Here is a 67485-nt window from a genome sequence, read left to right on the forward strand (position 1 = left end):
TTATTTCTGGCTATTTGCACAAGTACAGCAACAAAGCTGATGTCTAAAGTAATACTGTATTGTTGTTGGATGTAACTACATACTTTTGTTGCTTTGTGAAAAGGGTCTTTAAATAATTAAACTACCTCAAAGGAGAAGGTTTAAATGTAATTATTCTTTATAAGTCACAAAATGATTGCAACATTTAGCATCAAAGATAAAAGCTAGAACAAATTGTGATTTTCAGTAATTATTCACCTCTTTTGGCCCTTTTCAAGCATGGAAAAATCTGATAATTAAGCCCAGTGGTGGCTTTCCTTTGTGGTTTTGGAGAAATGTTTATTTAGAGCTTTATTACATATTTTTTATGCTATCTTTATATGCAAAAAATAAACTATGCATTAAGTATGACTTTAATTCCAGAAATTAGCAGCAGCTAAAAACATCCCTCTCCCTGTGAAGGTTAATAATTGTTTGCACTAAGAAGTGCAAGCCTTCTATAACATTTCACTGGGTTTATGGTTATAGAGAGAGATGGTTAGAAATGATTAAAAATGGAAATTACTTTTAACATTTCTGTTGCCCTCTAAATTTTTCAAAATGATGATTTTAGCATGCACAAAAAAACGCATTTGAGCACAAAAGGTGAAGGTTATCCAAAGTCCTGGTTCTGTTTAATTGTCTTCTGTTCAGCTTATTCAACAGCTTTTTTTCACAGGGTTTAAGTCTGTGGACTGTGATGGCATTAAAAGATGACTGAAATAAAATTTTTGGACAAAGTAACTAAGTAGGGAATACTCTTTGGAGGTTTGTGGGTGGATTTTGTAAAAGATGTTTTAATTTAACCTCAAGAAGGACTGTTAAATCATCTGTCCTCCTCTTGTGGCTCCGAAGAAGGCTGCGGCCTGCCCCGATACTCTGGTGTTCTCTGCCCGGCCCTTTGCTGTGCACTCCTGCTACTCCTGTCTGAGCTCCAGAGCCCCTCCCGAACTTATGCCAGATGCCTGGGTGATACATCTCCAAAGTGGGATAACAGTTTCTGTTCCATATCAGGTGGAAGTGCCACAGGAATTGACAGTGATTCAGCCATAGCCCCTGGACTCCCTGAACTGGGAGCCTCTCTAGAGGATTTGGTAGAGGGTGTTGTTCAACCTAGTGGACAGTAGGATTCAGCCTCAGTACCAAACTCCATACTCCAGGCAGCTATTGATTGTTAAAGAGACATTTCATTTTTTTTTAACTGAAAAAAGGAAAGTATGAAAAAAAATTATTCACTAACATTTGTGTAAAAGGAAGGTCAGGACTACCAATAATAGTAATATTGATAATTTAGGGAAAACAAAGAAAACAAAATAGGTTTTTCCCTTACTTAAATAATTTTGCTAAATTAATGATTAGATTTTTCCAAAGTGTTAACAAATTTTTTATTTTTTGTATACAGGCCTTTACAGAAATGACTAATAAATGTTATAACAACTGAATCCTCATTTCTAAGATAATAGTTTTCATTAAAACTGAACATGAGTTCATAATATTTGCCTTATAAACAGGGTTAGATGGAAGAAAATAAAAACAACTGTCTTTATATCACAGCTCAGTGGAACACTAAAACCCACAGCAGAATGACGGCGATTAGAATAGTTCTAACTTAGTCTACACACAAACTGAGCTTTTAATCACTTTAAAAGAAGACTAATGTAATTTGAAAATAATTAGCAAGTTGCTACGTAACTAAAAAGAGAATCTACATCACACGCTTTTATTTTGAGCATACTGGCTCCACCTTCCACGGCTATAAATACAGTATTTGACGAATCCAACTTGTGCGATCTTAAATGACTCAGTTTGCACTCATCAGTGGGCTGTTGGAGAGCTGCCAGTAGTATAAATGGTTGTTGCCTCTCTCCACCCCCACATTGCTGGGGATGCCCTCATGTCCACAGAGAGCTAACTGACAGCACAGTCTGCATACCTTTCCTTTTGCGTCACTCTGGCATTACTTTCACTGGCACACATCAAAAAAGGAAATATTTCCGCTGGTCTGCAATCCATAAGTGAGTTATATGGATATGATTAGTTTTCAGTGATGTCTGCGTTGCAGAGTACCCTAATGACAGTATCTTGCAAAAGAATTTAAACACTTTCATTCATCCTTCAAATGTTTAGGTGTATGGTCTCAAATATCCATGCCTTCTAATAGTATTATAGTAGAGCAACATATATATAGTATCACATTGTTCTGAAGTGCAGGGGAGATTATGTTATACGCATTTTACAACAAGCTACCACATTGAAGAAAGAAAATATTGGAAGGAAACCTTTAAAATACAGAATTCCTGCTCATACTCGACTGCTGGTATTAACAGCTCTTCAGCTCCTTTCTTTTTTTTTCTTAACTTTGCTAATTTGTCATGACTAGTTTATGTAAAATTTGTATTTTACTTCCGTTTAATGCCGTTCTTATCCCGCTGTTGTAACAATGGAATTACCCCACTGTGAAACAAATAGTCTTTTTCTGAAAACATCCAACAGAAGGTTACTTTACACTTAGATTTAGAGACTTAGACTAACGATGTTGTCATTTTGTATGCTCTGAGTGTATACAAAATGAAAATCGTTCCATACAGCTTACAACAGTTTAATGGTATTGCAGGTGGAGTAAGATAAACATTACCATTTATAAAGTGTAGCAGTGATCAGAAAAATGTAGGAGAAAAAGAAACCAGTTGAAAATAATGGTGCAAAGGGACATTAATATGAAAACCTTCAGTGCAGCGCAAAAATAAATATGGTGCAAAATGCAGTAGAAGACACCAAGACAATTACGTTACAATCAGCCAAAGCAACACCTCTATGGGCTGACCTCGTCACATTCCTGACCTAAATCCAATTACATTTTTTTTTAGCAAAATTTTAAAATTGTTGTGCACAGAGTCTCTTCATTCAGTCTGAAAGGACTTTATGTATTTTGCGAAAAAGAAAATAAGTCAATTTTCTATGTGAGCTTTTCCTGTGGAAATCTCAATCAGACTTGAGATATATTTATGTATCACAATGGCGGTACTTATCTAGGGAGTGGCAGCCCAGTGGTTAGGGCATTGCTCTTGGATTTCAGAGGTACTGAGATCAAGCCCCTCTCCCATGGACTGCCACTCTGGCTCCCTGAGCAAGACCCTTAACCCCACACTGCTCCTCAGGCACCACACAATGGCAGCCCACTGCTCCCCAAGGGAATGGAGAGTTAAATGAGAGTTAATTTTGTTGCTTTGTACTTGTGACAGTGTAATGACAAAGTTGAATTCTAAATTCCTCAAATTTAGGACATCACAGCTCAAGTTCCATCTACTTATATGGATATCTTTACGTAGGTCTATAACACGTTACATTTAATTTTAGAATTTTCTTCCATTAACAGGACAACTGTTAAAACACTCAGGAGATTTGTTCATGCTTGCAAGACACAAAACTCTGAATTCTTCCAAGCTTTAGTTGTTCTACATTTATTTTCTACAGCAGGACCTTTTAAAATTGAAAACTATCTTTGGTGCATATTTTACCATAGATGATATAATATTGTAAGTCATTTGTGCCCAAGCCAGATAGGTGCCATCTTTAACATAACATTATTCACACTGACAAAACAGAAAAAAAAACAAGCAGATTCTTTTGCAATTGGTGGATGAAGAGGGTGCAATGAAGGTCATTGGGATAACTTATTCTTCTCTACAGTCGGTTTATTGCTTACTCACATATTACAGTCTAATCCCTTTCATATCCTCTATTCACAATATGAATTACTACCTTCTTGCAAACAGTATAGAGTATCCATTTGCAAAATTAACAGCTACATATATTCATTCATCCCTACTTCCATCAGATTTGCTAAAAAAAACTGAAATTTAGTAAGACAAATGAAGGCTGTTATGGTGATTTTATGTTTTTATTTTGCATCATGTTTTTGCTTTTGTTTTGTGGCTTAATGTGCAATATGTGTATTTGATGTTTACTTATTGTATTTCATGTAGTCATGTAGTCCAACAAGAATTTCCCAAATAAAGTACATCCATCCTTTTATATGCTTTTTTTTTTTTTTTTTTTTTTTTTTTTTTAGGAAATGTTAAAAGCATAAATTGTTAAGACCTTCAGATGGTATTGTGTCTATGTCCCAATTCCCATTTTGTTAAATGTTTGCTTAATTTATGAGCTTGAAAAATCTCTATAAATGACTCCAAATAAATCTAAATGTTCATGCTATGACAGATCTAGGGCAGCAGTCTTTGCAGTTGCTCACCTTTTTTTGTTACTTATTTAATACAAGATGTTGTTTTTGGGGGGAGGGGTTCCCGAGTGCAAATTGCACGTTAGCTACTATTTACTCATTAGATGTGTGATCATTGGCCTGAGGAAGGTGAGAAATGTAGGAGCTATATGGTCATGGATGAAGATCAATTGTGAGCTTCACAACGAAATAAAGTTTAGACTGATGGAAGTCTGGACTGATTCAGTTAACAATTAGTTTTTAGCAGGTTCTATGCTTATTAAAAAGGATGTTGTCCTTAGGAACCATAATCATATTAACCGTGTGACCAGTAATGTGATTTTGACCAGGAAGAACCCAATTTTAGTAAACTACAAATGGAACAACACAGAGGAGAGTGAACACTTCATATCAACCTACGCATTAATTTGAGAAGCAATCTCCCTCACCTTTGCAGCTGTAGCACTGTTCTCTCTTTTAAACACTTTCTACAATTTGTTTTTCATTCCTGCATTAAAATCTCTAGTTCCAGCAGTGGGAAATAGCCACTTCCTGTTACCTGTTGTCATGGTAACTCATCGAAAATTGGGGGCTCCACTGACAATGATTTATTATACTTGTTACGCACATTTTCAAATCTGGGTGGACCTACTCAGAGTTGATTAAACTAACTCACAGCAGCCTTTGTTGAACCGACAACTCAGAGTTTCCAACCATAGGCTAGATCAATTCAGAGTTGAGGATTTGAGTCTGACTCTGTTAAACAGACCCCAGATGCATACAGTATTATTGCAGTTGCATTGCTTGGGGGCTAGGTGTCGCTGCAGCCCAATGAGAGTTTACTAGTAACATCTGAAGAGCTCACTGGCTGGAATGTTTTTAGGGGTTATGCTTGCAGGAGGTTCCAGAAGTTAAAAAACGTTACTTTGATGATTATAATAGAACTTTATTGATCTCACATCTCACATTGTAGAAATTTACCTCTGCATTTAAACCGTACCCTTGGGGAGCAGTGGGCTGCCATTGTGGGGCACCCGGGGAGCAGTGTGGGGTTAAGGGTATTGCTGGAACAATATGATCTCTCATCATGTGATTCTACACCAAATAAAGTGAAAAAACTAAAAAATAAAAATAAAAAATGAAAGTATGAGCTTAAAGTACGAGAATGAGCAGAAGAGTGCTGCAGCCTCTTTAATGTTTAATAACAAAATAAAAAGCTACCTCTTTAATTTTTTTTTTATTTTGTTAAGGGGTTTTGTTTTGGGAGGGGAGGATGTAAATGTTTAACTGTTTTGATCGTTTTCTTGTAGGTTTAACTTTTGTGCCACACATTAGTCAACCATGTTGTTTTTAAAGTGCTATATAAATCATTAAATAAATAAATAAATAAATAAATAAATAAATAAATAAATAAATAAATAAATAAATAAATAAATACAGTGTTCTAATGCTAAGGTATTTTAAGGTCTGGCAGGTTCAGTTTAGAAACATCCTCAGTGTGATCCTTTTCTGTTCTTGAGACCAAGCTATTCTGTCACATCTCGGTTCCTAAAAAATGAACAGGACTTTTGCCATTGTTATGGTTGTAACAGTGGCAGTATTGGCAATATACAAACAGTGGAGAAAATGAGGCCACAAGCAGCGATGACATCAGTCCAACATTCCAGTTACAAGTTCTGAGTATGAAATGCACCATTAGACCCCAAGACGGAGCTGCGACCTAAACATTTAGACTTAGATGTAGACAGATTTGTCATGTTGTTTACACAAGTGTAAAACGTTTGGAACAGCTCTCTGGACAATTTCATCTTTTTTAAAAGTGCAGCATTGAAAAATAGTACCGGTAAAACAAATAAAAATATTTAAAAACAGTAATATAAACTATGCACTATGACTGTTTTGGGCCAGATGTTGCAGAGATAAACAAGTTTACAGGAAAATTACAACATTTGCACAGTAACACAAAAATCACAATCACTTTAATCATTCCTTGCTGGAAATTCTTTTCTTACAGTGCAAAGATTTACAGAAGAGGGGAAAATAAGATTGTTAATACAAATAAGATATAAGTATAAATTAAGGTAAGGATCAGAATAAAATAAGATAAATACAATCAACATTATTTACAATACTACTCAGTACCAAATTACAACTATTGCACATGGCCATGTTATTTCACATAGTGAAGTAATGAAATAAATAGATAGTAATTAAATTAAATGACTGTCAGAGAGATGAGTTGAACAGTTTAATGGCCACAGGCAGGAATGACTTCCTGTGGTGCAGCATGATGAAATGATCTCTGACTTAAGGTGCTTCTGTGGGTGATCAGCTCATCATGAAGATCATTAAGGTCCAATTTCTACAGTTTATCTGCACAAACAAAGTGATTTGCAGGTTTACCTGTGCAAGGACTGGGTCATCCAGGTTACAACGACCCAAATGACCAACATTTATTAAGCCTGTTTTGGGATTTGGGGTTTAGCTACTCTTTAACCTTTATTTATAATGGAATTAATATTATAACATGCTTTATGGCCAAAATACAATATGATACCCTCAGATTCAAAGAGTACATTTGAAGAAATTTAAAGTTTCAAAATTAATCTTACATAAATACCAAGCATCCTATATGTAACCAGTATCAAGGTGTAGATTAAAGTGCAACATCACTAATAGGAATTACACGTAAGAGCGAAAATAAATTGGATAAACTTCGGAAGAGACCTGGAGTAATATCACATTTTTGTGCAGGATAACTCTTTTTTTGTGCTTAAGTTGAATGACTGCGCACAAAAAGTCCCCCCCACACATTGCCATGCACACTTGTATAACCTTTTAGATAACAGCCGGTCGCTCTGAGCCGTTATGAACCAACCCAGGCCACTGCTCCATTCATCGGCGTCTCCGTCCTGGTGATTTGCTCTCACTCATCACGCTGCCGGTAGCCGTGGGTTTCCATGTGAAAAGTCCGTCACTGCCTTATATAAAACAACTGACAGCCGAGCGGACCAATCACGGTAAAGAGCGGCATTCACATCGCCCGCCTCAAATAACTTTCCGTGCGCTGATTGGTTAGAATCACGCGGAAACGAAGACTGGCTTCCGTCTTAACCAATGAGAGCAGAGCAGTGGGAGGCTCGAGTAAAATGCGCTTGTAATGAGGTCACTGCTTGCGTTTGAAGATCCAGGGCAGTGCGTGGACACCGGAGCCGGGGAGAGAATTTACTGAAACAGCGCAGAGGGAGCGGAAGGACCCGGTTCATCAGGAAAGGTAGCTGTATGAGCAAGGATTTGTTTTATGAAGCAGCATCACCGGGAGGGAAAAAAGCATAGAAGCCTTCAGCGAGGTTGGTAAAGCTTAACTTCTGTCTTTAAGATGTGACGACTTGGGTATTTAAATATAAAGGTCACACCTCTGATAACTGGACGTCTGCCCTATTGCCTGCTGGGGATCCCTGATGGAGTAACCGCTTTACCTGACGAGGGATGAAACACAGCAGCTGACGGAGACTTTAAGGAATTTTGATATAAGCTGCGTAAAAAAAAAGCGTCCAGAAAGAAAGTTGAAGCAGTAAGACTGGCGCAGAGTGGCCGAAGCGGTGAGTCTACTCTGCAGCTCTGCAGATACAGTAGATAGGTGAACTCTGTGGTGTCAGTGTCACATGAAAACGCCGGTACAGACCCTTATGTAAAGTGTTATGCTGAAGCTGCACATGGCACAAGTTCACATGCCGCACTGATTAGGGAATATACGGTAAAGGGAGCAGGATTCACTTTGATTATTTAAGAAGTGATGATGACAGCTAGAACTTTAAGAAATGTCAGGGGCAATGGAGGGATGGTGGAGCACTTCTAACTATTCTATATATACAAAGTTTTAATACTTACTTTATTTTCTTCTTAAGCTAAATTTATGGTTATGCCATTAGCTTTGTTTCTGGCTGTGGTTGTTTGTTGATTTTTCCCCATGACTGATATATCACTCATGGGGGAAAACGTATATTAGACCATTGTATTTGTCCAATATTTCCTATTCATGTTTATCAGTAACAAATATATAAAAAAAAACAAAACAAGAATTGATTATAACAGTTAGATAGACAGCTTATATTAAGACATTCTCTATTCTTTCATGATAATGACTAAATTAAATTAAATACTTACATCAATATCTATGGCATTGGGCTTCCAAAAGCAGAGCTGGTTGGCATTGCATATTTTATTTCCTGTCTGTTTTAATCACATGATCCACAATGGAGTTAGTACTCGGTCTCATAACCATTTTATTTGATAATAGAGGTGGTCTAATACTTTATTTTCTGTTTATGTGCATTTCCCTGGCACAACTTGCCATGTTGAACTATAGTAATTAGATTTAGGCATTTGAAACTTGGCATTGTCTGTTCTGTATGGAGTTTGCATGTTTTCTCAGGTAGCTCCAACTTCCTCTCACAATTCAAAAACCTGCCAATTTGCTTATTTGGCCTAAATCAACCTATAGGTTTTCTTTTCCATGATTTGCCCTATGATGGAGTAGTAACCCCTCATCTTACTCATTAGTGCTTGGATGTAGGAACCATACTACTTATAAGGTGCAAGGTTTCATTTTTTATCCTCAAACCTTTTCATCCTTTTATCAGATCAACTGATCAAATCTGTAACCGTTCTCTTTTTACTTTGTACTACAGATCTCTTCAGTCAGACACTTTTAGATGAAAGGTAGTGAACTTTTAAAGCTTGATAACAGTACTTCACCTCATATCAGATAAAATGCAGTAGAAAGCTTTGCACGACATTGCACTCTTCAGGTCGAGGGGGGGCAGCCTGCTGTTATCTATATACCCGAAGCAGTGAAAGGCAAACATATATGCCAAAAGCCTCCCTTTTCTGCCCATGTTGTCCTCAGTTGTAGCAAAATAATAGTTTTCAAATTAGAGCTGCTGGTTTAAAGGTTTTCTAATAAACAGAAGAAAAGTTGAAGAGAAAGTTAAGCTTCCCGTTAAGGGTAAAAAAAGATAGTTTCCTATATGTATTCATTCACTTTAATACTTCTGTATAAAATCTAGTTGCTCTCAGAAGTTGGGACATGTTAATATTTGTAAAATGACAAATATAAAATTTTACTTTGCCCGTGGAACTCAGATTGGGGTTGAGCATGTTCATCTGGCAAGGCAGGAGAATAATGAGGCCAACTTCAGTTTGTCTTCAGAAAAAAGGTGGGAGGAGAAATGGTTGACGCAAGTGTAGGCTGGCAAGGGGTTTGTTATGTAGATCTGTTTATCATAAGCTTGAAATCAGCGGAAGGGTTGCCATCTCTACAGATCACCAGAAATACACACACAGCCTCAGGAAAAAGAGGACTAGAAGAGAAAAGATTATTAAATGAGCATATTTATGTTCTTAAAGCTAAACTTAGGACTTCCTCTCAAAAAGAAAAAGATTGTTATCTCAAGTAGACTGGCGACAAAGAGCTAGTTCAACAGTTTAAGAAGGCAAAGAAGTTCCTCCTGACCTTTGGCACCGATTGAAATAAACTTTTGAGTTCAAGAACCAAGAGATCAAACTGAACTGATATTTATATTGGCAGTCACTATGCAAGCTGCATATTGCAACAGAAAGCAGGTGAAGTTAGATACAGGACAGTGCAGCAAAAGTAGGATTCTTTTAACGGTGTTAAGAATGTCAAATAAGTTGTGAAATTTTCTTCAATTACAAAAAAACAATATGTCTAAGATAGTGGCACAAAAATAAATTCTATTTCCAGTCTTCATGCCATGTGTCTGAAATCATTGATTTATCGTAAATTAGATTTTTTTTTTATTCAAAAGCATTCACTTTACAGGGAGCAGTATATTTATTTATCTTAATCAAGGAATGAACTCTTTTATTAAATTTTAATTGGCTGCTGAGAGTTATAGATTTTGCAGAACAGACATTTTCAGAATGTTAGTTGGAAATTGAAACGAAACACAGCTCAAACCTTTATTATGTGGATTTTATTCTCTAGTCATCAATGTTCAAGCCTCTAGGACATCATTTTTTTTGGTTAAACTTATAAAGAACATGATCAATTTAAATAAAAAGGGGGCTGAACAGTGTGTCACCTTTTCTGATCTTAATGAAAAACAGGACAATTTTGATTTCCTTCTTTGATTGTTGTTTTCTCTGATTTGTTGTCTTTGAGCAAAGCTTATATTACTGATATTTTAAATGATTTATCATTAGATTTTAAACTAGTCAGACAAATGTGCACATTAACAAGACTTTAATAGCATCAAACTGACCACAACATGTAATATATTCTAAATGTGTTATGTTTCTCATCTTGTGGCACATTAACCTTACCTTAATGTCGGATGTGCGTCACAGTTTTATAGAGCGACAGCCAGATGCTGTGCCCTTTGACCAGAGAACTGCCGTTTAACTAAGTCTTCCCATGTGCTGATTACATTATGAGGAAGAGTGTCATGACAGTGCAGAAATAGAAAAACGTGAAAAGAAGGGTTATAGAAAGCAAGGTCCATTATGATTGGTTTTTAAATCAATCAGTGGTTTTCCCACAGGAACAAAGAGAAGAAGCGTAATATTTTTACTTTGCTTCTCTTTCTGCTGCTGTTCAGCTGAAGTTAACTGATTTATTGGGAGAGCAAAATTTCCATTTGTTAAATCTGCTCTTGTGAGCAGGTGCATTGGACACTTATAGCCTCCTTAAAACTATAGTTGAGAATTATTTCTTATGATAAATAACCTGTAGGTATGTTCTTGGCTAATTATTTTATTGTACTGTACCATAAGGCATACCCAGTGGTTTGTCCAGATACATTTTAGAAAAGAAAAAAAACAACTGTAAAAGCTTAAACATATTGCTGCTGTGTCCTTTTGTTCATTCACTGGATTTGGACTGATGCTAAGCTAATATATTAAGAATATCCCTCAATGGATACTAGTGCAATCTGTAGGACTTCGTACTCTGACAGAGTGTCGGATTGCTCTTTCATCTTTGGACCAGACTTGCTGTTGCATTTGTTGCCTCATTTGCACTTTGTGGAAAAGGAGGAAAAGGCATATGAAAAGTGCTATAGGAAGTTTAGAGCAGAATGTTCCCTACATGTGGAACAATCTGTTAGTTTTATTGTGTCTAGGAGGGATTGTACCCAGTAATAGTGTTTTATGGAAATCATTTTTATCACCCTAACCACATAAGTGTTGCATTCCTGATTTCTTTTTCTTCTCTTTTTAATTGTTGTTCCTATTACAAATACTTTAATGTCATAAAAGTTGGCAATTACAAAGCTGTCAATTTTTTGACTGCTTTGAATTAGGATTGACCTAAAAAAAAAACAGGAACTGCTGATCTTGACCTCTTGGAAAGCTTTCAAAAAGCTTTGCTCCTAGGATTGAAATCAACACAATTAGGGAAGGCTGAAAACATTTCCATGGTGCTTTCTATTGCTTTGTCTCTACATGCCTGTTCTTGTGTTAGCCACAGACGTCATAGATTTGTTTTCTTTTCTATTCTCTACTCTTGAGCACTTTTGATACTCATAGATCAGGTGCTGCTTCTTTACCTTTCACCTTGTGCCTGCTGTCTGTGCTTCAGTCTTGACAGGCTCCATCCTGACAGACATTGGTGAACTCTTTACTTAAGTTGAGCGTAGGCATGGATATTGCACTATGTGAGACTCATCACCTCTGATCGATCATTTACCAACTGGCCGTAAATTGACCCATTTCACTTGACAGCTCAGTCGCAGGACATGAGCCAACTATGCAGCAGGTCAGCGATAAGCAGCATGTCTCACACTGTGCACAGTCCTCTAATTAGACCTACATAAGGGTTAATTATCCACACCTATACTTTGCTACTGACATTTATTTCACCTGAGCATTTAGTAGTATAGGTACTGTGTAGATTATTGTGGGTTATTTGCTAAATTTAAAATAAATGAAAATAATCATTACAGTTTTCTGAAATTCTATCATACTGTGCTCAGAATTGGGAAAAGTTATACACTGACATTTCTTATGTTTAAGATTATCTGAGCCCTGCTTTAATTTTTATTTTGATGATTATATATTATTTGAAGTTTGAAACTAGCGTGCCCATGTCCAGTTACTGAAAACTATCCAGTTACTGAAAGCACATCTTTCATACAACACCTGTCTCACAAACCATTGATTATGCTTTGGTACAAGTGAAATATAATGACTGTTTAAAACTCTTTCTTACTTTTTTTTGGACTTTTACATCCAATAAGAAGGCTCTTTACTCTTCCTTAGTCTGTTATTGAAAGACTTGGAAAAACATAGAGTATGGTTTCTAGATCCACTCTATAGATTTTCTGTTGACAAAATGTTTTCTGGTAATATTTCTGTCGTTATGCTGCAGTTGTTTTTAATCCAAACACATCAACGTAATATTCCATTATATGCATAAATGGGCATGCGTCATTCTCGATTGCTTGACAACACCTGTTCTGTTCTGACACCCTGCTCTGCAGCTTTTCATGTCAAACTGAGGCGGGAATACACTGGTGGTCAAAAGGAGGTACCTCCTCCTTATTAGGCGTTGCATATCTATACATGATCAAAATGATCTGATCTTTGGCAGGTTTTAAAATTATTTAGTACAAGCCTCAGGTGTACAGAAACAAAGGCAAGATTCCACGCTTTCATTAATGTTGCACAGTGTTACCTTGGACTGAATTTATTGTGATGTTAATTCATTAGATTTAACATTTTTGTTTGTTATATATTTTTACTAAAGAATGATCAAATTCAAATTATGTGAAAATGAAGGACTTTTCCTTGCCAAGGGGCACCAAAGATGTTCCACCTGGTTATAGCTTTCCATTGAGACAACGTATTAACACATCTTGCTGATAATTAGAACATATTAAAAAACAGTTGCAGTCTGACCTCATCTTAGTTTAATGAATGCTTAAAGTGTTTAACCTGTCATAGACTGAGCAGATGCATTTTATTATGACCTGGTAACTAATGGCAAGGAGTTAAAAAGAAGACCTACATTCTCATTGCCATGATTGTCCACAAGATTGTTGCTTGGCAATACGATGGCAACCAGATCAATCTCATCAGCTGTTATTTGTCTCTAAGAAAGAATCCATTTTAAGAGATGAAGGGTTGAGATAGAAAAGACCTGCTTTTCTTAAGGGGGTAAACTGTCGTAACCAGAGGCTTTCAGAGAACAACAGAGAGGCACCCACCAGGATTTCCAGGGATCCAGGCTGAAACCAGGCAGTGTCTCTAAGCGTGCCACCAAACATACTTCTTTATGGTTTTAACTTTGCAAGCTTTTTTCTTTGTGCATGTTTAATCACATATTTATCTAGTTTCTGTTGTTTGTCAGAATGGAGAGTAAGCATTGCCTGTTTGTCAGAATTGAGATGACATTAAAAATTTAGATTTTTCTTTGCTGGATGTTGAGTCATGTTTTCTAAATATCCATTTGTGGTCTGTCTCCTCAGATCAGTTCATTATCACTCGACTGGCATTCTGTTGACAATGGGATGATTGGTTTCTACCTTACCTGAAACAACACCAAGAAACGCCTCATCCTGATGTCAGACGATTCAGACACCAAGCCCTATCACCTGCCTGTTCCGGCGGACCGTGATGGAACCTCTGGGTGCAGAGACTCAGCTTCGAGTAGTTCCATCTCAAGTGGAGCCTCTGGGTGCAGTCCCATGGCACAGATGCACTGGGTGGGGAGCTATGGCCAGGGTGGACCTGACATTGGCCTGCCCTCCGAGGGCAGTGACAGCAGCGGTCAGGACCCTGCCCTCCCACCGCGCAATGTACGCAAGACCTCGCGTTCTCGGCTGTCTCCTGAGGAGGATGTGGAAATGAAGAGCAGTGGGTCGAGTGGCAGCGGGACCGAATCGCATGGCAATGAGAGCCATGGAAACGAGAGTCATGGGAATGAAAGCAATGGTCATGAGTCAACAGGCAGCTCCAATGGCCACAGCAAAGACTCAGCATTGCTTGGGTCTTCAGAAAGCAATAAAAGGTGAGAGATTATATGATTTTTGATATGTCAAAGTCAAATAAAACAAAAACATTTTTGAAGGGGTACTTGTGATACTCCTGTGCAGGAATCCCCTGTATGGTTGATTCACTCACTACCCTCTATCAAACTCCATAATGTTTCAATATTTTTAATTGTTATTGGATTTGTTTTTTGATTTTTCAATATAAATTCAAATAAGGGCTGAAACAATTAATGGGATTAGTCACGATTAATCTATTATTGAAATTATGGTCAACCAATCGATTTATCATTAACTGGAGTTTAGACTGTAAAATATGCTTTAGGTGATGATAAACCAACGCTTGAGCAGTAACTATACCAAAATTGTAAAAAAAATATATATATATAAATATTTTGCATTTAAGATTTTTATAAAAAAGCATTTTTTCTGTCAATATGCTTGAACCAGAACTCCTCAATTGGAAATGCTTTAGTTTCGGCTGATTTAAGTTCATAAAAATTCTTCTTTAAGGAGCCTTTTGCTATCCGATTATTACTCGATTAATCAAAAAAATAATCGCCAGATTAATCGATTTACAAAATAATTGTTAGTTGCAGCCCTAATTCAAATGTTGCTTTGTCGTCACAGTTTATAGTAATAACATCTTGTAATAACATCTTTACAGTAATAACACAACCACAGTTAGATGAGGTGATCCTTTTTTTTAAGCTGTTCTGCTAAGAAATTCGTTTTCTGTTGTCACTTGATGCTTTAGGACTTCATTATAATTGTAATGAATTATTTACTGACCTATAGATTTATGCTTATGCTTATGTAAACAAACAGCATGAGGCCTTTTGGAACAGCTGTCACAGCAGGGCCATTTGCAGGTTGCGACTCTGTAACTTATGACTACTAGTTTACTAGCAATAGGCTGAAATGAACTGATTGTTAACCATTTAAATGGCTAACTTAGCCGTTAAAACGTTAGAGGTTAGAGCACATTACTACATACGTTTTTCTGCTACTGTGTCTCCATGCCACCAAGCCCATTTTTTATGTTCATTCTAAATGATAAAAATTGTGAAATTAAATTCTTTCCCTGGTCAAAAAATAGCCAGATAACATGTTTTTATCAGTTTTTTTCCACTAATCATGAAAAATACACTTTGAATTTCAGTTTGATCTCACAGCTCCTTAGGAGAAAGTTTTATGGCAACCACATTACAACAAGAATGTATTTACATTATGATTCATTTCCTCTTTCAATTATACCGTCTAGTAGTCTTGCAGCAGCTGGAAGAAATCAACAATTTCCATTCCTTATTAATGGCAAAAAGATCTAATGCAATCACTACTTGTTATTCAGCACAATTAGACAAAACTCTTCTCAGTCAAATTTTAAACTCATCATCCTGTTTAAAGTAATTTTGCAGCAGGGCCCGAACATTTGAATTTATTATTTAGCAAACACAAAAGCATTTTTACAAGCAGCACAGTAGAGTCCTTATTGCTGCCATAAAGTTTCATGCAGAATTCAGTTTACTAGTTTACCCACTCGGTCATTCACCTCTTCATGTATGCTGATCAGTGATTGCGATTTATCTGCCAAAAGCAGCACATGTTTTCAAATGAGACTTTAGTCAGTAGATCAACAAAAAAAGTAAAAATAGTATTGGAACAGCAAAGAAGTGTTTTTTTATTTCATAGAGTTGGCTAATAAATTGTCCTTTATTGCCACATGAATTAAATAATCAACTAATTAACTGTACTTATATACATTTTCATGGAGGGGGTTATGCAAAATTATGCTCTCTTGCATTTGTCGTCATGATTACCCTTGGCATTTAAACGCAGATGGCATGAAAATGAGAAATTCTATCCTTTTAATGGGTCATACTGAATAGATCTATGAATGCTGAATGCATTTTCCGGAACTGACTGATGTCAGAAGGAGAGTGAGTCAAAGCTTTAGTGATGCCCAGCAAGCTGTTGACCTAATAAATTAGTAGCAATGTTTTTATAATTTTTTCCCCCCTCACTATCAACCACCATTATATAAAGACAAGATTTTTAACTGATGCTTCATAAACAACTGTTTCATTATACTTACACTTCTCAAAGTAAAGATATTCATGCGTTGCTATGGAAGTGTCATGTTGTGATAACAAATTACTTTTCCCAAAGTTATTTTGGTAAAAGGAAAATGTAATTAGGGAAAACTTTTTACTGATTGGAAACAGACTGCTCACAAAAACGGTTCAGAATATAATACTGTCATCTGATGGCAATTTACAGGTACAATTAAAATCAACTCCTAACGTTTTATATTTAATCTAATTTTGTATCTAAAACTTTGGTGGGCAAATGATTACTTCTTTCTATCTAAGGAGACCCAGCGGGGACAGCTTCTCTACTGCAGACTAGCATCAACATCTATTATTTCTGATTATCTGTGTGCAGTATTTTTTTAATCTTTAAATTAGTTATTTACACTTTTTTATATATATAAATATCAAATCTTTTAATAAAAGTCATGTAGAGCCTTTCAGTTTAAGGGTTTTTTGGAGATGTCAAACTTTCATCTGGGAGATTAGAGTTGGGTTCAATAAAAAAGTTTTAAAAACTCAAGAAGTTGTGCCTTGACGTCATCATATCCAGAATTAGCCTCAGACTCTCAGTTTGGCCAGGAGACGTCCAGAAAAGAGAGGCAAATGAATGAGTACATCACCCGGTAGGAAAAGCAAATTGATGTCATCTTGAAGGCTGGGAACTGGCTTCTCTTCAATGCCAGATTGCCTGTGTCATGGTCTCCGACTTCTTGTTGCCATGACAATGCACTGTTTGTGTCTGTTTATCCCTGGGTGGAGCGATCCAGAGTCGAAAGCTCTGACGTCTTTAGTCTCACTTTAGGCCCTGCCTTATTCTGTCCTGCCCTTGCTCCGTTTGATCAGAGCTTTTTGTTTAACCCACTCCTTTTTTCCTCAATGGTCTGGATCCCTCCTGGCATTTAACTCCCTGTCTGTAAGCAGAGTGACGTATTTTAAACCCAAATATCACCTTCTGGATTTTGTTGGAAAATGTCACCTCTGCTTGCCAATTCTTACTCAGCTCAGTTCAGTTTCTAAGTTTCAGTTCTCTGTGTAGGAGGTAAACTTCTGAATATTCAATATTTGATCTCTTATTTTCCTACTCTAGATCACTGTGTAGGATTATACCAATAAAAAAAAACAAAAAAAACACACAAACCAGTCACTCAGTGACACTAGATTTATTTAATCTAATATTTTAGAAAAGGCAAGTAAACATCTTTTCTTTACTTAATCAAATAATGTATGTTCTTAATATTTCTAAACATTGGAACACCTTATCACTCCCCTGGCTAAAGGAACTTCAGCGAGACACTTCTTGTAACCCTCTACCAGTCTCTGACATCGATCTAGGGAAAGGTTGCTCCAACTCATTCTACAGGGTCAAGATCTGAATTTGGAGAAGACCCAGGACTGTTCCTTTGCTAGTTCTTTGTGGTGCTGAATGTATATCTATTATGTTGTAGAGCAGTCCCCTCACACACCCTGCTCTGGAGCAACAAGCATTAACAGTAACATTTTAGTCTCAGAAACCGTATTGACCTTGTGCTTATCTTGAGTTTGAGTTAATCAACAATAACTTAGTTGGCACCCTGGTATCCATGTCCTGCATGTTTTAGCTGCACCCATTCATATGTATGACATCTTTATTCATTTTGTTAAACTATTTCCTTTATTTTAACCTTTTATATATTTATCATAATGATAATCAACATATTTTGTTTATTTACTACTATTAGTATCCAAGTCAGTCATGGGATTCTCACACGTGCTTATACCGAAGTCCAAACTTCTCCCTGGCAACATTTATTTGTAAACTTGCGTGCAAGCAGTGAGCTTTTCTGCAGTTCATTCAGAGCTCCCTGATGAGTCATGTTTTTTATGACATTTTTAATTTCCCGTAAGTGAAAGTCTAAGTGAATCTAGAAATACATCACTAGCATAAAAGCTGCTTAAAATGTGTCACTAAGACAACACCTCTCTGCAACAGACCCTCTGGGTTTACAGAATTTAGGAGGTAATAATATCCTACAATACCATCAGAGCAGTTTGTTCAGGTGTATTGGTTCAACCGAAGGCTCTGATAGTTTTAGTTTTTGGACATAACCGCTGTGATTTTAATAGAAAATTAAAATGTTTCTAATTTCATCTGAATTACTTATTGATGTGTTTTCAATTCATAGTCATTACATATAATGAATAAACCCCTGGAAGCTAAATGGAGTCCATTGCCATTTGTATTTTATTTATTTCATTTTCTGTTCCATTTATTCTCCTTTAACATGGAGGATGCACCAACCTGTCAGAGGAAGGTTTTTAATTAAACAAGGCAAGCTTGCTATGACCTTGGTTTTGTGTTTCTGCTCCCAAAGGACACCTGAAATGTATCTTGTATTACCTTTTTGAGCACCCTCTTTACATAACTCTCCACTGACCTACAGATTCCCTACTACAGTTCCAATTAGCTTACAGGACACTTAGACATATTTAGACTGTCTTGTCTAAACCCAGCTGTTGCATTGTACAGGATTGAAGGCTATTTTGATTCAATTAGATCCCTCTTTGGGCTCACAGTGGCTATTTGTGAGTATGTTGCATATTCTTAGCAGGTAAGCCTGTTATTTATAGTAGCTCAGTTTGAGATGAGTCAGATTCTCAGACGGCTGCTAATAGTGCTGATCTGTAGGCTAATACTTTGTGTACATGATAAGAAGACTTAACAGACAACGGGACCTTCTGTGTACTACAGGCTTAAATTAAACCAGGACTCACCTGTGCCTGGAGTAAAGATGGGTCCTATTTTCAACCAGCTAAGGTTGTTATATTTAGTACACCGAGTTGTAGTAGGGTGTTGATGTTAGTTATAAGCTTCTGGGTTAACACCTTAGGTTGGATGCACACTCTACAGCTTTTAGAGAAATTAATTTAACAAAGATTCTTTCACAACCTCCTGTAGATGGATATTTAGTTTTTCAGAACCTTTAAGCAGAGCTCCAACTTTCCCAACTGGTTGATCAGCTGAGTGTGGCCCTGAATTGATGTCTTAGAGCTGCTTGTTTTTAAAGTTCTGTTATTATCTGAGGGTTTTTAGAGCGAGGAAGGTCATGGTTTGTTTGGTACAGAGTTGGTGTTCTAGTTGACTGCAAACTAATTCTGTTTTAACCTTTTTTCTTCCTTTAAAAACAGCTAAAAGTGTTAAAATTTGGTGACACTTGTCCTATTTTACAGAAGGAAACTTGAGCACCTCAGATGTGTCTAGGGAATGTGATAAGTTTGTACTTCTCTAGAGAAAGATGTGAAAATAAATTTTCTGCCAATCAATTTTGTTGAAACTGAAGTCTTTTCTTACTTAGCCTAATATCAAATATTCCTTTTCTCCTCACAGTTCGAACTCCCACAGCCCATCTCCTCCAAGCAGCTCCAACGCCTACAGTCTGCTTAGCTCGGAGCAGGACAACCCTTCAACCAGCGGCTGCAGGTTAGCCTAATCACCACTGTTGTCTGGATCAGGATCTTTTATTTAGTCTGTTCATAAAAGACGCTTTTCATCAGTGCTTTGAGTGACTCTTGGTTGTTTATCTGTCCGTCTTGCAGTAGTCAGGAATCTGCAAAGGCTAAGAAGCAGAAGGAGGTCATTAAAACTCTTAAGGAGCTGAAGCTTCATGTACCAGCTGACAAGCAGCACAACTGCAAATCCACCACACTGAGTGCCCTGAAGTATGCCTTGCGCTGTGTAAAGCAAGTGGAAGGTAGGTCACTTACATAAAAAAATAGCCCTTCTGTTTTGGTGATTGTTAATTATTTTTTATGAGTATTTCACTTTACATTTATGAGTAAACACAGAAACACAGCTATGATTTATCCAACAAGTCAGTCTTTCTTCAGTGCACCACAGAGAAAGGGTAAAGCTATAATTTGGAGCAGCGTTTGCACGTAGTCATGGAGGTAATGGCCTGTAAACGTTTGCAGAGGTAAATGGGTGGGTTGGTGCTCAGTAGAACAATTCTTCAGTTATTCAGTCTGAACAGTTTCATTATTAAAAAATGTCTTTGGCATCAGTGTTGTGGGCGTCTTGGAATGCCTTCCTTACTGTGTTGTGTGTTGACCAAATTTGGACAAAACCCATCTTATTTCAGCGAATGAGGAGTACTACCAGCTGATGATGATCAATGACAATCATCCCTCTGGCCTGGACGTCTCTTCTTACACCATAGAGGAGATAGACAGCATAACTTCAGAGTACACCCTTAAAAACAATGTAAGACAAAGTCCTTTTTTTGCTTTCCTGAGCTTAACCTGTGCAGGTCACTGATTTTAAATGTTTTTTTTGGCAACAGGACATTTTCGCAGTGGCAGTGTCCCTGGGCACAGGAAAGGTTATCTATATATCTGACCAGGCTGCCTCCATCCTTAACTGCAAAAGAGATGTGTTCAAGGACTCTAAGTTTGTGGAGTTCCTGATGCCACAGGATGTCAGTGTGTTTTACAGCTTCACCACCCCTTACCGCCTGCCCTCCTGGAGCATGTGCACCGGAGCAGGTACCAAAAGCCACACCTCTCTCTCCAGAGTAGTGCTTCATTTAAGGGCCATTTTTAATCTAAAGATTGATTTTGTTGTCATTTGAGAAACACTTTAAAATAATTTCTTTTAAAATATAATTTAAAGATCTAATTTAAGTGTATAATGTTGGCTTGCCTTATATTGCAGATTTCCATCACTCATATATAAAACCAAAGCCAACTGTAGATGTATTTATATGGTGCCTTTGAAACCTTTTACATTTTTACATTAAGACTTACCTAAATTTTATTATTGATTTGGACAAACACAAGAGAAAAGGTAAATGAAAAATGGGTTTTAAAGTTAAACCTGCAGCTGTTAGTAAGTTGCATTTCATCATAAATGTGCAATTTTGTGTTGTTTGTGACTGCCATTCCCTTGGCATGGGTGGTGGTTAACTTGGGGAAAATAAGTCTCATCTGTAACTTTCTTGTCCCACCTGAGCTGTCGACTTTTGCAGCTCCTCCCTAGTGGATGCTTAAGATGACAGTTATATAACCCAATGCGGATTTAGTCTTCTGCAAAACATTATCTCTGACCTTTCTGAGGCTTGTGTTGGTCTTTTTTTAAGGCACAGAACAGGTGGGCTGTGTTTACTTGTTAGATCCCCTTCGATGAGAATTGTTTGTGCAAAACATTATTTAGGGGTAAAGTCTTGAGATTTGTATTTGTGAAACATTTTTAAAACTTTATTTTTTCCCTTTCAACTCACAATTATGCACCACTCTGTTGGTCAATCACAAAACATCACAAAAAACACATTAAAGCTTATGATAGTAATCTGACAATGTATGGAAAAGGAACATTTTGAAAGTTGCTAATGCTTTTGCAAGGCCATATAAAATAGGTTATAATTACCCTTTTATTTTAGCTTAGAACAGCAAATGGTTTCTATTCATAGTGAATAATTAGAGTGAAAACTGGAGGTTGTAGTGCGTAATATAAAAGTAAATATGATTGTTACTTTCTGAAGTTGTATGATTAGGTGATTATGTTGAAGAAATTAATTATTTATTTGACCCTCTTACATATATTACATATTTAGCGTGTGTAGGGCCGGGTTTCTGAATGATGCTCTTTGATGCATTTATCCAAACCTGATGCAGCTGCGTTTGCCTGCATCCTGGCCTGTTTGGGATCCTTTTGAATTTACAGGTGTGTTTTTCCTCTTTCAGATCCATCTCCTTCTGACTGTATGCAGGAGAAGTCCTTTTTCTGTCGTATCAGGTTGGTTTAGCGTCAGTCCTTGCACATGTCATCCCATCTGCTGCTCTTACCTGCCGGTTGTTTATATTCAAGCTTTTCATTTCAGTGTAGATGTTTCTTAATTGCTCTGTGATGTCACATGCGTAAATGCCATAATGAGATGCTACTCCCAGGTTGACCTAATACTTTTATGCAGAAACACACAGAAATCAAAAGCACCATTTGTATTTATTAAGGTGATTGGATTTTTTCCTTACATTTATGAGCTGATATGAAAATGAATATTTTAAGTTATTTTAAATTCCAACAATTCCAAAACATACAAATTTAGGTTTGCTTCATTTTATATTGACCTAATTAGAAGGGAAAATAGGTGATGAATACTGCCCCCATGTGTTCGTTTTTAAAACTAAAAGTAGATAGTTTTAATACATAGCTGAATCAGACATGTTGATTTTTCCCCCCTTTCAATAATTAATTGCCAACTGATTGTTTTTTGATCAATTCTCAGTGGCGGTAAGGAGTTTGAGGGTGAGCTGCGGTACTATCCTTTCCGCATGACCCCTTATCTGATGAAGGTGCAGGACAGGTCTCATGATGAGGACCAGTTCTGCTGCCTCCTGCTGGCTGAGAGGGTTCACTCTGGATATGAAGGTAAAACAAAACACCTCTGGGATTAAAACTTTTTTATAATCATAAAAAAAAATGAGTGATTTTAATTATGTTTCTAAATTCTTCTCAGCTCCCAGAATTCCACCGGATAAGCAAATCTTCACCACCACACACACCCCTAACTGTGTTTTTCAGGATGTAGATGAGAGGTAAGCCTTCATTGTTTTTCTTTTTAAGCTTAAAGGTCCTTGCAGACGTATTCCCACTGTTTTAAACAATTTTGCATTTTCACCACCAAAAACAAATTTTTGTTCTTGGGAATTTATTGTAAAAGACCAGCACAAAGTAGACAAAGCAACTTCATTTATGATGTACCTAAAAGCAGCTAGAACTGAAAAAACTGTCAATACATCTGACATCCTATACTGAGTTAATCACCAAAGCAGACGAGGCTATTGAGAGGAGATTTAAGATTGGCTAAAGAAGCTGTTGGGGCTGTAACAAAAAATCCCCTTTCCTTCTTGAATACAGAGTGTCATTGTAATTGAAAGGAATTACACCTTTAATTACACCAGTCTAAAACAAGATTAAACTCTCATCTTTACTATTTCATTGTAGCTCTGTTTGTGTTGAAGTCTTTTACAGCCTTNACTAGTCAAGAGGCTGACCGGATTAAAAAGCACCGACTTTGAATGTATTCAATTCCATTAATTAAAGATGTAATTGCAATTTAAAATGGAGGGATCTCTCTTTAAATCAAAATATTTTTTAAACACGTTTGGTAACTACATTTAGAAATTGAAAAGCATGTATTGTACATAGCTGTTACACACAGAATAATGTGTTTTAAGAGCTTATTTCCGAAAAACCTAATTTACAGTTATTAGAAAATAAGATTATGGGTATTGATGATAAAATATGTATATTATATATCAAAATTCACAGAAAAAAAAAGCTTGATTCTATTCCTGTGTCTTTCAGTTACTGAAAAAAATACCCTTTTTAATGAGGTTTATTTGAAAAGGTTAACTTAATTAGGTTAAGTAGTGAAGTCACCGAAGGCAAAAAAAAACCCTTCAGCTTTGACAAATCATAAATTGCACTTTTTAAATCTGAACACCAAGACAACAAGCTGGGATTTCTTTTTATCCCTCACTGCCCCCAGTTGGGCTTCGACCTTACACTGGGAAACACTGATGTATTCTTGCTGTGCAACCATTGAGCTGCAGGGAGCAAATTGAGTCCTTCAAGTAGTTGACTTCAGGATAAGAGTGTGAACCTGTTTTGTTACTTGGCTGCTAAATGTGCAAAAAAATGGATCTGAAGCACAAAGCACAATGTTCCAACAGTAAAAGCAGAAAAACTCAGCTGTTCTTCCTTTAAAAACAGCTAAAAGTGTGAAAATCTGGTGACACTTGTCCTATTTTACTGAAGGAAACTTGAGCACCTTAGATGTGTCTAGGGAATGTGATAAGTTTGTACTTCTCTAGAGAAAGATGTGAAAATCATTTTTCTGCCAATCAATTTTATTGAAACTGAAGTCTTTTCTTACTTAGCCTAATATCAAATATTCCTTTTCTCCTCACAGTTCGAACTCCCACAGCCCATCTCCTCCAAGCAGCTCCAACGCCTACAGTCTGCTTAGCTCGGAGCAGGACAACCCTTCAACCAGCGGCTGCAGGTTAGCCTAATCACCACTGTTGTCTGGATCAGGATCTTTTATTTAGTCTGTTCATAAAAGACGCTTTTCATCAGTGCTTTGAGTGACTCTTGGTTGTTTATCTGTCCGTCTTGCAGTAGTCAGGAATCTGCAAAGGCTAAGAAGCAGAAGGAGGTCATTAAAACTCTTAAGGAGCTGAAGCTTCATGTACCAGCTGACAAGCAGCACAACTGCAAATCCACCACACTGAGTGCCCTGAAGTATGCCTTGCGCTGTGTAAAGCAAGTGGAAGGTAGGTCACTTACATAAAAAAATAGCCCTTCTGTTTTGGTGATTGTTAATTATTTTTTATGAGTATTTCACTTTACATTTATGAGTAAACACAGAAACACAGCTATGATTTATCCAACAAGTCAGTCTTTCTTCAGTGCACCACAGAGAAAGGGTAAAGTTATAATTTGGAGCAGCGTTTGCACATAGTCATGGAGGTAATGGCCTGTAAATGTTTGCAGAGGTAAATGGGTGGGTTGGTGCTCAGTAGAACAATTCTTCAATTATTCAGTCTGAACAGTTTCATTATTAAAAAATGTCTTTGGCATCAGTGTTGTGGGCGTCTTGGAATGCCTTCCTTACTGTTTTGTGTGTTGACCAAATTTGGACAAAACCCATCTTATTTCAGCGAATGAGGAGTACTACCAGCTGATGATGATCAATGACAATCATCCCTCTGGCCTGGACGTCTCTTCTTACACCATAGAGGAGATAGACAGCATAACTTCAGAGTACACCCTTAAAAACAATGTAAGACAAAGTCCTTTTTTTGCTTTCTTGAGCTTAACCTGTGCAGGTCACTGATTTTAAATGTTTTTTTTGGCAACAGGACATTTTCGCAGTGGCAGTGTCCCTGGGCACAGGAAAGGTTATCTATATATCTGACCAGGCTGCCTCCATCCTTAACTGCAAAAGAGATGTGTTCAAGGACTCTAAGTTTGTGGAGTTCCTGATGCCACAGGATGTCAGTGTGTTTTACAGCTTCACCACCCCTTACCGCCTGCCCTCCTGGAGCATGTGCACCGGAGCAGGTACCAAAAGCCACACCTCTCTCTCCAGAGTAGTGCTTCATTTAAGGGCCATTTTTAATCTAAAGATTGATTTTGTTGTCATTTGAGAAACACTTTAAAATAATTTCTTTTAAAATATAATTTAAAGATCTAATTTAAGTGTATAATGTTGGCTTGCCTTATATTGCAGATTTCCATCACTCATATATAAAACCAAAGCCAACTGTAGATGTATTTATATGGTGCCTTTGAAACCTTTTACATTTTTACATTAAGACTTACCTAAATTTTATTATTGATTTGGACAAACACAAGAGAAAAGGTAAATGAAAAATGGGTTTTAAAGTTAAACCTGCAGCTGTTAGTAAGTTGCATTTCATCATAAATGTGCAATTTTGTGTTGTTTGTGACTGCCATTCCCTTGGCATGGGTGGTGGTTAACTTGGGGAAAATAAGTCTCATCTGTAACTTTCTTGTCCCACCTGAGCTGTCGACTTTTGCAGCTCCTCCCTAGTGGATGCTTAAGATGACAGTTATATAACCCAATGCGGATTTAGTCTTCTGCAAAACATTATCTCTGACCTTTCTGAGGCTTGTGTTGGTCTTTTTTTAAGGCACAGAACAGGTGGGCTGTGTTTACTTGTTAGATCCCCTTCGATGAGAATTGTTTGTGCAAAACATTATTTAGGGGTAAAGTCTTGAGATTTGTATTTGTGAAACATTTTTAAAACTTTATTTTTTCCCTTTCAACTCACAATTATGCACCACTCTGTTGGTCAATCACAAAACATCACAAAAAACACATTAAAGCTTATGATAGTAATCTGACAATGTATGGAAAAGGAACATTTTGAAAGTTGCTAATGCTTTTGCAAGGCCATATAAAATAGGTTATAATTACCCTTTTATTTTAGCTTAGAACAGCAAATGGTTTCTATTCATAGTGAATAATTAGAGTGAAAACTGGAGGTTGTAGTGCGTAATATAAAAGTAAATATGATTGTTACTTTCTGAAGTTGTATGATTAGGTGATTATGTTGAAGAAATTAATTATTTATTTGACCCTCTTACATATATTACATATTTAGCGTGTGTAGGGCCGGGTTTCTGAATGATGCTCTTTGATGCATTTATCCAAACCTGATGCAGCTGCGTTTGCCTGCATCCTGGCCTGTTTGGGATCCTTTTGAATTTACAGGTGTGTTTTTCCTCTTTCAGATCCATCTCCTTCTGACTGTATGCAGGAGAAGTCCTTTTTCTGTCGTATCAGGTTGGTTTAGCGTCAGTCCTTGCACATGTCATCCCATCTGCTGCTCTTACCTGCCGGTTGTTTATATTCAAGCTTTTCATTTCAGTGTAGATGTTTCTTAATTGCTCTGTGATGTCACATGCGTAAATGCCATAATGAGATGCTACTCCCAGGTTGACCTAATACTTTTATGCAGAAACACACAGAAATCAAAAGCACCATTTGTATTTATTAAGGTGATTGGATTTTTCCTTCAATTTTTATGAGCTGATATGAAAATGAATATTTTAAGTTATTTTAAATTCCAACAATTTCAAAACTAACAAATTTAAGTTTGCTTCATTTTATATTGACCTAATTAGAAGGGAAAATAGGTGATGAATACTGCCCCCATGTGTTCGTTTTTAAAACTAAAAGTAGATAGTTTTAATACATAGCTGAATCAGACATGTTGATTTTTCCCCCCTTTCAATAATTAATTGCCAACTGATTGTTTTTTGATCAATTCTCAGTGGCGGTAAGGAGTTTGAGGGTGAGCTGCGGTACTATCCTTTCCGCATGACCCCTTATCTGATGAAGGTGCAGGACAGGTCTCATGATGAGGACCAGTTCTGCTGCCTCCTGCTGGCTGAGAGGGTTCACTCTGGATATGAAGGTAAAACAAAACACCTCTGGGATTAAAACTTTTTTATAATCATAAAAAAAAATGAGTGATTTTAATTATGTTTCTAAATTCTTCTCAGCTCCCAGAATTCCACCGGATAAGCAAATCTTCACCACCACACACACCCCTAACTGTGTTTTTCAGGATGTAGATGAGAGGTAAGCCTTCATTGTTTTTCTTTTTAAGCTTAAAGGTCCTTGCAGACGTATTCCCACTGTTTTAAACAATTTTGCATTTTCACCACCAAAAACAAATTTTTGTTCTTGGGAATTTATTGTAAAAGACCAGCACAAAGTAGACAAAGCAACTTCATTTATGATGTACCTAAAAGCAGCTAGAACTGAAAAAACTGTCAATACATCTGACATCCTATACTGAGTTAATCACCAAAGCAGACGAGGCTATTGAGAGGAGATTTAAGATTGGCTAAAGAAGCTGTTGGGGCTGTAACAAAAAATCCCCTTTCCTTCTTGAATACAGAGTGTCATTGTAATTGAAAGGAATTACACCTTTAATTACACCAGTCTAAAACAAGATTAAACTCTCATCTTTACTATTTCATTGTAGCTCTGTTTGTGTTGAAGTCTTTTACAGCCTTCAGCAGGTCCAGTTCCAGGGCTGGCCTGTTCATATCACTATAGTCATAAATTCTGACCAGCTCAGTTGACTATTATGAAGAAAAGCATCCCAACAGCATGATGCTGCCACCACTGTGTTTTTTATAGGGGGTTTTCTGGGTGATGTGGAAGATTAGTTGTCTGCTACATAGTATTTGATTTTTGTATCATCTCTGCATAGCCCTTTTATCACAGTTTCACTGTTATCTTTTCAAGACTTTTAGCAGAAGGGATATTATTTATCATAAAATATAGTGGTTCAAATTGGGGTGACACAAAATTTCAGGAGGTATAATAAGAGGTATTCTGTGCCTCTAATCTCTACATGTGTAACACTAACAGCACTAATTTTGTCATGTTTTATGTCAGGGCTGTTCCTCTCCTTGGCTACCTCCCCCAGGACCTGATTGGAACTCCGATCCTTTTCCACTTGCATCCCAATGACCGGCCCGCAATGCTAGCCATTCACAGAAAGAGTAAGTCCAGTGGATCAAACAGATTTTGGATCAGTTATGTGAATGATCGGACTCTTAATTCTTCAAATGTTTTGTTCCAGTCATACAGAATGCCGGGCAACCGTTTGACCACTCATCTATCCGCTTCTGTGCTCAAAACGGAGAATACATAGTCCTGGACACCAGCTGGTCCAGCTTTGTGAATCCCTGGAGCCGAAAGGTTTCCTTCGTTATCGGGAGGCACAAAGTTCGCATGTGAGCACTGCTCATGTTTTTTGTACAAATACCATTTTTTTTTTTTTTAACAGAAGCAATAATTAAAAACATTTTCCTTCATTTTTAAGTATCTTTAACTGCTATCTGTTGGTGTTTTCCCACAAGGGGCCCTATGAATGAGGATATTTTCATGACTCCAGTCTCCTCTATGGGCCACATAAAGAACATGGACCCTGACATCCAGGAAATAACGGAGCAGATCCATCGGCTTTTGCTGCAGGTAAAACAAGATGTCCACCTAACAGTACTGCACAAGAGGCTTCAGGCTTTTTTTTATCATTTAAAGGGAATTTGATTAATAGTTGGGATTTAGCTTTTAACCAATTTTTTTTATTATTTTAAGTTTTCTATTTCAAAACTTCACTTTAAGTTAGAATATATCTGTAGTGTTAGATGTTATTGTTAGTCTGAAATCTGTTTTAAAAGTTTACAGGAAAATCTGTTTCGAAAACTCAGTAAATAACTTTTAATTTACATAAAGTAAAGAATTAGATAAACATATTTCCAAAAACATAAAAACCAAAATTACATTTAAAAATGTTAAGGTATGGCAGCATTATTTTTTCTGACCCTTTTCTTGCCTCCTCTCCATTGGTTATCAGCCAGTTCACAACAGCGGATCTAGCGGTTACAGCAGTCTAAACAGCAATGAGTACCTTCAGAGCATGACCTCCTCCTCTAGTGACAGCCTGAGCAACAGCAAAGGAGGGAAAATACAACAAAAGGAAGCAGAACTGAGCAGCAAAAGCAGACCTGTGAGTAAAACAGCATATATATGTCTCGTATCACTGCAGATTTTATTGGTAAATCTCTGAAACCACCTAACTGCACAGTGTGTTATGGGAACAACTCATGACTTTCTGCGATTCCACAGCGAACCTTTCATGAAATATGTAAAGGAATCCATCTTCAGAAGAGTCAAGAGCAGCAGACCGCCAAATCAGAACACAAAAAAAGCAGTGCTAGTAAGTTTTTGTTTCTTTGTCATTAATATAATGCCATATTTGCAGTTTTGATCCAAACGTAATTGTTAATGTATCTCCACTAGCGTCTGAACCGAACACCCAGGTTGTGGTACGTCTCAAAGACACAGCCCCTCCGATCAGCTGGAGGGAGGCCAACGCGGCAGACAGTCGTAACTCTTTTCCTGAGGAGTTTGGCCTAAACGATCAGGCTGTCTACTCCTATCAGCAAATCAGCTGTCTAGATGGTGTCATCAGGTATACAGATAACATATGACATCACTGATCAGTAGCTGACAAGCCAAAGTTCATTCTGCAAGAGAAGAAACCTGTTGATTAGCTTTTATACCTCAATACATTTTCTGACTGTAAAACACATTCTATCAAACCTTATAGTTTTTATGTCTGGTCCGAAAAGCTATTAGGAGACCATCTGATAATCCAGCATCTGCCTTAGTCTATGATCTCTTAAACTGACTTGTGAACTTTCCGATGTTTCTTAATCTCAGAGGAAAGTTCAGCAATGAAAACACAGCTGTTGATCAAAAGAACCAGAGCTGCTATTTCAAGCTTCAAAAGATTTTCACCAACTTCAACACCTTTAAAACATATTTTCTATTCATTTGTTGTTCCTTGACCTTACAGCTAACTAGCTGATAAGTGAGGAAGACAGAAACTGACTTTAGTGTCTTGACTGGCTCTTGCAGGTACCTGGAGGGCTATAACGTTCCCGTCATTAAGAAAAGAAAGTGCCAGTCGTCCTCCAACACCACCTCCTCTAACTCCGATGAGGACAGACAGAAGAAGTCACATGCAGTGCAGATCTCTGAAGGTACATATAAGTTGCTGCATTCCCTCCAATAAAAACGACCAGATTTGCTATGTCTTTAAACAAAACTAAAAGCCCTTTTCAGGATTTCACGCTCTTTCCTGTAAACTCATTCTCTTTCTCTCTCAGCCAACTCAAATGCCAGAGCCTTATCTGTAGCTGTTGTTCTCTGTTCTCTTTGGCAGAACCAACCTTATCGAAGGATCAGTCTGGTCTTTCTGCTTTGGACGATGCTCACAAAAAGACAAGTGAAGCTGCTACAGCGGTAGTAGGCACTACCATGCCCCTACCAGTGCCAAACAAACCAGAAAGCGTCGTGTCCATTACCAGCCAATGTAGCTACAGTAGCACTATAGTGCATGTTGGGGACAAGAAACCTCAGCCTGAGTCAGGTACAGTGGAGACATAAGCCTCCAGTCAGAATCTCTCTACTCGTCAAGATGTTTACACCAAAACACTTCTGGTGACGGAGAATATCTGTATGTCATTGAAACGATGATGGAATAATGATAAATGATGATAGAAGCGTCCTAAACAAAACTATGGACATCCAAGCTCTTATGTTTTTATATTTTGTCTTAGAGAATCAGATTAAATCATTTTTGCCTTTTATGGATCACTTTTTTAGAATTTAAACTGCATAATATAACAAAAGTAAAATAAAAAGGCATGTCTAGGGTCTCTGTGTCTTTATGTGCTGATATTTACTTACTCCAACAGCCCCTTGGACACATTTACTTTGGAAACAGTAAAAAAAGAATATTTCATGATATACACAGTCTTTGTCACCAGAATTGTTCAACTTAATCTAAAGAATAAAGCTGCTGTCACTCTGTTTCATATCTTGCCACCTACAAGAGAGGGTCTAAAAACCTTTTTATATGGGTCAAAATGTGAACTAATAGAGCATTTTGTGAAACATTAATTCATATCATGTATATGAAAATGTTGGAGTTTTGATTGCATGACCATCTTGTGCTACAATTTCAATGCTCCAAACACTGTCTATTTTAAGAGCCTTAAATCCCATATGGTTAAATAGTTATTAGCTGAACTTTTTGGAAAATGGCTCCAAACATATCAGCCATTTCAAGCATTTAGCATGCTGATGTGAGTTAATCATCTTCAGAACACACAGAGGATCTACAAGTTGTAATATGAGATTGATTTGGTATCACTGGGTTCATTTAGCAACACTGTCTAAATGGTGGCACAGTTTTAGACATGTTGCCTTGTAGCCAGTGCCTATTGGGGTCTGCATGGAGTTTGCATGTTATATCTGTGCATAGGTACTTTACATGTAGTCCAAGTTTCTCCTACAATACAAAAGCATGCATGTTAGATTAACTTGATGTTGAATTGTGATTTATGCATGTATCTTTGTAGCTGGGCTCTAGGGCCCAATGATTATAGAAAACGGATGAATTGATGGATGTTTCAAGATCTGAAATTAAATTCTGTCAAAGCTGCCACAGGTGCCTATAAACAATCAGATTGCCACTTTTTCTCTTATGCTACATAATTTGACAATGTCCAAAATGTTTGTTGGAGATTAAATATGCATGTTTATCATTATTCAGCATTATTAATTCACAACTGCTTAGTTGTGGACAGGTACGATTTTTATAATTATGATATGTGATTTTGCTCCAAGTAAAGAAGTATCTAACTTGAGATATCAGCTGTTTTCCACCAGTTTCAGCTTTTTACATATTAAGCGTTCTTTAAGCTATTTCCTAGAATGCCCTAACTTCAACTTTTATACCTGCCTCTAGCCTCTACATAATCTGCATTTATAATTGTGTACCCAATGCACAGCCATGGAGGAAAACTTTGCCAAGAATGAATCACATCTGAGGCTAATTTTAGTTGCTTTGGATTCACAATTTACTATTTTGACCTAGTTAACAGGTCTTTTAGGAAGTTTAATTCGTTTTTGACCATATATAGTTCAGAAACATACTTTTGTGTAATATTACAGTGAAAATTGATTATTTAAGATGGACATGATGGAAGAATTAAAAAAACATGTCAAAAAATATGTATTTCCTGCTTGGAATTACAAGCTCCATGGATTGAGACATGCTAAAGAAAACATCTTAAGCAGCCAAAACCTTAACTTATTAAAAGCTGTTTAAAGATAATTAAAAAAAAATACTTTTTTATGATTTATAAAATGTCTATTTAATTCCATCCATCCATTCATCCAGGCTTTGGTTAAGATAGCTGGTGCTTGTTTGTTTGTGTGTGAGGTGACCAAGGCAACATTCATGCATGAACCTCCTCTGGCCATAGAGACATGAAGCAGATATGTAATAGAGTGACAGGAGTATAAATGTCGAAGGAAAAGCAGCTTATTCAATCTAGTATACATCGTTTCATATAGCTAAACTGTTACAATGTTCGTTCAATATTTATCAGCTGGTTACACCAGGCTGGTTTGTTGTTTTGTTTTCTGTTGGTTACTTGTAGCCTTGTTTTATTCATTGATTATTCTTGTTTGTTTGATTTAGTGTTTTAACCAAATTAGAAGATTGTTCTCTAAGGACTGATTCAGGTTACGTTTAATTATGAAATCCAAACAACCTTAAATACCTCAGTAAGCAATGGAGGTAGTGAACGAGTCTGCATCCAGGTTTAAAGAACAACATCAGATGTTTTTTTTTTAGGTGGAAATGTCAGTGCTGTTGTGCAAGTTAAGTAATGTACTTTGACTGTCATGAGGAGTAATTGTTTAATTGCTCTGGTCAGATGATGTTCTTTCTCTCTTAGTTGATATCAAAATTTAAATGATTCTTCATGCTTTTAAGGAGAATCTTTCCCGTTATTAGCACATTGCACAGGTTTATATGATGGCCTACTGTTTTCATGTTTGTTTGCTAATACAGTTTTCCGAAAATTGTTTCAGGGGGGTTAACATGTATATTTGCAGTGCCTTACCACTTTTGAAGCAAACTGAAAGAAAATATATTTGGCTAAGTGGAGAAGGTTGAAGTGATACCATGGAGATTTAGTCTTATTCTGATGCTTACAGACTGTGGGCTGATGGAAATTTGTAAAGTCTAAGACTTTTGAATTAATGCAGTGTGACTTAGGCAACAAAATATTGTTTTAAAAAAGGAGCTAATATGAGCTCCTGTTTTGTAGCTGCAATCACTATATCATAGTAATGTATTACTATTATTACATAAATGTTATGTCTTTTCTGTGAATTTGATCTGCTAAGTAGTGAAATGTCAGAAAAGGTGTTAGTATCTGCTTCTGTGACAGCTTGTGTGGTACTGGTCCTGTCTTTGCTGTGTTTCTCATTATAGCTGATGGTTTACAGTTATACTACATAATACAGTGATTTAAAGCTCTTATCTCATTGTCATCCTTACAGAGATCACAGAGGATGTACCTGCTGCAGGAGAGATGCCAGAATCATGCCAGAACCTCAGTGCTCCTCATCCAATTTCACCTCCTAGTCAGGAGATGGAGTCCTACAAGAAACTGGGTCTGACTAAGCAGGTGTTGGCAGCTCACACACAGAAAGAGGAACAGGTCTTTCTCTGTCGCATCCGAGAGCTTCGAGGAATGGCTCCCCACAAAACAAGCTGCTGCCAACCCCTGGATCAACAGAAAGATGAGCGCACCATCACTGGTACAACTACACATTAAAAATGACATATACTATTTAAACAGATTACATTTAAAATCCAGTTGGCCCACCACTCTGACAGACTCTGTTTTTAATTCAAAATAAAAAATAACATTTAATTCATTCAAATTGAATATTTTCACATTTTGTCAAAGCAATAACAAAACATTTTTTTACAATAGAAATATAATCAAAATCATGCATGCATTTGTATTAAGCTTCATTCTCTTTGTTATGCTTAAATGTTAAATGGCCTGTATTCTTATAGCATTTTATCAAGTCCAAGGAGCCCTAAATGCTTAACATTACATTCAGATATTCACCCACATTCAAACATACTTTTCTAAGGGGAGTGGAGATGCCTTTTGCATTTATTCTTTCAGAGATAAATGCAGCAGTTGTAACAATCATTTATATAAAATACACTAGTTGTTCTGGTATTCATCACTAAAAAGATAAACAAAAGACTTAGTGTATTCATTCAAGTTAGTCTTTGCAAAAAAGTTAAGTATCAAAGCAGTTAGTAGTTTTTTGGAATATTATACACATGTGCTACAGAGGTTTCATTAAGAGCTTTTAGACTGTAATTAAATATATGTAGCCTATATAAATGAATACATGTTTTGGCTAAATTATTACAATTAAAATGCAATGATGGAAAAAAAAAATATATTTTTCAACTGTCAGTTATGAGGAACCTGTGCTGGTGTAGTTGTTAGGATGGCTGTTGACCAGGAAGTCAAACCACATCAGACATGTTCTAATGCTTTTACATATTAAATGCAATTCACTTTTACCATTTACTAAAATAAAATATGAAATCAAATGTCAGAATTAAAGAAAAAAAGCATTTATAAAATGACTAATTAATATTCAAACTCAATTCAAAGCTGCACGTGCTGTTCAGACCAGGAAACAGGAGGCTCAGCGACCAGAGGCGACGTCACGCCGAGGAACACGAAACAAGAAGACCAAAACCAAGAGAGCAAAGCTAATTGTTTCTCCAAACAGCTCAGCATCTCCTCACAAAGAGCGACAGCCACAGAAGCCGCGTCCTCGGACAAACCAGAGCCCTACACAAACCCTGTTATCATCTTCTGATGCCCAACGACCCACATTCCCTGCACCGTATCCAGTCATGATGCCAGGCTACCCAGTGCAGATTTTCCCCAGAGCTGATTCTGCATTTCCACATACTGAAGCCCCCCCACAAGACTTAGGGGGTAACCAGGGTGCTCATTTTTCTTCATTCTCCCAAGGGACTCCTTCTGCTCCCTTCACCCCTCAAATGGTCACCCCTATCATGGCTGTTTTGCTGCCAAACTATGTATACCCTTTCATCGGGCATCCAGCACCAGCAGTGCCAGTGTATCCTGTAGACTCTGGTGGTGTCCCACTTCACCTGCAGCCTTCTGATCAGGCTGCGTTTCCTGGCCAAGCCGCCTTCACATCCCCACCTTTCATTAGTAATCAGAACCAACTCAACCCACCACCCTACATGTCTCAGCCATTCTACTTTCCTTCCTCCCCGGACATACCAAAGCCCCCGGTGGATGGTTGCGCCCGCTCCTCCTCACCACAGTCTGATGAAGAGGAAGGCCAGGGGTCCCCGCCGCTGTTCGAATCTCGTTGCAGCTCGCCTCTTAATCTGCTGGAGCTGGAGTTTTCTGTGGACAGGCAGGACAGCACGGCTCACGCTTCAGTAGGACAGGGGAACCATTTGGCTGAAAGGGAGAAAGGATCGAGCACCAGCAAGGCAAAGGAGATGCTGCTGAAAGAGGTAAATAGAGAGAGTAAGGGGGAAAAAATGTTTTTACTGTAGTTCTCTTGCCTTCAAGTCTTTCACTGTTTCTGACTGATGTTCCCCCATATGTGAGCTATAAAAGTTTCAAAATAACGCTCCCCAACATAGTCAGCTGTGTGCCTCTTTTACACTTTTGGGATTTAATCCCCTCAATTCCTGGATCCTTAAAATATTCACACTGATTAACTAATAGAGTTTTTTTTTTCTTTGTATTCTTATGCATAAAAATCAAGTGAGTAAAGACTCCTTAAATGAATTGTGGCTATGGGTGTTAATGATACTATTATCCCTTACACCCTTTAGCCCTCTCTCAGTCTACTTGGTCCACCTGGACCCTTGTATTTCCAGCCCACATCCTGTGTCTGTGAGCGTTTGTCTTGGGATAAAGTGTGGTCTAGGCTGGGGGCTTGCAGCAAAGAGGTAGGCAAATCATCAGAAAAATACCACATTCTTTAAATCCCATGCCTTCCAGATTCATGTCAACTAAAAAAATGTTTTGTATGTTGTCGTCTTTTACATTTCATCCTGCAATGTTTTGTTTTTGTTTTCTTGCAACAGTTAGCTAAGAGTGGACTGAAGTACACTCAGTTATGAAAGCAAGAAAACTTAAAAAACAGGCCACACTGTACAGATTTAGTCGTTTTGACAGATGTTCCTAGAAGATCTTTTAGAATAAAATCTGTGAAAAATAATACTGACTATAAAATATGGTTCAAGGTAAGTTTAAATGCTAAGCACAGGTCAGAGTCTTTCATGAAAACTTTAGTGTCCCTGATCATTTGTGATGAAGCACCTTAAAGTAATGCAGTCATTTTAATAGATAGAACTTTATGCATCCAGCCTGCAAACTCTGACTGCAAAATAAAGAAGGAAAAACCCCCACCAATGTTCCCAAATGATGACAAGACAAATAAACTGTCTTCTTCATTTCTAATATATGATACCTGTTATTTGGTATGCCTGGCCTTTATTCTGGAGATGGTTAATAGGATATACTCAAATAATTCTACGTTGTGTGCTGTAACATCACTGGAGTTGGTTTATGGAACAAAGTCCATGGGATCAAAGGTCACATGCTTGGATGAATCACAACAGAGAATGCAGTGTATGCTGGGATGGTCTTTTACCTATCCAGGAGTCAGTCAGGGAAGCACCGTGACAGATTTAGCAAGGTTTTATTCTTTAACTGAGTCCAAGGGGGTATTTTATGACCCCCCTTTAAAGAAATGATTGTTTTTGAAATTATCCTAAAAAAAAAAGTCTTTTTTTATTATTTTTCTTCTCAGATGATGCTCAGAGCCTTGATTTTAAGTTGATAAAGGAGATTTGCTGCTGTTGCACAACTGTCTGCAGCAATGAACATTTGTGATACACTCTTTAATTGATAACAGTTATATACAACTAACTTCCTGTCTTTGTAATGCTTATACAGTATTTCAGTTGAGGGCTTCATGATATAAGAAAAAGGGTGTTTATGTCGATAAATGTCGCTTTAACAATATTACTTGAGACAGATAAGAAACCCATAGTTGAACATTTTCATAACAAAAAGAAAAAAACAAAACTTTACGTAGTTTCTTGCAAACTTTTTAACTCTGCATATCTTTATCTTATAAAACCTTTATAGAAAGCTAGATACATATAGCTAATATCGATTGCAGATTATTGCAATATGCATATCACTTCTAGTAATATAGATTTATCATGATAAATGTGATACATTATGCAGCCAGAGTTCAGTTTGCCCTTAGTTATGCCAATGTTGTCTCTTCTCGTTTTACTTCAAAATTAAAACAAATAAAAAATATAATATAAAGCTATATCTATTGAATAAGAAACATCCTTGGGCATGCTCTTAATTCAAAATTTATTTATTTAAATAATTCTTTGTGCTTTTAAGCAAATCATTATAGTTTAGAAAGCATAATTGCCGTGCAAAATTATAGGTTCTCATTTTATTGCATTGACATCTGCAACTGAGTAAGATATTTTGTAAGAAATCTTCCACAAGAATGAGTCACATGAATGAATTCTCCAATTAGGCACTGTTATAACAGTTTCTTCTTTTGAATAAGAGCCATGGTGTGTGATTAAATACTTACACACCATAATCAAGTAGGAATATATTCCCAGCGGTGGTGCTATTTGTGAGGGTCAGAGCCTTATTAATTCCACTGTTGTAATATGTGTGTAATTGCAGAGGAGTGAAGAAGGTAACAACAGTGATGTGATCTCGACATCCAGCGACATGTTGGATATCATCCTTCAAGAGGACTCCTGCTCAGGCACGGGGTCAGCAACCTCCGGCTCCATGGGCTCTGGTTCGAATGGTTTTGGGACTTCCGCAAGTGGGATGTCCAAGAGCAGGACATCAGCCAGCGGGGCCTCAGCCAGTGGGACATCAGGCAGTTTTTCAGGTCTGCATTCAAATTTCAATCTTACTTTCAGTATTATATATATATTTTTATTCACCCTGATCTGTGGAGATTGCAAAGAACAAATGCAGCAGCACCTGAAAACATGAACGCAAACATAAGGAGCTTTTTGATGTTGAACTCTGCCTTTTTCAGGAAGCAACAACAGCAGTAAATACTTTGGCAGTGTGGACTCGTCCCAAAGCAGCCAGAAGGCCAAAGGCCTCCTGAGAAGCAGCGAGGAGAGACCTGCTGAGACAGAGCTTCTCAAGAGTGTCCTGCAGGACCCGGTCTGGCTGCTGAGGGCCAACACAGACGAGAAAGTCATGATGACCTACGAGCTGCCCTCACGGTGAGTCGAAGGACAGAGCTGCAGCCTGCCAGACGTAGAAAGGAGAACATTTTTTATCACTGCTGCTCTCGCTTCCAACAAGCTTTGGTTGGTTAAAACATGCAAAGACACTGGCTTCGATTTTCCTCTTTGTAATGTGGTTTCCTGCTCCTAACATAACATGTATTTACCACCAGGTGACAGAAATTTGTAAATGCATACCAGGAGGCTGTTCTGCAATGTTTTCTAACCTTAATTTCTCACCTAGAGCAGAAACCTGTAAAATAGCTTGAATGACCATAGGACAATAAAGAAGGGTCAAAGATCCCTGTGAGTGTGAAGCTCCTAAAACATTGTAGGAAACATAAAGTTGTATCAAGAGTTGATCATTGTAATGCTGTTAATCTTGTAAAATCTATTTTATATGTGTTTTTCTTCTACTGTGTAAATATTCTAAGATTAAAGGTTTATTATTTCTAGATATTTTTCTGAAAAGGTAATAAAATATTAATTTATTCTAAAGCCTTTTAAGCACCAGTAAGTTTCAAAGACTAACAAAATATGTTGCAATAAGAAGTTAATAATAATAATTGAGAGGTTCAGTAATTTTTTTTTTACAACTCTCCCCCACCGCACTCTATTTCCAATGTACTTTTGAAAAAAATAATTTCTTAAGCAGCTGTTTTCAAATATAGATTTTTTTCAGTTGCTTACTTTGATCTATTGACATAGAGGAATAAAGTTATTCCACAAAAATCAAAAGTTTATTATTATCAAACTTGTCACCCCTCTTAGGAAATTACCTTATAATTTAGTTTTAGCACAAACCACTATTGTGACATAATGTCCTTTAACACGGCAATGATCGCAACTGAAATAAAGTCCTGGTTTTCTCCTAATGTAAAGCACAATATGAAAATAAAGTAAGGGTTGTATCAGTATGTTAGTCCAAAAACAAAATAAATAAATCTAGACTTGGAACAGAGAGCTGTTGATGCTCAAATAGCAAGATAAACAATTATCTGGTTTCTGCCAGGACACCAAGTAACATTTTTAAAACCAGGAATTATCAGGGATGGATTAAAACAATCCAAAAACAATATTTCTGTGGGGGAAAATAAAAAAATCTAAGCAGAGGATAGCCTAGAGAATAATTACAGCATATTGCTAGAATTTCTGTTAGTCAGTTGAGATGAAGCTAGAGCTCTTTGGCCCCAGAGACATTGCTTTATGTTTGGAGGGAGAATAATGATGCATAAAACCTATTGGACCTTGTCCATGGGACTGGGTCATCTCGTCTTCCAGCATAAAACAGACCCATATGCTGTTACAGCTAAATAACTATTATCAGAAGACCCAACTTAGCAGTTTCTGACCAAACTCCACCAAGCTCTGACTTAAATCCTGCAGTGGGACTCATCAGGAGACCTGTCAGATTTATGCAAACAGCAACCGACAACGGCAGACTGCTGTAAAAAAATAAATAAAAATAAAAAAAATAACCAAAATTGACTGACATGTAGGGCGAGTAATAATTTTATCTGTTGGTTTTATTGTCCTTTTTTTAGGAAATCATTTCCTTTCTGAGATGCAGTTAGCAGAATGGAAACATCAAGAATAAACCTAGAACGCCTGTAAAGCTTTAGGAATTAAGCTTTTCCTGCCTTTTTCCTCATAAAACTTCCATCTTTACTTATCGCTGATTGCTTTCACTTCCAGAAGTTGACCGTGTCCTAAATAAACAATGTTTCTGCTGCTATGTTTACATGGTTTGCAGCTGAAATAATAGAAACATGTTATGCAATGTATGTGTTATATTCTCCTATGACAGTGTTTTATTCAGAGTAAAAGCTTAATCTGATCATCAAGGTACCATTTTTGTCCATAGCATTTCTATTTGTTCTGTTAGTGTTTACTTCTACTGTAAGGAGATTAGTTCACCAGTAGGTGGCAACCTCAATACTTCTACCTAGCTCAATGTGATCAGTAGGTACTTTTTAACATAAAATCATAAGCTGCAGATGCCTTTTTTATATATTATAATAACAGAAATCAAATCGTGTTTGTATTCATTGTAGATTATATTTTAGCAGCATATAAACCCTCAAATTAGGTCTAAAATGTGATATATATTTCCTTTGGTTGATTTTAGTCATTGTGGTTCATGATTTTCTGTTTTTCTCTCATCCGTTTTTTTGTAATTATAATGTACATGTATTTCTGACTAGACTTGCAACACACTGAAAAAAGCTGTGGATAGAATCCTCTTAGGGCTGTTGGAAAATGTCTAAAATGAATATGTATGAAATAAATGTGTAATTGAAAACAGGTGATGTCACTAAATACTTATACTGTAGTGGTACTTTAGTATAAATGTATCAACAAAGAGATATTTTTATTGTATCAATTTGATTAGTAACAATTGTTTATTTAGTGTTTCAATAGATCCATTAGGAGTCATTTGAATATATTACATGAATAATTAGATTTTTCCAGTGGTGTCAAAAGTACACACATTTGTTACTGAAGTAGAAGTATAGATACTGCAGTTTAAAAACACTCTGGTTAAAGTTGAAGTATCAACTTGACCTTTTTACTCAAGTAAAAGTGAAAAAGTATGTGCTCCAAAAACTACTTAAAGTATAAAAGTATAAAGTAACCTTTAAAAAAAAAACAGCCAGAGGCCACTATATGAATTGAAAGCTCAATTTTTTGACTATTTCTAAAAATTCTTTGAGATAGGGCCAAGGATGAGGGAGGTCTTGTTGGTCTCCATCTCCCGATACGCTCTGGCCTGTGTCCGACCTTTCAGACATTTCAACAACTTTTTCTGAACCCGACATTGTAGCATGGCATAAACAAGTTTGCAGTTTGAAGAACACCTGCTTGCTTCTGATGATTTCCTTTAGCTAACCAATGAGTGTTTGCATTGTATGACTCATCTAATTACACTAGTTTTCACTAGATGGATGGCGCCAATTATCTGCATTGGAATGGCTCACATGACGTGAAATAAATATTGATAATCATTAAATCGAAGTCAAGAGTAACGAATGTTTGTTTTAAAAATGTAAGGAATAGAAAGTACAGATACTTGTGTGAAAAGTTAATGAGTAGAAGGCAGAAGTAGGAGGAAAAATAAGTAATGGTAATAAGTAAAGTATAGATACCTAAAAAGTGTACTTAAGTACAGTAACCAAGTATTTGTACTTTGTTACTTGACACCTCTGGATTTTTCTACATATGCAAAGGAACTTCAAAACCTTATTATATAGCATCATCTATTGAGAAAACAGTACAATTCAAAAAGGTAAAGGACAAACTGAGGTTGAATCTGTAAATCCTTGATCTATCAGGCAGTGTTAGAAAGACACTTTATAGCTCAGAAACGCAGAGTTGCATCACACAAATACCAGCTTTAAAGCTATACACTGGAAATGGCTAAAAACGTTTATATTAACCTCATCTACTGAGAGCACTGATTTCACTGCTGTTAAGTCTTCTGTCATGAACCAGAATTAATGGGCGTAATGCTATTCAGTAATTTTCACAATTGTTTTTTACCGATAATGAGACATTTCCCTCTGGGATTATTAAAGTAATTCTGATTCTTATAAGCAAATATATACAACTTTAATTCAATCTTGTGTTGCAAATATAATATGCATAAATTGTCTTTTTTTTTATATTTTGACAATAAAAACAGACAGTTTTGGCTGTAACTTCAAAGATGAGTAAATTAAAGACTGGTTGATAACCCACCCTTCCTTTGCATCATTTTAACTTGCTTTAATCACATATAACTACTTAAACTGTTTGTTTTTGCATGTGCCTTGCAGAGACATTGCAATAGTGCTGGAAGAGGATAATGAGAAGATGAGGCTGCTGCAGCAATGCCAGCCCTACTTTTCAGATGATCAGAGGAAGGAACTGAGCGAGGTCCACCCCTGGATACAGAGGGGAGGTTTACCCAAAGCCATAGATGTTGAGGTAAAAAAAGAAAACTTCAATTTCTTTGTACCTTAATGTTATGCAACTTTTCCCTTTCAATGCTGTTCCGGCTTGTAACTCTTGATACTTCCTTTCATTTTCGTGACAAAGTTGAGTAAAAGAAATATGTTCATTTAGAAAGCAACCAAAGGCTCCATTATGTTTAAATGGCAAATTTAAGCATCAGTACATACTATGACCACCCAAGAAAACAAGTCTCTAACTGAAAGGTCGCATATTACTCAAAATTCACATTATAAACATTTGTAACACTAATATGTGTCCTGAAGCCTGTGTATGAGGTTCACAAATAAAAACACCTTCCACCTCTATCACTGCCTTTCTCCACCTTTTAGCTAAAGTGGGCTTAAAATGGTCTGTTTGAAAAGCATTCACCTTACGATGTCATATGGTGAATTAAGCTGTCCAGGGTTCATCTAATGCATTATAGGCTATCCCTACAAACTCTGACTGATTGTCAGTTTGTGGGACGCGTCCTTCTGGACGGCGAGATGTTGAAAGCCAAAACAGCTCATTAATCAATTAATCAAGCATTAATTCTGCATTCAATTATAATAATTAATAAGTTTTTTTCACAAGAAGATATGTGGTGCTCACTTCCTGTTTGTAGCAGTCGTGGAGGAAGAGGCTTTTTGAAAAGAAGTGCCTTTAAATGTTATCTGTATAGGAAAAACAAACCAAAAGCTAGGTTATAATCAACCTTTTCTCTATTTGAAGATGTAAGGCTGTGAAATCTGCCTTTCATTTATAATTTCAACCTATTTGTGACTTCCAGGGATGCACCTGTTGTGACAACACCTCAGAAGCAGCAGCAACAGTTGGGGCTGAAGACTTGGAGCTTTGCTATACAGAGAGTGGAGACCCCTGCTGCCCAGAGAGTTTTAAAGGTGAACCTGTAACCTCCTCCATGATCTCCCGTCACCCAGGACCTTCTCTAAGTTGTGGCCTGCAGGCAGAAGAAGCAAATCAGCAAGATGTTTAAAGAACTTGTTTCTCTGCTGTAAAGAGGAGGCTGCCTTAGATGAGCTCTATGCTCCATGTATCGTACAATCCGTACATTTCTAAAATGTGAATATATGTGGTGAACGTCTCTTACATCTTATTTTTATCTGTAGTATGCTGGGTCACTTAGTTGCTTTTGGGATAAAGGCTGGCCTCTGTGAGTTTTCCTGTTTTAATAAGCGGCCATTTTTAGCATATGACAGTGCAGCACTTTGAAAGAATCCCTGCTCTAATTATAGGAGATACAACACAGCACAACGCTGAAACTCAGAGCTGACAGCAGATGCCAAACAGACATTTTCGCTGCGGAGGCCAAACTCTGAGCCAGTGAATGAACTCAGTATTTTTCAGTTACGTCAGCATAGAATTAGAACAGATGCAGGTTTTTTTTTAAGGTAAGGTTATTTGGGTACTGCAGTCTTTAATGGACAAAAGGTACCAAATGAGCACACGTGCACTTTAGTGGACTTAAAGAAAAGGATATTGGTGTTCCATAGTGCTATTGCTGAAAATCATTTCTGGGAATTTCAAACCTGCTCCTTTATTATGTTAATATATCAGTCCAATAATCCCACCTCCCATAGAAACTGGATCTATTTATTCCCTTTACTTGAATAACATGAGATACAATAAAGACCTGCGATCTAGAAAAAGCAGATCTTTATTGTGTCTCCTGTTAGGAATTTTATTGTTTAGGAAGACCCATTGCTAAATGTTAAACAGTTTTTTTTTATTTATTGTGTATGTAGTACTCTGCATAAAGCTAAAGCTTCGAAAGCTGGAAACAACCTAGGAAAGCTACAGCAGTCAGCTAAGGAGGAGAATATCTACACTTCCTTTCAAAATGCCACAAAGTGGAGCCTTTTTCCCGAATAATAAAAGCATGTGAAATCTTACAGTATTTATTGAGGTGATCAGAGTATTCCAGCAGAATACAACTCGGCCAAAGGCTGCATTCACTTGCCTGGATATCCCCGGCTGCAATACTTAAGACTTTATATTTTTCCCTTTGGAGCCATGTGTCGCCAGATTAAGCTTGCTGTGGGCATAATTTAGTTATTTTTATCCTATGAAAAGCATCAGTTTTTAGATGTTAAATTCTTACTTTTTGAAGCCTGTCATTGCACATGCTGATTATTGTAACAGTCTGAGTATATATATTTATATGTAAATATTTTACATATTTTTTTAAAGAAATATTACATTTTTTTAAGAAAAAACAAAATTAAAACACAAACGGGACCAGAAAGACGGCAAATACGATTTTAGAAGAATGTGGTTGTGACATTTCTCTGCCTAAACAGGAAAAAACTATGGTTGTTTACAGCGAATATGGTTGACAAAGGGAAAAGTTACAACAGCTCATTACTGTCCAAAAACACGAACGGTTAAGCTTTTGGGTGAGTGTGTAGATCTAAAGAAGCATTTTGAAATATTAGGTGCCTGATGGGTTTTTAATGCTGTTATTCAATTTAAATCGGTGAAATTTCTCTATAACTTTCCTGAATGTGTCATTAGACTGTCTGATAATTCAGCAGACATATAAAGCACCTTTCTGTTTTGTTTTTGATTCTTTGTTTTTAGTGTATCTTTTTTTTGTTTATGATTTATGGAAAATGAATATTTTATTGTAATAAAATGAGATGTTTATGAGAATGCATGAATTCATCTTTCTTTGGAAGTTTGCAGACAGGAAAAAAACGATGGATGGATGGATGGATGGATGGATGGATGGATGGATGGATGGATGGATGGATGGATGGATGGATGATTGCAGACAGGAAAACTTTGTGCTATAAGAAATAATAGAGAATATTGACGAACGCAAGGAGCTCTGGAACAATCTTTGGATGTATTTAGCCACTGTGGCAGGTTTACTTAGGTTTTCTAAACCTGAAATAAGGGAAACTTCGATTTTTCCCTTTTCACAAAGAGAGCTTACTCAACCTCTGTTTCTGTTTCTATAGTAACAGAGCTAACCTGGTTGGGAGCAGGTTTTCTTCAATAAACTCAGTGTCCTCTGTCTCTGCTCTCCTTACAACCTATCACATTGTGTTATTTTCGATATAGTCAGATTGTTGACATAGTTTTGTGAATAAGAAGAATAATTCACTATCCTTTAGACACATTAGGTGTTGAAAAAAAAACACTGGATGTCCATTTAACGAGGATCTTATTTAAGAGTGATCGGCATTGTTTCACAGAGAATTAAATATTTACAGAAAAAGGATTCTTCAACTCAGTTGACAGGATATGAGCTTAATTTGTTTTTGCACACACAAAACAAATATGTTGCATAAAACATAAAGTTAACCAGATTATTATGCAAATCAAGCAAATAAACTTTATCTATTTGAAATAAATCAAATCAGTATCATCCTAACTAGATATATAAACTTATAGTTTAAATTCTAATCAAATAATCTATATTAGATTAATGAATATGGATCATTTAAAGCTGCAATAGACTGGCGACCTGTCCAGGGTATAACCAGCCTCTCGCCCTTAGACAGCTGGAAATAAGCACCAGCAGGGATAAAGCGTGACAGATGATTGATCAATGGATCATTTAAGGTTTATTTAATAGGGTAGGAATTTCTTATCTAATAAAATTACAAATTGCATTACAATTCTAAATTTTGGGTGAGTATTTAATGGCCTATGTTCCTTTCAGCCCATTGCAGACCTGACTTTATGATCATACTGTGTATCTCAAATAAATATATCTTGCAGTGTTCGCACATGACCACTAGATGGCATTAAAATACATACATATATAGTGGTGCCCAAATTTCGCTCCATTCACATTCAGATGAGGAGAGAACATGCATTATGTTAAAGATTTCCTGTCCTGGGGTCTTAAACCTTCCATATGCAAATTAGTCTCTGCCTGACTGAAGAAAAACGTGATAGTTTTCTGTCAAGTCCTAAAAGATCCGCCACATGAAAGAGTCCTCCCTTTATTTCACACCTCACATTTAACAGAAATAGAGCTGGGATTTGGCGGTTGATGAAACCCTAAAAAGATTTAGTGTTTTCGGCGGAGGAATAATTTGTAGGGTAGAATGCGCTATGTTTTCTTAGATAGCAAATAAAAACGACAGGCAAGACGATAGGTTATATGATGAAAAGTGACTAGTCAGATGGGCATCGCCTTCTGATCCGTTAACACCCTCTACCCTGCATGTTCGCTTTTACATTTAGGACAAGGTGCAAATGGCTCACCTACTGCGCTTATTTACATCCGAGCTGATCTGTAAATCCGGTCTGTCTGTTCGCTTTCTTTTTGATATATTCCCACAATAAAGAGACAATTTACACACACACACACACACACACACACCCATATATACACAGAATTGCATATGTGTAGGCCTATACATATCTATATATATTATATATCACCTGAGAAAATACAATGAAATATTTCAACAACATTGATTTTAACATAGCCTAAGCTGAGTAAAGCTTAATATACAGTTGAGGGGATTTATATATATATATATATATATATATATATATATATATATATTTGTATGGCATAGATTGATTTTTTTTGCGATTTTTCTGTTTGTTTTCTGAAATATTACCATTCCTTCTTCATTCAGCCTGCTGCACTTTAATACCTAAATTCAGTATTTTGGTTGTTTAAGCTTTTTGACAAGAGAACAAGTCAAGTTGATTTTATTCACACCTGGAACCTTTTTTACAACGTCTTTATTTCTTTATTTAGTAGCTAAAGCTCAGATTGGCAATTGTCGAACAGTTTTCAACACTTTATTCATGACTAGACTGTTTGCTGTTTTAAAACATGAAAACCTGTTGATCTAACCCTTATAATTGTTGCTCCGTACGTGTCATACAGAAAACGAACCTATGCCCCAGTATGAAGTCTTTTGCAGACTCTTGACAGGTTTCACCCACATTATGATGTTGCAACCATAGTTTACCATGGGGAAGGTGTTTTAGTGCTGTGTGTGTGCTGTGTTAACCCGACACAGCCTTTTATGTGTACAAGAAAGTATAGATTGTGGACTAGTTTGATCAAAACCTTTGTTCAGTTTGACTGTGTCCCTAACATTAGAAAACATGACTTCTCATGGTGGATCTATCAAGCTCCCATGGGATTCTTGCCTGCTTCTAAGCTGCTGTTTGTGTGATTCTCTCTTTATTTTGAAATAATAACCTGCTTAAACTTTCCCACAATTGCCTATTCTGAACTAAGAGTAATCTTCCCTCATTTTTATGGAGCTGATAATCACAAAACTTGATTAAATTACACATGAGTAGACATTATTTATTGGCTAACTTATAATTGCAACTTGTCACACAGGAATGTTTTTCAAGGGTAGCAAGGTAAAAGGGGTAGAAAAACAATGAATGCTTCAGTTTCCAGACTTGTAATTCTTACAAGATTTTATGTATCATGACTTTCCTTCCACTTTACAGTTATTCACGACTTTTTAGTGTCAAAACTGTGGATCGTGAAAGAATTGACACTCTGAGGGAACATTGCAGGAACACGAGAGAAAACAAATGACCAAAGATGGATTCAGCAAGGTCTCAGAAGTGCTGTTCAATTTGAAATCTGAGTCACACGGTCTGTTTCTTTTACTGCATCTGAGAAGCATTCATTAGAATAGAAACTTTAGGACCTTTATACATTGAAGCAGGTAAATAATTTGATATTGCCAGAACAGACAGACGGTCTGCAATAGTGCTGCACGTTACTATGCATTATAGCCTCAGACTGATGCTTATAGAAAATTCCTACTCATGGCTGACCTGGATTCCAAGTTATAGAGGAAAAACATAAAAAGCTGAGCTTAAACAGAGCTATAAAAACCCTTGTCACAAGCTCTGAATGAGGCCTATAAAAGGAGTGATTACTCATTTCACACCTCACAAATGCCTACGACGTGCAAAGAAATCTTAGAGCGAGAGAGGGAGTGTGCACACAAACTGGCCCACAACTGCAGAGTAAGAGCTAAAATCTTTGTAACAGACGAGGCTGCGTGGTTAGTGCCAACCTCCTGTGTTAAATCAAGCTTTTTTGGGTGCAAAAGAGGTGCATAAAAATAATTTCAACATAGCCCTTTGTTTAAAAAAAAAAACAATTTATTGAAAGGTTTAAAATAATCAGATGAGGTAGCTTACTAAAGCACTATAAATACAACGTTTGGGACTTTTCAAATTGGAAATAATTTAACTAACACAGTATCTGCAGAGAAACAACTAAATGTTAACAAATACATATTTACAAATGTATTGACAGCATTCAATGAAAGTAGGCCTTAAACACGTTTAAATTTCAAACATACAGATCATTAATTTCTGGAACTGATTTAATCATATTTTACAATTTAAATACTTAAGTTTTAAAACATTTAACAAAGAGCTTCATGATGTCTTAGACAAAGTGGTTCCCATTTTTTAGACTAAAAAAGCACTAAAATAATATAATTATGTATCAATTAAAGAACAGGACAGGGACTTTTATTCCTTGGTATAAATTGTTTTGGAAAACTGCCTATTTCCACCACTTACTGGCTTGACACTGCCCACAAACAAAAGACTATACGAGTGTAAAAATGACTTGTATGAATTGTTCTCTTTGTCTTCTGTCCTTATTTGCCCACGGTTCTAACAGAGATGTCCCCCCTGCTTCTTAGAAAGCCTCTAGTACTTGTTCCCAGTTCACAATTGACTCAGTAGCATCTGAATGTTTATGAAGCGATGATCTGCAAAAGCACTGCTGATAATATTTCTGATGTCTTTTGTAGAAAGTTGTCATATCACAGTGAGTTGAAAGAAAGATAACAAGTAGTCAAAGATAACTAATGTTTTAGCTTATTTGAGCAACATTATATTTGTAGATAACGAATGCTATTTCATTGTTATATACGCTGTTGCTCTAAGCTCAACAACTTCCCTGTCGTGATGTGATGATCTCTTATTACCACATGTCTGAAAAACCGGTGGTATTTGCTAACTGAGGTAGTCAATGAACAGGCTAAATAGGTTTACCAATACAAGATTAAACACATCCTGCATCATCACTTGGTTAGCTCAGTATCTAGGCTTGGATGTAATGCATTAAATACTAAAGGAATTCATACAACAGCAGATGTTATACTGTACTCTGTGACTCAATGATTTGAATAAGTAAAAGGGTAATTGCAGAGAGAATCAATACCAGCTGTACCACAGCCTGAGAACAATAGTCTGAGACACGTGGTTATAAATTGTGGTACAAGTACTGCTTATGATTAATGGGCTGCCATTGTTGTTATTACTCAGAACAACCAAGAACAAGGGGTGGTGGTGATTTTACTTAAATTATTGAATGATTAAAGTAAACCACACTCTTTAATCAGCCATGCGTTGCCAAGAGACGGTTTTTGTTTTTACGCTACAGCCCAGAACATTTCAGAGTTCCAAGTTTTGTTTAATTTCTGTTAAAAATCTATAAAAATGGTTGAACTTGGAAAACGTACTCTTATGGTATTTGAGTAAAAAAAAATTGAGAACCATTGTCTTAGTATAATGTTGCATATTGAGGTATGTTTAGTGTTGATTAAGGCCTGTCCAATCCATTCCAAAACCAGCCAACAATCTAGTTCATGAAAGCTCCTTCAACATTCTCTACCAAGGTCTCCAAACTGACTTTGAGAAAGGTAGACCAGATGATACATTCTGGGTGTCTACCTCCTCTGTGGAGGAAGCTCGGCTTTGCTCTGAGTCTACCTCATCCAGGTCAGAGCTAAGGTCATCGGTGGAGGTGTTGGAAGCAGCAGGGGACACCATGGTGGTGTCCATCCTCTCAGGGTGGGGCCAAGTGCTATTACAGGCTGACTTATCTGCATCAAGATGCTCCTGATTATTGAGGGGCATGCTCTCCAGGAGGTGGTTCAGCAGCTCTGCTGCTATGGCAGGGTCGATTCCAGGGCAACTGGACACAAATGTATGCACGTCATGCATGCACTGGATGTACCCAGCAGCGAAGCGCTCCCTGGCCTCCCTGTTCAGAGCATCTGCTTCTGAGGAAAGACAAACAGCAGCAGCACATTACTCAAATTTCATTTTACTCTATGGCAATGGTTTAAGCTCTAATTGGCTGAGTCATGCCTCATGCACATTCAAAACCTTTTGGGTTTAGATAATAATGACAATAATAGTGTTGGGACCAAAAATACTGATCACATTACCAGTTAGTTAGTCAATCAGTTGCAACATTTATAGAATATTGGTGTTTGCTTAAATTACCATTATTAGTGTTAGTGACAGCAAATCACTAATTTGAGCTTCAATCCTTCAGAGGTTATAAAGTGCATCACACTGAATTGCTTATAAAAGCTGCATCACATCCTGTCAAAAACAGCTTTAGTTGACCTACTTAGGTTACTGTTACCAATAAAGCAAAGTAACTAAAAAAGTTACGGACTGATTTTGCTGACAATTTCAGAGGAGGTGCTTATTGTGACTGGCAACAAATGGTGACATTTTGGTGAGGATCCCGATCACCATCTGGATCCAGGAATTTTTCAATCCTGTATTATGTGAATACAGGAATTAACCTAAGGTGGAAATCATAATACGGTATGTCTTGGGAAAATAGCTACTTGGCAAAGGTCTGCGCTCTCCAAACACCTTACTAGTTGCTTATGTTTGGTCCAACAGAAGAGTATTGAGTATTTTCTTAAAATACCTGAATCATTAGGTAATGCTTGATACTACCTCCACTCAAAATATTAATTAATTTGATTGGTGAACAAATGATTAACTTGTCAGTACAATGTCCAAAATGCATCAAGGACTCCAGATGTTTTAAGGCAAGGCAAGTTTATTTATAAACATTTAAATATATTTATTAATAATATATAAAAATGATATATTTTATGAATATAAATATATTCAGTGCAAAGATAATTAAATGTACTTTACATTAATTAAACAATAAAATAGAGGATTTTTTGTTTAAGGCTTGTTTAGCTGAAAACAATGCAAAGCACATGTGTCGTAATATTTCCTTTGGATGGTTTTAATTGTGAAAATGCATTTTGCAGAAACAATCATGCCAGAGATAATCCTCTGTCTTAATCACTTTACTGACATTTTGACCTCTGAAAGTCAGAAACACAACAATGACAATTTCTAATGTGTGATTTTTTCCATTACAGTTTCATTCAGGTTTTAATAGAGGCATACAAACCATTTTTCCTCCGAATTGTCAGCATTTAAAATGCTGTAGTTTCCTCACATTTTAAAACACACATTCTCTATAATCTTAATTTTAAATTTAACATGATTAAATATTTTTGACATATATTTTTCAATGTTGAAAACCTGTGGGGATATAGTTACCACATTATAAAAAGCACTTTATTTCATTTATTTATTCATTCTCCAGATTCAGAGTATTTATATTATTAAAAAAAACAATGTACAGTACAATAATCTAGTTGTCTTATTTCCGTATCTTTTATTTTTATTCACTTTTCTACAGGGGCGAAGCTAGATGGGGGGCCAGGGGTGGCCATGGCCACCCTTAGCCAATCATTGGCCACCCCTACCATTTATTTCCCTCTAATACAGATGGTGGCAGCAGTAACACTCTCAAGTGGAATATTCAATACATTTTTCATATATTAAAAATGACTACAATAAAAACACTGGTTAATTATGCACATCAATGTACTAATATTAAAGATGATAAGTACAGAATGCATGCTCTTCAGAAATAGATTTTGTTTTATGGGGTAAAGAGCAAATGTCTCTGCAAGTCACTTAGGAGTCTTCAGTGAAATCATAGATAAATAAATGTTTTAATAAAAACTTATTAAATAATCAATTTATCTAGATATTAGTGCTTGAAAATATGCATTTTATGCTAAATGATTACTGATAAAAGTAGGTAAGCATAGACAATGGAAAAGATGTTCGCCCAAAATTCAAACCTAAAAGAATTTTATCCACTATACCTTTTATCTAGAAAGCACAGATGTTTGAATATATGCATCTATTTGTTAGAAAAAGCCGTAGGAAAGTATAATTTGTCTTTATTTAGAAAATATGAATGTTTTGCTCATTAGTGTAGATTAACCATGAGGTTTTGGTGCCTATCTGCTTTTGGCCACCCCTCATGTACAGTATTTATTGCCTGGCCACCCTTATAAGGTTTCACATTGTGTGACCACTTCTAATATAACCTTTTGCTGCTGTAACACCACAATTTCCCCACTGTGGGACAATAAAAGGATTTTCTATTATATTCCATTTGCTTGCTTGCAAACATCTCTTAATGGCACTAGAGGTTTACCTTGTGCTCGGTGCTGCAGAATGTTTTCTACATGTTTTACGGTAACCTCCAAAACTTCTGCATTCTCCATCTTCGACTGTAGCTGTGGATGCATGGCACAGATACAAAGTGATCATCCACTGCTTGCCTTATTAGGACCCACATCTGAGGTGATTTTGATAAAAACATTACTTACATCCAGGTCTACCATGAGAACCCTGAGTTCCTGTAAGCTTTCATTGATGCGAGCTCTTCTTTTCTTCTCTACCAGAGGTTTCCTCATCTACGGATAACGGAGAAGAATAGGTCATTCTTAATCATTTCCAAGTCACAAATAATAAGTCTTAACATATCCTACCTTCCTGTCAGATTTGAATCCGCTATCACCTTCTCCTTCTGGAGTGTCGCCGCGGATCGGAGCCATGGAGGCTGCTGGGGGTGTGATCCAAGGAGCCGTTAGAAGGGCTCGTCAGGGGGACAGATGGCCGTGCGTTCCCAGCGGCAGTTGACTCCCTTTGGAAAATGGGCTGTTTATGCTGCTCTGAGGGGCCTTGCAGCGAATGCATGCATGGCTTCATTTAAATATGAATGCATTGGGCGCGCAACGCTCGTCCCCTTTATCAACAGGGGTTCTGGACCTTGGAGCCCAGACATGTAAAAAGATCTGATCTTATGAACCCTCTAAAGTTCATCATTTCACTTCAGTGGAAAAAGCACTTTTAAAACTTAGAAATGCATTTCATGACAGATTAATGCACATTCCCTTAACCTTATAAAAAAAAAAAAAAAAAAGTCTTCAGCATTTCTCCTATTTGGTTTATATCTAAATTGGCCAGTTCTCACATTAGATAATTAGGTACTATGGTCAATTCCTTCTTGATTGTAGGCAATCTGCTCATGAACAACACCTCTCTCCTGCTAAAACACAAGAAAAACACTAATCTCAATTAGATCATGTTAGCTGTAAATAATGCAAATTGAGAAAATCTTGATTTACCCTTTTTTTAATTAACACTATCACTATATATTTTAATTTTATTGATATAAATCTTATTCATGTTATTTTTTTCGTTCATTTATGTGACCCTAGACACAAAAACACATATTTATTACCATTCCTGGAAAAAAATTGTAAAAAAAAAAAAAAACAAAAAAAAAAAAACCAACATACTTATCTTTAATTGGGCCTAGGGAAAACTAATCTTGCATTGGGACATATTCATTCAGAAAAGGGGATCCCTTGGTAGGAATATTTTTGTCATATCCCTGGTGCTGCAATCATTATATCCCTGCTGTAGTTTGAACAGTCCCAAATAACCATTATTACTTTCCTTATGTTATAGTATTTATGATGTTTGGAAGATATTAAGAGATTAATCTTTGACCATTGATCAGTGCATAATCTATAGAAATCGCACAGTAAATTCCACAGTGTTAAATATTTAGTGTCAAAGTGCATTGACTGTTTTAGAGTTATTACAGCAACAACTGGAGTAAGATACACTATGTAGAGTTCTAATTAAACACTTATACCGAGTGGAGCCAAATGCACTCTTAAAATGTAGACACCCTCACCTGGAATGTAAACACCACCTCACTGGTCAAAAGGGCACAAAAGCGAATGTACTTCCTGCAGAGGATGATGACAGCCCAACTGACCCCACCCATCCTCACCACCTTCTACAGAAGCACCATAGAGGATGTTCTGACCAGCTGCTCACTGTGTGGTGTGGAGGCTGCAGCGCCTCAGACTGAAAGAAAGTGAGAGGAGTGGTGAGAACTGCAGAGAAGATCATCAGAGCACCTCTTCCCTCCATAAAAAACATTTCATCCTAGCGTTGCGTTGTCCTGAGCCCGTAACATCATATATGCCCCCTCACTCTCCCACCGTGGACTGTTCTCCCTACTGCCCTCTGGGAAAAGGATTCGAAGCATTAGATGCAAGTCCAGCAGATTCCGAAACAGCTTCTTCCCCACTGCCATCAGACAGCTGAACTGTTGAGAAAGCTCTAAATCATGTCACAGACTCTACATCAAACTGATCATATCAATGCATCTTTTTGCACCATGTTTTTTCTCCCACAATGTCTACATTTGATCCCTGCAAATTTTGTTTTGTATACACTCTGTGTATACAAAAAGACATTAACTGTTGTCTTTTTTTTGTAATTCACATTTTCAGTTGTGTTTTTTCAGTCAATACAGAAATTACTTAAAAGTAGAACTTTATGAAAACATTGGAAACTATTCCTAAGGAAAAAAATTTTACATAGAAAAATTCTATTACTTTTGGTTCCTAGGACAGAATTAAATTATCAGATCAATGCTGACATTTTGACTTACACTCTTTTGTGGCTTGAAGTTCAATTTTAAAGAAATTTAAACTTTTTAATTAAGTTAGTGTCCTCATGAGGTCTACAGTATGAGAGATGCTTGCTCTTATGACAGTGGGCATATGGTGCAGAGCTAACTATGTTAATGTGCATGAGTAGTCAGGTTGCCATAGACATATGATTTTCAAGTGTCTTCTGTTCATGTTTTTCCCAGTTTATAGATTCCCTGCTGGAGATTATTTTTTAGATTAAAAAAGGATGTAATTATAGTGTACAAATACCCAACTGTACAATTGTATTTAGCCTTTTTTTTTTTTTTTTTTTTTTTTACAAGTGTTTTAATTTTTAAAGTAAATACTGATTTTTATGTAGATACTAAATCATATTTATTCAAATTAGAAAAAAAAGTATTATACACAGTATAGTTTCTAACTGCAATGCTCTCACTACCAGTAGTAGTAAGCTTTAATAACTTTATTGCAGTATAGCTATTGGCTGGGCCAATTTAAAACATCACAACATTTCCGGATGATGGTGTTCAGAACAGAGATGATGGAAGGATATGCAGCCTTAAATAAAATGCGGAATTTACTACCATATTGGGATTTTTACTCCAAAGTAAAAACCGACTGTAGTGCAGTATCCGGAGATTGACTTAAAATTTATTCTTCCTTCTATAAAAACGGCCAAAGATACAAAGCATTATTTTTTGTGTGAAAATTAGCTCATAAAATGTGTATTTTAGAGCGTTTAGGTGCAGTTTTTAACTATCTATCAGCGCATTAATGTAGAACAAACTTTTACTTTGAAATCAACGAGGAGGCTTTTCCCTCGGTCCCACACAGCGCCCGTACGTCAGAAAAGACGCTCTTCTGACGTCACAGATTCCCGGGGGCGACGCAGCAGCGGCGCTATAAAGCCCTCTCGGTGCTGTGGATGGAAGCGCGGCGCAGAACCACAACCAGACAAGAGACAAAGAATTAAAGAAGCAAAAAATACAAACACTGACTTAAACTAAAACATGGTGAAGATCACCTTCCAGTCAGTTTCGGCACAGAAGCCCGACAAAGACCAGGATGTGGACAAGATTACTATACCCCAGGCTCACGTGAGTTTGCGCACTTTGTCTTTCTTTGTTTCAAGCTTTCTATTGTGTCTTTTAAGATTTATTTCTATATCAATTTTATCACAGCATGAGTAATTGCACCTTTGCACAAGATAAGTATAGTGATGTCTGGCCATGTGTGCCCTGATCAGTGAGAGGATTTATTTTTAAACGTTTGATTTAAATCTTATATCGCCTATATATAAATATAACCTGAAAAGAATCTCTATATCTGTGGCATCAGACCTAAATGTTGCAGTAATTATTTTTGTTGAGTCAATTATGGGATCTGTGCAGCAGCGTAATAGAAAAGGTCAGTGCATGCCAATGCCAGCCTGAGTTGACATTACATCATCTCAATCGGCTAGCCTGGAGGACACTGCAGATGACCAGCCCTATCTTTATAGCTGTGCATTCAAATGGATGTGACTGACATACCCTATTCCATTGAGTAAACAATTTGCAATGCATTTTAATTTGGTTGCATTTTTACCTCAAGGGGAAAAAAAATCAAGCCATACAAAATAGATAAATAAAAAGGTGCAATTATTGTAGCAATCATGTCATTAAGAGTATATACAATTTTAGTCCTGCAGGGGCGCCTTGGAGCATAAGAGGATGAATAGTATAGTAATTCATGTTTTGCATTGTATTTCAAGCCCTCAAGCTAAAATCTTAAAAATGTACTGGATGTCTAGTATCTGTCTACCATAAGAAGAGTTAGATTAAATATAATTCATGCATTAATGAATACGAAAAACTTCCTGAAAGGCTGAAGATGGGGATGTGTCAAGTCTTTCTTTGTCTGTCTCAGCAATAGATAGATAGATAGATAGATAGATAGATAGATAGATAGATAGATAGATAGATAGATAGATAGATAGATAGATAATGCACCATAGCCTCTTTTTTGTTAGCCTCTTTGTTTAAATCCATCTAAGAGGTCTATTCTTTTACACCGAATAGTCTTTTTTTAATCCCTACCCCTCCCCTTATTCTCAGCACACTACATGCTGTTCGATCCACTCAGTGACGTATCCATCATCACAGAAGACACCCCTTTTTCATCTGTCTAGTTGCGTCAGTTGAAGGATGTCAGAGGCAGGGTGGGTTATGATTGGCCAAGGTAGCAGCTGAGGCGTCAGAGCCAATACGTGTAGATCTATTAATATGTCCCCCCCACACCGCCCAGGGACCCCTCTACGCTACACAATCGTCCTAATTTCTTTTTCACTCCCACTTGGTGAGCCGATATATGATTTCTGCAAATATGGAACATGGAAGTAGGCCTCCAAGAATAGACCCAGACGGCCACGTGCCAGAATCTCCGTCAGAGGCTGGCAGAATCTGTTCTCCTTGCTTCCGCTCTCCATGGCAACAGTAGTATGGGAGAGGCAGAAGGTTGGCCGAGAGACCGTAGGCGGGCATCTGGCATGCCTCACTCCAGCCCGTCCTACGTCTACCAGATCCGATTGCCTGACTAACAGCTTGGCAACAGCTTCCAGTCAGAATCACCTCTGCTACAATTCAGACTTAATAAGGAAGAGTATAGGCCTGTGTCCTTATCTAGGGTGCTGTCTTAACTCTAGGCAAGAACTTTTCAATAGAGCAAAACTTTCCCAATTAGCTTGAATGTATTTTACAATGCAATAAAAAAAAAAAAAAAAACATTTGAGACTTGTGTGAGTTTAAGTAGCTGTTCTCTAACCCATCAGCTTTTCTTCTTCCCCAACAGGGGCGGTTGGTTCCTCCTATGAAGCCCAGGAAGCCCTTTCCAACAGGCTTGTGCTGCATCGCCATTGGCCTGGTCATTTTCACACTTGGACTAGTGTTGCCTTCCATTTACATTTATCGCTACTATTTTATGTCCCAGGTTAGTCAACTCAATCAAAACAAATCGTACCTCAAATATTACTCACTAGACCATGCCACTGATGATCAAAACATGCTGACTCTACTCTTTCTCACCCTCAGCAGATCCCAGAGGACAGCTTGTTTCACTGTCGGGTCATCTACGAGGACTCTGTGTACGCTCCCCTGAGAGGACGCCAAGAACTGGAGGAAAACGTGAGCATCTACCTCGAGGAGAACTATGAGCAAATCAGCATTCCAGTCCCTCATTTTGGGGGCAGTGACCCAGCAGATATCGTCCATGACTTCCAGAGGGTAAGTTCTAAAGTCTAGCCCTCTTGTCTAGATTTTTTGTATTTGAATGCTGACTAAATATATGTTCCTCTTAATTTATTCCAGGGCCTCACAGCCTATTATGACATTGCATTGGACAAGTGCTACATCACCGAGTTAAATACGACTGCTGTGATGCCTCCACGCAGCCTGTGGGAGCTACTTGTCAATGTCAAGGTGAGCATCATGCTAGATCAACACAGTGAATTTCTCTGTTGTGAGATCAATAAAGTTCTATTCTATTCTAAAGATGAGTAAGAACATTGTATTTCCCTTGTACTGACTGCTTTATCTCTTATTTTCAGAGGGGGACATACCTTCCCCAGACCTACATCGTCCAGGAAGAGATGGTGGTGACTGGCAGGTTGAGGAACATGAGACAGCTGGGCCCCTTTATCCACAGGCTCTGCTTCGGCAAAGAGACATTCCGCCTTAGACGCCGCAACCAGCGCCAACGTGAGTTAGAATTTGTGATAAATTATACCCAATTTGTGCCTGGGTCACTTCCGCTTAGTTGTCACCCGCTCATCAGACTATGTGAGAATGTGAGCCATGCAATGTGCTTAGGGGCAGTCATTGTGAGCCATCTGCATCAGAGATACAGAGTTCAGATTTGCCATGTGGGAGCATCAGAAAGTGACCAGAACCAGAACCAAATAGGGTCTTCCTTGGGAGCATTTCAGACAGTTTGCAATCCACGTCTGTCACAGACATTTGTGTGTCTGTATGTATGTGTTTAAATGTGGGCACAGCCTGGGAACTTCCTCCTGCTACATGAATCACCCGTAGTGCAGTGGACTTGTCCACACATTTGTGTAGGAGGTAGTGATGCGCATGCAAGATAGCTCTGGCGTTGTGTCCCACGATTAGTGTGAGATCTCTTAGAAATGATGCAGCAAACTTCCCCCTCAGTACATATATGGATGAGAGTAGTATTGATTCAAACTGGGCACTGTGGGAATGCGAGCAGCAGTAGTAATATGAAGAGTTTCAGTGCTGAGAAGATTTTTTCTAAATGCATCTTTTGCTTTTTTTCTCTCTCTTCCAGGTATCGAGAGACGTGAGACAAAGAAGTGCCACAGAATTCGTCACTTTGAGAACACTTTTGTGGTTGAGACCGTCATCTGCGACCGATTCTAAAATCAGAGGCGGAAATCACAGCCATGCGACACTGAAGCCAATTTCAAACCATACCTCTAGAATTTCTTATCCCTTAAGCTGCACTTTAAGAGCAAAATGTTGTCCTTTATTATTAGTTTCAGACTTTTTGTCCCATTTTTGCTCTTTTTTTTTTTTTATTGTTAATTGTTAAATTTGAAGTCAGATTGTACATGTGTGATGTTTGGATTTCTCTGTAGATTGTCTTGTAGAACAAAGATAGTAAGCTCAGTCTAATCAGTCAGTCTGTGAGATTCACATCAGAAAACAAGAATAGTTCTTGTCGTTTCTTGTTAATATATGTTCCCTTGGTTATTTTTTTTTATTTCTTTAAAAGGAAAACATACCTCATGTAGTAAAGATGTTAATTTTTCTTGTTATTTTCATTACAGAATTGTGTATATAACTGGTTGTTCCTAAGCAATATATATATCTATACATAATGTAAATTAATTTTCTTCTTATTATCACATTGTTACATGCATAGATTTTTATCAAACTCGTTTTTGTGAGATATCATTGATTTGTGGTTTATTCTTTTTTCCTTTGGTATCACACTTTCCTACTCCTTTGGTTATTAACGGCTTTAGACTGTAATTAGTAGCAGTGCTGTAGAGGGACAAAGGGAACCAAAGTCTGCAGTCAGTGATGCTACACATAGCTGTAAGGGATATAATATTTATATTGAAGAGTGCTTTATAGTTTAGTTCACTTACTGTAGAAGATATCAAAGGCAAAAATCAACTTTGTTTTGATCTTCCTTCTCCTCACTGAGATTTAGCTGTTTGTCTTTAACAATCGCCTCCTCTCAATCCTTTCTACCTTTCATTTTCTGCAGTGTTGATGTGTCTTGTCATCAATAACATTTTTGGGTCTGTTAAATACGTATATGTGCTCATATTTAACTGTTTTTGACACTATCTTACTGTACAGTCTAAATTCTCTTGTAAGATCTTGCTGCTTTGAGAATAAACTATCAAACTTTCTTTGTCTTTTGGAGTTCTAAACTTCAGTGAAGGATACTTTTTTATTTTCCTTGAATAGACAAGGTGTATGGTCAATATTGACACTCCTGTTGAAGATATGTATGCAAATGCATTTGTATGGTAGATTGCATTGCATGGACCTAATTTTAAAAGTGTTACAAAAAAAAAAAAACACCTTCAATTTGTACTACACACCCTTTGTCTAGACCTGTACTGAAGCAGCTTTTGCTTTGGATTGAAGGTTTTGATGGTGGGTTCATCTGTGGAAATGTAGTTTTAACCGGTTCCGGAAACCCCTGAGGCCCCAAGCCCCTGCCACAGAGCCCCATGCCCAGCCTCATCACACACAGGAAAGAGATGAGAGACTTTTCTTTTTTGGGGGGAGATTTTTCTCCTGCAAAAGGTTTCACAAATCAAAATAAACTTTTTTTTTACCATGAACTAAAAAGTATTAAGTCCAGACTCATGAAAACAAAATTGTAATTCTTTACTATCAGGAAGTCCACAGACTGCAGTTAAAAGCCTTCAGTTGATCTAAACTACTGAAGCCAGAGTTCTGATGGTAATTTAAAAGAGAGATATTTCATCTATCTTAGCTTCCGTTTACTAGCTTCCTGTTAGATCAAGAATAGAATTTAAAATCTTTCTTCTCACCTAAAAAGACCTAAATAACCAAGCTCTATCGTATATCAGATATCTGATTGTTCTTTATGTTCCTGACAGGCAATTTGCTCCCAATCTGCAGGTTCACTAGTGATTCCTAGACTTTCTAAAAGTAGAACAGGAGGCTGCTCTTTTGTATCCCCTCTGCTGTGGAACCAACAACCACTTTCTGTCCATGAGGCAGACACCCTGTCTACTTTTAAGGCTAGGCTTAAAACTTTCCATTTTGATAAAGCTTATAGTTAGAGTGACTCAGATTATCCAAAACTATCTCTATAGTTATGCTGCTATAGGCTTAGACTGCTGGAAGACATAGGAACCACTTTTCATCATTTTGTTTTAATCTCTCTCTATTCTCCCATTCTGTACATGCTCATCCAGGAGCGGTCAGCTGTTTTTCTTAGATAGAAAACTAGTTAGCAATCTGCTTGTGTGATTTCATTTAACTATCCCAGTAAAGTGCATTGTGATGACCCATTGTGAATTGGTGCTATATAAATGGAAGTGAACTGAAAAAAAAAATGGAAACACATGCTAATTCTGGAAGTAAGAGGGGATATGCTCCTAAGGTGCTTAAATTCGTGGGTGCTCTTTCACCAAAAGGAGAAATACACAACAGGAAACTGGTCTGGCTTTTTTTTTTCAAGTGCTCACTAAGTGACTGTTGCTCAGTGGATGTTCCTGCAAATTGAAGAATATTGATTTGAAACAACAACTAAAAAACAAAAAAGAGGTATATTTTTTTGTTCTGTGTACATATCTGCAACTCCTTATTGAAAAACTATTAAAGCACAAAATATAACATAATCATATATATTGTATAATATACTAAAAAAAATTATACAACCGTTTTTGGCATTTACTTAATCATATTTAGTTACTCAATCACGATTGTCTTATGTCCTACCCTACTAACATGAAAAAAATTGTGTATAAGTAACTAAAAATGATTAAGTAAATGCCAAAAATGGTTGCATTGTTTTTTTCAGTGTAGACAGGACAAAAGCATAGTTAATAGAAATATATAAAAGCTATTATCTTTGCCCATTACATTTTTTAATGGTTAAACTAAGCATCTTCTTCCATATCACTTCCAGATATGTTTCCCTTATCCCTATCTGCAATGATTTGTAAATAATCTACCATGTATATACCAGCCTTATCAATTTTGATTCACATCTTTAAATCTCTTCAGCTAGAAGTCAAATTATGAAAAAAAAATTACATTGGACTTTTTAATAAATGCTGTATATATAACTTCAGGTTCATCACCCCATGTGCCTTTCTCCGGGCGGTGTAATCCTGAAGGTTGCTGGTGAAGCATTTACATGCAGGCTTGCTGTGCAGCACCAGAGGGAGGTATGGGCTTTTCTCTCCCCTTCACTTTGATCTGGGTGTTTTCACCAGGTTTTGGTTTGAGCTCGACTTGGTTTCGGTTTGGTTTGGTTTGACTAGATTGGACTTGTTTGATATAATCTAGATTCTTTTGCGTGGTTCTTAACTCAACATGTACATTTAAGATTTTTACTCAGTCACACTGACATGACAAATTTTATTGCTATTTTTCTTAAATTAATATTCGTTAAAAGATTTCATATATCCGTTCCCTCTTTTTTGTCATAAGCCCTAGACCATGTTGTGACCCAGTGCCTGAACTACAGCTGGTAAACTATGGGTTTTATTCTTTAGACACTGTCATTTTAAAACATTTGACTTAAACGAATCAGAATAAACCGAATTTTCTTGAAATATGTCAGACAGAAATATGTCAGACAGAAACATAGGACATATGTTGATAAGAAATGTGTTAATATTTGGAACACATTTAAAAATCATGCAATGCGTGCTCCCGTGACAGGGCATACAGCCTCAGTGCAGCCATTTTCTAGATTCTGATCTTTATGTCATGGAATTGTTATAATTATATCGTTAACTTGGAAAGACTGACAGAAACTGCAAACTGAAACTAAACTGCAACTTGAAATAACTGCTGATTAGAAAGTGAGCTGAATATGTTGTGCATACATAGGCGTGTTCATGAGGTGAAGGTATTGATAGAGGTAGAGACTATGTGATCAATCTGCTGCACACCTCAGAAAAGCCATCCAATAAAAAAATATGTTTTTTTTTTTTTTTAATAAAACATAGAAAATGTGAATAGCCTTATCATTTTTTACCTTTACATTTTTGCTCTATAGGGCTTTAGCTGTTAAGTAAAAAGTAAAGCATAGTGAACATATATTAATTAATAAACACTGGAATATTTAACCATAACCTAACTAATAAACAAAGAATTAAACCAACTGAATAAAATGAAGTGCAGTGTATATATAAATAAAAACTAATCAGTTAACAGCCCACATGCAACTGACTGAAACATTTGAAAGCACAATTGAAAATAAACTACCCCAAAACTTGTTTTTTATATCTGACCCTAGTAGAGTGCAGTTCATCACTTGATACGAAGCTTGGATTTCCCCACAAACACATCGACGGCCGCTGTGGTTCTGTCCTCCTGCTGTAGCGGCCCTTCTGCACCTGCAGCCGCTCCTACTGCATGCAGCTGGAGTGTAAACTCCACCATAACCACCACATAACATCTGTGATAACTTTGCACATTTGACACCCTCTGCCTAATTGGCCTGACGCTTTTTTATTCTTGATGATCGTCTTACTCTGTGTGTGTGTTTTGACTGATTGATTGATTGGTTGGTTGGTTGATTGTCTGTCCAGCCCAGAATCCATCATCACTAAAAGGGCTGTTCCACCAGTTTTTGTGTAGCTATGAGCACAGAGTGGGAGAAATAACAACACCCCTTGTAATTGACTTGATTGCAAGTCCAGTTGTGATTGTCAATATGGGTCTTTTTGTATTGGTAATATTTTTTTCATTATTTAATGACTCAATAGGATCAAGATAAAGCTGCTTTTTATAACACTTTGTCTTGTTTTTTCCATTTTGAAGAGCGGCATAGAGAAGAGACCTATTTATGGGTGGTTTTAGACAGAGACAAACAGCAGCCATGTGCCCAGGTAGATATAGTCCTGGCCCCTTTTATAAACCTTTTACAAAAGAAATTAAGAAAAATATATGTATAATAAATACCTTATATGTGCTGGAAATGATACCAAAACTGATAGGTGCCTTGGACCAATTTCATTTTTTTTATTTTCAATTTTGTTTTATTGATTATTTTAAAAATGAAGATGTTGCCCCTTTAGCTTCAGTCATATTGCTTGTGCCACTCTATAAGCCTGGAACTCAACACTACTCCAGACATTTTGAATATATCGATTTCTGGATGGATGCAAAACATCTTCAGACTTTGTAAACATGTCCAGTGGGTTTTTTTTTTTTTCTATTTTGGAATGACTATGACCTGGATGACTGAGAATCTTCACCAGCCAATCATGCTGAGGCAGAATCACAGCGTTTATTTGCTAGATCTAAGGTTTCCAGGGCTGTAAATTGTTTTTGGTTCTCTTAAAGTAATGAACCAGGAACTTTTGTCCTTGATTTTGTTTCATTCTTTGCCTCCATGGAAAAAAATACTGGCCCTACCCTGCCCCTCTTACAAATTTGGTCTAGAACAGTCACTGCCTTTGTGTCTCATCCTATTAATACCACAGAAAAACTGAATACATTCTTAAAATGTAAAATCAAGTTAGATTTGTGTTTTCCTCACTGCGTGAATGTCTTCAAATTAAAGGTTGGCATGTTGGTTCTAAATTTATCAGTGAAATATGCAAATATTGTTTAAAAATATATTGATTTGTTTCAATTTCTTGTTGTTGTTACTCTTTTAGAGTAAAGTGTAGTTTTAGAGCCCAGCAAAACGACCCTGGTTTTTCCTTTGTGTTCCCTGATCACACAGTGGGTGCATTTTCCATGTGGCTTTGATGGTTTGCTGCTTGAAGAGTTAAATATCCTCTCCTAGTATTTACAGCTGGCTTTTTTTTTTCAAACAAAAAACTGCAATTTTAGAGAAAGAGAAGGTGAAATAATGTTACATATATAACTCCTTATAAAGTTAAACTGTGTCACTTTTAAGTGCGTTTGAACTCTGAATTTTGATGCGAGCCTCTTATCCGTGTGTGTGTGTGTGTGTGTGTTCAAGTATAGAGTGGTTTAGTTTAGTCATTTTTTTATTATTATTATTGCTCTTTTAAATATCTGAGATATTTCGTCTATTTTTCTCATTTTATTGAGAAAGCCCACCCTGCCACAGAAAATAAATAGTCCAATTTTAGATGTACAAATTTATTCCTTATTAATCCTTGTACTTAATGCACTGTAAACTCATAGAAAAACTGCAACTCATAGAAAATTAACAGCAACTTAATTCACATCATCTTAAAGACTCTTAAGTTTGCCATCACATATAAATGAGATCTTGCCTCTAATCCTTTATGAGATATGCTATATTCTATCCAGTAATGCATACAGTAAAAAAAAATGCCACGTGTTTTTTTACTATTTAATAAAATAATAGCTTAAAATTCAAATGTGTAAAGTTACAATTATGGTAATTATTTACAAGTAATAATACAATTTTATAACAAATAATAATGTATTGATGGCTAATATATATATATATATATATATATATATATATATATATATATATATATATATATATATATAATGCTAATATAATAGTTGCTGAGCAGAACGCCGTACGGCTGAATTGAAAGACAATACTGGTTTTGTTACAGTGATATACAAATCTTGCTTATTTAAAATTAAATGACAGTGACATAAAATACCCTTCAAGAACTTCAGTAATATAAAACATGAGTATGTTTTCCACTCTGACTCTCTGACTCGGAGCAGTTTGTGTAATTAACTGAACATATATAAACACAAACAGAACTTTATTTCAAAAGTCAAAAACATCAGAATATCTGTAACTCCTTAAACTACACTCTATCATTTAAGGCTCAGATTCACAGTTATTTGTTCTACAGATAAGTCATTTGACTTCAACCACTTGTAAAATACAAAAAAGCCAAAACAAAGATTCTAAAAATAAAAACAAGTAAAACTAACTTGTTTCAAATAAATGTGAAATACATGAATGCTTTCTAAGATCACGTTATTTATTTGTTGGTATTGGAATGTGTACAGATGCCTTTATCAGCCACCCTTTGTCTAATATTCATTTGTCCAGAAAGGGCTAAAATAACAAACAATAGCCTTAAAAAAATGTCGAATAAAATAGAAATGTTTAATATTTGAGAACAGGGATCTTTTGGTCTTCTATTTAAAGGAACACTTTACTTAACTCTTCTTTTTTTCTGTTTGACTCCTGATGTTCTGAATCAAAGCAACAAAGATCTGCAACTGTGCCAGATTTAAAATGAATCATACCACAAGTCAGTTTCTTATCATGGAGTCAGCAAGCTAAAGGTTCTCAACCATCTTAAAAAGCACCTTTCAAATTCTCCATCTGTAGTGGAAGGTTTCCTTTTTGCCGCCTATGTTTTGGTTACCAGTGCTCTTTGAGGTTAAAAATGCGTCACCTGGCTTGCTGCTCCAGCTCAGTGGTTAAATTTATCATCGTTCGCTGACCTGGTTCATTTCCCATTGTTCTAAGTTGCATGTTGTACTTTCTCAAAAGCAAGAGCTGCTTGCTCAGTCTGTTTTACTAACTTGCCAAAAAACAATGAATATGACCCCACTCTGTCGTATCCAAGTCACATCTTCAGCCTTTTGCTAAATGTTCAGACCTCTGAAGTGCTGGAATTGCCTCTTCTTTGGCTCAGTGTTCTCATCCTGAAGCTGTTTTTGGTGCTCCTCACCTCGTGAGCTACAAAGTAGTAGCAAAAAGCATCCAAGCAACAGGTGATGTTGGACAAACACATGGCCGTCTGTATGAACAAGCTCATACTTTGCTCGGTGTTGCAGTCCTTAATCACCTTCTGGTGAACCTAAATGTGCAGGGATTGGAAAAATCATCAAACCCAACTGGACCTTTTGGTATTTAATGTTTCTAAAGATATATATATGTATATATATATTTATACAAAACTATATATAATATATCATCTGAGAAAATAGAAGGAAATAGTTCATTGATTT

At 36.8% G+C, this 67485-nt stretch overlaps 4 protein-coding genes across 7 annotated transcripts in view; 2 read left to right on the forward strand and 2 right to left on the reverse strand.

Annotated features, from left to right (window-relative positions):
- Positions 1-7450: 7450 nt before the first annotated feature.
- LOC107083335 (period circadian protein homolog 2-like) lies at positions 7451-45284 on the forward strand. Of its 3 annotated transcripts, XM_015372475.1 has the most exons (24): positions 7451-7587; positions 13729-14270; positions 19708-19800; positions 19917-20071; positions 20459-20580; positions 20660-20861; positions 22059-22110; positions 22601-22743; positions 22832-22910; positions 28322-28428; positions 28509-28662; positions 28789-28903; positions 29286-29438; positions 29558-29648; positions 29732-29903; positions 30353-30477; positions 30660-30866; positions 33857-34117; positions 35005-35894; positions 36222-36338; positions 38119-38335; positions 38489-38684; positions 42503-42653; positions 43450-45284. In XM_015372475.1, exons 2-24 carry the CDS (start codon positions 13822-13824, stop codon positions 43654-43656), a joined length of 4458 nt encoding a protein of 1485 aa, XP_015227961.1. In that variant the 5' UTR covers positions 7451-7587; positions 13729-13821; the 3' UTR covers positions 43657-45284. The 3 variants fall into 3 exon arrangements, with proteins under 3 accessions (XP_015227961.1, XP_015227959.1, XP_015227960.1); XM_015372473.1 differs by lacking the exons at positions 7451-7587; positions 13729-14270; positions 19708-19800; ... (5 more) ...; positions 22832-22910; positions 36222-36338 and adding exons at positions 24518-24653; positions 25041-25162; positions 25242-25443; ... (1 more) ...; positions 27184-27326; positions 27415-27493; XM_015372474.1 differs by lacking the exons at positions 7451-7587; positions 13729-14270; positions 19708-19800; ... (5 more) ...; positions 22832-22910; positions 30660-30866 and adding exons at positions 24518-24653; positions 25041-25162; positions 25242-25443; ... (1 more) ...; positions 27184-27326; positions 27415-27493.
- Positions 45285-48805: 3521 nt separating this feature from the next.
- Positions 48806-53496, reverse strand: LOC107083343 (transcription cofactor HES-6-like). Its single transcript, XM_015372485.1, has 4 exons — positions 53333-53496; positions 53171-53257; positions 52996-53077; positions 48806-50716 (listed from the first exon to the last, which is right to left on the reverse strand). The coding sequence occupies exons 1-4, from the start codon at positions 53396-53398 to the stop codon at positions 50322-50324; spliced, it is 630 nt and encodes a 209-aa protein (XP_015227971.1). The 5' UTR covers positions 53399-53496; the 3' UTR covers positions 48806-50321.
- A 2705-nt stretch (positions 53497-56201) lies between these two features.
- On the forward strand, positions 56202-60739 carry LOC107083342 (integral membrane protein 2C-like). Of its 2 annotated transcripts, none has more exons than XM_015372483.1 (6): positions 56202-56415; positions 58148-58285; positions 58387-58578; positions 58663-58773; positions 58902-59052; positions 59645-60739. In XM_015372483.1, exons 1-6 carry the CDS (start codon positions 56329-56331, stop codon positions 59734-59736), a joined length of 771 nt encoding a protein of 256 aa, XP_015227969.1. In that variant the 5' UTR covers positions 56202-56328; the 3' UTR covers positions 59737-60739. The 2 variants fall into 2 exon arrangements, with proteins under 2 accessions (XP_015227969.1, XP_015227970.1); XM_015372484.1 differs by having other exon boundaries at positions 58390-58578.
- A 5317-nt stretch (positions 60740-66056) lies between these two features.
- The window catches only part of LOC107083357 (G-protein coupled receptor 55-like), a 4410-nt gene continuing 2981 nt past the window's right edge, over positions 66057-67485 (reverse strand). Inside the window, exon 3 of the mRNA XM_015372501.1 lies at positions 66057-67334. Within this exon, the coding sequence (XP_015227987.1) occupies positions 67128-67334 (207 nt within the window). The 3' untranslated portion in view covers positions 66057-67127. The remainder of the gene's footprint in view (positions 67335-67485) is intronic.

The sequence above is a fragment of the Cyprinodon variegatus genome, unplaced genomic scaffold, assembly GCF_000732505.1.
Source record: "Cyprinodon variegatus isolate N-32 unplaced genomic scaffold, C_variegatus-1.0 Scaffold73, whole genome shotgun sequence".
NCBI classification, from domain to species: Eukaryota; Metazoa; Chordata; class Actinopteri; order Cyprinodontiformes; family Cyprinodontidae; genus Cyprinodon; species Cyprinodon variegatus.

What these genes read in the sequence shown, in the direction of transcription:
- LOC107083342 (XM_015372483.1), top strand. Translation starts at nt 56,329, where the DNA reads ATGGTGAAGATCACCTTCCAGTCAGTTTCGGCACAGAAGCCCGACAAA. An exon ending in TCGTCCATGACTTCCAGAGG is followed by an intron (nt 58,579 to 58,662) that starts GTAAGTTCTAAA and finishes AATTTATTCCAG; the next exon opens with GGCCTCACAGCCTATTATGA. An exon ending in AGCTACTTGTCAATGTCAAG is followed by an intron (nt 58,774 to 58,901) that starts GTGAGCATCATG and finishes TCTTATTTTCAG; the next exon opens with AGGGGGACATACCTTCCCCA.
- LOC107083343 (XM_015372485.1), bottom strand. Translation starts at nt 53,398, where the DNA reads ATGGCTCCGATCCGCGGCGACACTCCAGAAGGAGAAGGTGATAGCGGA. An exon ending in TTCTCATGGTAGACCTGGAT is followed by an intron (nt 53,078 to 53,170) that starts GTAAGTAATGTT and finishes ATGCATCCACAG; the next exon opens with CTACAGTCGAAGATGGAGAA. An exon ending in TCTGCAGCACCGAGCACAAG is followed by an intron (nt 50,717 to 52,995) that starts GTAAACCTCTAG and finishes GTCTTTCCTCAG; the next exon opens with AAGCAGATGCTCTGAACAGG.
- LOC107083335 (XM_015372475.1), top strand. Translation starts at nt 13,822, where the DNA reads ATGTCAGACGATTCAGACACCAAGCCCTATCACCTGCCTGTTCCGGCG. An exon ending in GAGCATGTGCACCGGAGCAG is followed by an intron (nt 20,862 to 22,058) that starts GTACCAAAAGCC and finishes TTCCTCTTTCAG; the next exon opens with ATCCATCTCCTTCTGACTGT. An exon ending in GGGAGGCACAAAGTTCGCAT is followed by an intron (nt 28,663 to 28,788) that starts GTGAGCACTGCT and finishes TTTTCCCACAAG; the next exon opens with GGGCCCTATGAATGAGGATA.